Raw genomic sequence first — 72,089 nt, 5'->3', positions numbered from 1 at the left:
CAGGCCAGGTGTGCCGCAGCTCGGGCAGTTGCGGAGGCAAAAACTCGGAACTGGGAGGAGTTCGGGGAGGCCATGGAGAAGGACTATCGGTCGGCCTCGAAGAAATTCTGGCAAACCGTCCGGCACCTCAGGAGGGGGAAGCAGTACTCTGCCAACACTGTTTACAGTGCGGGTGGGGAGCTGTTGACCTCGACTGGGGACATTGTCGAGCAGTGGAAGGAATACTTTGAGGATCTCCTCAATCCCACCGTCATGTCTTCCATTGAGGAGGCGGAGGCTGATGACTCAGAGGTGGACTCATCCATTACCCAAGCCGAAGTCACTGAGGTGGTTTGCAAGCTCCTCGGTGGTAAGGCAGCGGGGGTGGATGAGATCTGCCCCGAGTATCTCAAGTCTCTGGATGTTGTGGGGCTGTCTTGGCTGACACGCCTCTGCAACATCGCGTGGCGGTCGGGGACAGTGCCTCTGGAGTGGCAGACTGGGGTGGTGGTCCCTCTTTTTAAGAAAGGGGACCAGAGAGTGTGCTCCAATTATAGGGGAACCACACTTCTCAGCCTCCCAGGGAAGGTTTAACCCAGGGTACTGGAGAGGAGAATTCAGCCAATAGTCAAACCTTGGATCCAGGAGGAACAATGCGGTTTTTGTCCTGGTCGCGGAACACTGGACCAGCTCTATACCCTTCATAGGGTGCTCGAGGGTTCATGGGAGTTTGCCCAACCAGTCCACACATGCTTTGTGGATCTGGAGAAGGCATTCGACCGTGTCCCTCGTGGTATTCTGTGGGTGGTGCTTCGGGAGTATGGGGTTCAGGGCTCTTTGCTAAGGGCTGTCCAGTCCCTGTATGAACGGAGCAGGAGTCTGGTTTGCATTGCCGGCAGTAGGTCAGACATGTTCCCAGTGCATGTTGGACTCCGGCAGGGCTGCCCTTTGTCACCGGTTCTGTTCATAATTTTTATGGACAGAATTTCTAGGCGCAGCCAGGGGCCGGAAGGAATCCTGTTTGGGAACCACAGGACTTCATCTCTGCTTTTTGTGGATGATGTTGTCCTGTTGGCTTCTTCAAACCAGGACCTTCAGCATGCACTGGGGCAGTTTGCAGCCGAGTGTGAAGCGGCTGGGATGATAATCAGCACCTCCAAGTCCGAGGCCATGGTTCTCAACCGGAAAAGGGTGGCTTGCCCTCTCCAGGTTGGTGGAGAAGTCCTGCCTCAACTGGAGGAGCTTAAGTATCTCGGGATCTTGTTCACGAGTGAGGGAAGGATAGAGCATGAGGTCGACAGGCGGATCAGTGCAGCCTCCGCAGTGATGCAGTCGCTTTACCGGTCCGTTGTGGTGAAGGAGCTGAGCCAAAAGGCGAAGCTCTCGATTTACTGGTCGATCTACATTCCGACTCTCACCTATGGTCATGAGCTTTGGGTAATGACCAAAAGAACAAGATCGCGGATACAAGCGGCCGAAATGAGTTTCCTTCGCAGGGTGGCTGGGCGCTTCCTTGGAGTGAGAAGCACAGTCACTCGGGAGGAGCTCGGAGTAGAGCCGCTGCTCCTCCACATCGAGAGGAATCAGCTGAGGTGGCTCGGGCATCTCTTTCGGATGCCTCCTGGATGCCTCCCTGGGGAGGTGTTCCAGGCATGTCCCCCTGGGAGGAGGCCCCGGGGAAGACCGAGGACACGCTGGAGGGACTATGTCTCTCGGCTGGCCTGGGAATGCCTCGGTGTTCTTCCCGAGGAGCTGGCTGAGGTGTCTGGGGAAAGGGAAGTTGAAGTTTGGGCTTCCATGCTCAGACTGCTGCCTCCGCGACCCGGCCCCAGATAAGCGGAAGAAGACGAGACGAGAACATGCCCACAAACGTTCATTTGGTTTGTGTTTACTTTCAGTTCAGTTTATTCTGGTTTATGTTAAGCACACATTTCATAGAAAACAGCACCCAGGTTTGGTTTCACAATCATCATTTTATTTTATTTAGCATTTGTAACATGGCTTAATTTTTATGTTTTAATTAACTGGTCAGAGTACACGGCTTATGATTAATATTACATTTACGAGTTATCGTCAAAATTGTTTTCTTTGTAAGATGTTTTAAGTTACTGTTTTGTAGGGGAGAGGAAGGAAGTGACCCACAACTTTGGGCATCATCGTTCCTGGCTGCTTGGTGGAAGAGTTCCATCTTGCAAAGACCACGCTGCTGAAAAAAACCATAGTTCAAGTAATTCATGGGCAACGCCAAAACAAAAAATGTGAAGATTTGGGGACCATTTATTTTGTGTGTTTATTTATTTTATTTAACTATTTCAACCTTACTGTCAAGTACGAGACAGGAGAACCAAGTGCGTGTCACGAACACAAGTTGATTTATTGATAAAGGTGAAAGGAGATGGGGAGAGTGAGAGTCTGAGTGGTGGCTGCGGCAGAGCGTGCAGTGGCAGGAGGGTCCCTTGGAGAGAGTGGCTACAGGAGCTGGGACAACACCGGGCACAGACTGGAGCGGGGGGCAGGCAGGTGTTGGCAGGTATTACTGGGCAGGAAAGCAGTCGTTGTCGGGTCAGGCAAGTTTTCAGTGACGGAGATCAGTTGTGTAGAGAGCCAGCGAACAGGAACGTGTTGCTTCACAGACGAACTGACGCTGAATATCTGGAGACCTGTGCCTTAAATACACTCACACAAGGAGCAGGTAACAAGAAGCAGGTGACGGTGATTAAGGGCTCAGAGCAGGTGAGCTTCCTGATTGGTTAGAGTGAGAGTGTGAGGCAGCCAGGCAGTGTGTGGTGGAAAATTACCCAATTAGTTGAGCAGGGAGCAGACTCATGACACTTACTGTTTCTACCTTATGTTTCATGGTGTATTGTTTTATTCTACTTATAATTATGGTTGTAATGATAAGTATCAGTGTATAAGTAAGTATAAGTGTAAGTTCCTCCTTTGTCACAATCTGTAAACAGATCTGGTCATGAAAGCTGAGAAAAAGTGCCTATATTTGAACATTTTAGCACTTTTGAATGATAAAATATCCATCCATTATCTGTAGCCGCTTATCCTGTTCTACAGGGTCGCAGGCAAGCTGGAGCCTATCCCAGCTGACTATGGGCGAGAGGTAGGGTACACCCTGGACAAGTTGCCAGGTTATCGCAGGGCTGACACAGAGACAAACAACCATTCACACTCACGGTCAATTTAGAGTCACCAATTAGCCTAACCTACATCTCTTTGGACTGTGGGGGAAACCGGAGGAGGGTCAGAATTCCTCCGACCTGTCAGTGTCCATGGTTTCATCCTCAGAGGGCAATCCACCATCCGATGGCACCGGATCAGGTTCAGAGCCAGAGTCGGGGGCAGGCGCAGGCACAGGATCGGGTTCAGAGTCGGATTCGGGGGTAGGCGTAGGCACAGGATTGGGCGGAGGACAAGCCGGCTGGACAGACCCGCGTTGGGAACCCCTTGGTCGGCCCCTCCGGATGGAAGGCTGGTCAGGATGGAGGTGGTGGAAGTCAGAGATGAGTGTCGGGTCCACGATCCTCCTGGCGGGGACCCACATCCTCTCCTCAGGACCATAGCCTTTCCAATCTACCAGGTACTGAAGGCCCCTGCCCTGCCGACGCGACTGAAGCAGACGTTCAACGGCGTAGACTGGACCCCCCTCAATGAGGCGAGGAGGAGGCAGCGGCGGTGCATTTGGGACCAGGGTGCTTTCGTGAACCGGCTTCAGTTTGGAGACATGAAACGTCGGGTGCACCCTCATCGACCTAGGCAGTTGGAGCCAGACTGCAGATGGGCTGATTACCTTCTGTACAGGAAATGGGCCAACGTATCGGGGTGCCAACTTGCGTGACTCCACTCTGAGTGGCAGGTCCCGGGCCGAGAGCCACACCTTCTGACCCACCCGGTACGTAGGGGCTGGAATCCTCCGTCGATTGGCCCCAGCAGCATAACTGGTAACAGATCTGTTAGATTTAAAGCCATGATTTAAGTTAGTTTTATAGCTACACGTGATTTAGGATTGTTAGACTTTATGATTTAATATTTTAGAGCATTTAAGATCCTTTATTATTTTAGACTAACCTGACCTTCCTCTTTGCTAGACATAAACATGGTGTCTTGTTTAAAATTGTTGTGAAAATATCTTGCACGCTTTGACGGGCATAAATGCTGAAATTGCTGAATCGCTGATATGAATATTATTTTGCTTCCGATTGAAGGTTTCATTCACACACACACATATTGTAAGGTTTTATTCCTTTGTAAGGATAAATAATTGTAAATATTTATTCTTGACCAAGAAGGCAGTAATTCTTAATACTTAATACTTATTCTTAATATTGTAGTTAGAATGCCAGCTAGAAGGCATTGAATTCTGTGTAACTTGTAAGTTACTGTGTGACCTTCTGTCTAAGCTAGACACATTGCTCGAGACGTGTTTTGGAACATCCTATCAGAACATGAGGTAAATGTTGATCTCTGTTAGAACATCTGAAATGTATACAGGATATATTTTCACTTACACACATACATATTAATGGAATTAAGGAATTGGAATTAAGATGTGATTTGCTGATTTAGCACAAGATGTACACACACACACACACACACACACACACACACACACACACACACACATCTTACACCCACCCCTCTCTGAGGTCACACACAAACACACACATTTTACACACACACACACACACACACACACACACACACACATTCGATAGACAATACATAAACACAGCTACCGTTTAGAGAGATTATAATTTGTTATAAAAGGTTGTCTGTAAAATTTCATCTTTGGCGAGAAAACTGTGAATAAACAGCAGTGAAACCGATCTCTGGTTCTCTGTTTTTCTGCGGTGTTTTTTCGCCCCAGAATTCTGCAGGTGGCACGAGGGCATTGGTCTCGAGAAGTTGACCGTTCCAGTTGGGGGAACCCTTTCAGGATCTAAGGAGGGTGGTCCGAGCTTGGGACCAGGTTCGGCGACAGCGATGGACGTATGCAAGGGCAGATGAACAGGATGCATCTCCCTCCTGACTTGCAAACAGCGGTGGTTGGCAGCCTGGCAGGAGGTCTATGGTGCAGTCGTATGGCCGGTGAGGAGGCAGAGAAGTGGCTTTGGATTTGTTAAAGACATCTCGGAGACCATGGTAACAGGCAGGCACCTTAGAGAGGTCAGGGACAGAACTGGCGGTTTCGGGATTGGTGGGCACGACAGCCCCCTTTAAGCAGGTCCGGTGACATTCCCTCCCCCACTCACGTATCATGCCGGTCTCCCAGTCAAGGTGGGGGTTGTGTTGACGCAGCCACGGATAGCCGAGGATGAGGGGTTGTCCTGGCGAATGCAGAAGATGAAACTGGATGGCCTCCTGGTGGTTTCCTGACAGTAGCATGGTTACAGGGGCTGAGGTGTGAGTCACTGTGCCGAGTGGATGTCCATCCAGGGCTCGTGCGGGAACAGGTGTGGACAGGTGGTGGCGCCCTATGCCCAGTTGTTGAGCAAGCTCTGTGTCCATGATGTTGGCCTCGGCTCCGGAGTTGACCAGGGCGGAGAGTGTATGGGTGGAGTTGGGGAGCAGAAGATGAATCTGGAGCAGGGGTTTATGAATTGGGGGAGGCCGAAGACATGTTGAGCTCACCCGCATCTCCCCTACACCCGGTGAGCTCTGGCGCCCCTTCTCACGCCTGCGGGTCTGGATTCGGCGGTCGATACGAGCTGCGAGGGCAATGGCTTCATCAAGGGTTGGTGGCAGGTCATGAGAGACGAGTTCATCCTTGATGTAATCGGCCAGGCTGTGAAAGAAGGCGTCCACCACGGCTTCCATATTCCATGAGTTGCGTCTGGCCAAAGTGCGGAAATCAATCGAGTAGTCAGCTATGGTCCGATTTCCCTGACGGATGGTCATCAGTGCACGGGATGCCTCTGCTGACGAAGAGCCCAGGTCGAACACTTTAATCATCTCCTCCGCAATCGCCTCGAAGGTGGCACAGGCCCGAGTCTGTCGCTCGAACTCAGCTGCTCCCCATAGTCGAGCCCGGCCCGTCAGGTGGGTGATGACGAATCCGACTCTGGCTCCCTCAGTCGCGAAGGTCCTGGGTTGCAGTGAGAACTGGAGTCGGCAGCTAGTCAAGAAGGCCCGGACCTGGGTTGGGTCACCATTGAAGCACTCAGGGTTTCTGATCTTGGGCTCTGGGGTGGGAGTTTTGGGAGCTGAGGATGGTGCCACCTGAACAGGAGCATTGGGAGCTGGAGCATCGGGCACAGGAAGAGGCGCAGAGGGAAAGAGTGGTGCTGACGGAGCAGGAGCAGGAGGACTGGGCAGGTTAGTCAGCATCTGGATCACCTGGGCAAGTTGCTTTTGTTGTTGTTGGATCTGCCGTTGATGCTGATGGCCGATCTGGATTAAGGATGCAATGTCGGCAGTCATCCTGGTCACCTCTCCCTCAGCACGTTCAAGGCGGTCCAGGGCTGATGGTTCGTGCACTGGTTCCATAGTGGTCAGTTCGTACTGTCAAGTACAAGACAGGAGAACCAAGTGCGTGTCACGAACACAAGTTGATTTATTGATAAAGGTGAAAGGAGATGGGGAGAGTGAGAGTCTGAGTGGTGGCTGCGGCAGAGCGTGCAGTGGCAGGAGGGTCCCTTGGAGAGAGTGGCTACAGGAGCTGGGACAACACCGGGCACAGACTGGAGCGGGGGGCAGGCAGGTGTTGGCAGGTAGTACTGGGCAGGAAAGCAGTCGTTGTCGGGTCAGGCAAGTTTTCAGTGACGGAGATCAGTTGTGTAGAGATCCAGCGAACAGGAACGTGTTGCTTCACAGACGAACTGACGCTGAATATCTGGAGACCTGTGCCTTAAATACACTCACACAAGGAGCAGGTAACAAGAAGCAGGTGACGGTGATTAAGGGCTCAGAGCAGGTGAGCTTCCTGATTGGTTAGAGTGAGAGTGTGAGGGGGTGTGGCAGCCAGGCAGTGTGTGGTGGAAAATTACCCAATTAGTTGAGCAGGGAGCAGACTCATGACACTTACTGTTTCTACCTTATGTTTCATGGTGTATTGTTTTATTCTACTTATAATTATGGTTGTAATGATAAGTATCAGTGTATAAGTAAGTATAAGTGTAAGTTCCTCCTTTGTCACAATCTGTAAACAGATCTGGTCATGAAAGCTGAGAAAAAGTGCCTATATTTGAACATTTTAGCACTTTTGAATGATAAAATATCCATCCATTATCTGTAGCCGCTTATCCTGTTCTACAGGGTCGCAGGCAAGCTGGAGCCTATCCCAGCTGACTATGGGCGAGAGGTAGGGTACACCCTGGACAAGTTGCCAGGTTATCGCAGGGCTGACACAGAGACAAACAACCATTCACACTCACGGTCAATTTAGAGTCACCAATTAGCCTAACCTACATGTCTTTGGACTGTGGGGGAAACCGGAGCACCCGGAGGAAACCCACGCAGACAAGGCGGGGAACATGCAAACTTCACACAGAAAGGCCCTTGCCGGCCACTGGGCTCAAGCCCAGAACCTTCTTGCTGTGAGGCGACAGTGCTAACCAGTACACCACCGTGCCACCCCGGGGCTAAATCACTGGAATCTATATAAAAATCTGGAGGGCTCATCATAGTGAAGCCATTTGGCTGCCATCTTACCACTCGCATCGCGGAGCGGAATGGTACGGTCATTTTGATTACTGGAAGCTACACAAAACTGGACAAGTTATTTATGTAGTTGGTGAGAAAAATTACAAGAAAAATGCCTGCATGTGCAGCAGTGAACTGTACAAACTTTCAAATCAAAGGTTGTGGATGGACATTCCATCTGTGAGTATTGACAGTACGTGATTGTTTTTACATGTGTGCACAGTGCCATTTGCGTGAACCCCCTATAGCATTTTATGAGTGAAAGAAAAAAACAAAACAAAATCTGTCTCATCATCTTGTCTGTTTTTGTTGAAAATCTGACATTGATATCTGGGATGAACACTGTGACTGTGTCAAATTTTCAATGGAAATGTCCCAGACTAGATCAAAGCCAAAATCTAGACATGTTTGATATTGAATGTGAGAGTTCAAGATCAACAGTTCAAATTCAAAAAGAAAAATGAACTGAGTAAATTAGCCTCAGTAGCCTAAATGAAAGAAGGACCATAGCCTTAGGCAGAAATGGCAGTGAGGGATGCAAATAAAAAGAGAGATGTTATTTCATTTACCTAAGGCTAAGCACAATTGACATGTCACATGTCACACCCACTTGCACAAATTGACAAAATGGGTATGATTGTCTGTTTTAACTACATGATTTTAGTTTAAATTGAGTGCAAGTATATTGATAAGTATACTTATATACTCTAGGTATACAAGTATATTGTGGCAGCGGGGGCGTGGCCAAGCAGCAGTCTGTGAATGGAGGGTGGGGTCGGGGAAGGTAAGTGGCTAGGTCATTACACCTGATGTCAATTTGTGTGTGCGTGTGTGTGTGTGTGTGTGTGTGTGTGTGTGTGTTTGTTGCAGGGATGGAGTATAAAGGGAGGGGGAGAGGAGAGAAGAGTCTCTCCCCAACCACAACACTTGTGTGAGTGAGTGAGTAAGAAAGAAAGAAAGCTGAAAAGCTGAATAAAGTGCGTGTGTGTAAACACAAACTCTCGCCTGCCGCGCTTCTGTGCTCCACCCACACCGGGGTTTACTACAGTGGTGCCGAAACCCAGGACACACAGAAGGGAACCACCCCATGGAGTCCTCCCCATTCAAACAGCTCATCCTTGCCCTCGCTACCGCCCAGCAGAACCAGCATCAAGAGCTGATCACCCTCCAGAAGGAGCAGCAGCAGCGCTTCGAAGCCTTGATGCTGGCCCAGCAGGAAGATCGCCAGGCGTTCCGGCACCGGCTCACGTCAGCAGGGCCATCGGCCAGCTGCCGCTGCCGTCACCCTCACGAAGATGGGACCGCAGGACGATCCGGAAGCATTCCTCGCTCTCTTTGAGCAAACAGCCGAGGCGTGGGGGTGGCCGCTGGAGCAGCGCGCGGCGCGCCTCCTCCCGCTCCTAACTGGCGAGGCACAGCTCGCAGCACAGCAGCTCCCTGCTGACAGACGGCTGGTTTATGCGGCCCTGAGGAAAGCCATCCTGCAGCGGCTCGGCCGCTCCCCGGAGCAACACCATCAGCGCTTCTGGACGCTGACACTGGAGGAGGTCGGCCGGCCGTTTGCATTTCGCCAGCAGCTCCGGGACGCCTGCCAGCGGTGGCTGAGGGCGGAAGACCGCGACGCCGAGGAGATCATTGATCTGGTTGCACTGGAGCAGTTTCTCTCTCAACATCCGGAAGGAACGGCGGAATGGGTCCAGTGTCAACGCTCGGCGTTGCTGGAACGAGCCATCGAGCTGGCGGAGGACCATCTGGAGGCGGCTCTGACAGCAGGCAGACGAGGCGCCTCCCCTCGCTTCTCTTCCCCCTCTCTCTCCCTCTCTCTCTCCTGTCTCTTGTCCCCCGCTCCACCCCGTTCCCCTGCCACAAAGGCAGCGGCTGGCTCCTCCCCAGCCGGCCCGTCACACCCGTGGTGTCCTCCTATCTCCCTCTTCTGTGTCTGTGTTTTCTCCCCCTCAGGTGAGTGACACCCGTAACACCAGTGCAGAGGGAAAGCCTGGGCCGGTGTGCTGGTGCGGCGGGAAATCGGAGCATCTCCCGAATCAGAGCCCCGCAAGGGAGGTGGGGGCTGTCATCCGGATCCCCAACGCGCCGGAAACCGCCCCCGATTGGGCCGGAACATATCGCGTACCAGTGAGTATTCAAGGGGCTACATATCACGCTTTGGTGGATTCCGGTTGCAATCAGACCTCAATTCACCAACGCCTGGTGCAAGGTGAGGCATTAGCGAGAGCCCAAGCGGTGAAAGTGTTGTGTGTGCACGGGGATGTTCACCATTACCCTCTAGTGTCTGTCCATATTCTATTCCAGGGCCAAACACATAAAATGAAGGCGCGGTTAATCCTCGTCTTACCCACTCGTTGATTTTGGGTACTGATTGGCTGGGATTTAAAGAATTAATGGAGTATTTAACACGCAGTGGGTCCTGCCCTAGAAGGTCACGGGAAGATCCTGGTGTGGCATTGGCTGGAGAAGCTGTCACAGAGCAGTCTACGTCAACACCGCGTCAGAGTGAGGAGCACTCCGCTCCTCATCCCTCTCTCGGGGATTCTCTTGGGGATTTCCCGTTAGAGCAGTCGTGAGACGAGACTCTGCGGCATGTGTTTGACCAAGTGAGAGTAATCGATGGTCAAACTCTTCAGCCAAGTGCGGCGCCAACCTTCCCCTATTTTGCCATTATTAAAGATAGATTGTACCGAGTGACGCAGGATGCTCAAACCAAGGAACGAGTAACCCAGTTGTTAATCCCAAAGAGCCATAGGGAACTCGTATTCCATGCGGCTCACTTTAATCCCATGGCTGGACACTTGGGACAAGACAAAACACTAGCCCGAATAATGGCCCGGTTCTATTGGCCTGGGATTCACGGGGATGTCTGTCAGTGGTGTGCGGCGTGCCGTGAATGCCAATTAGTAAATCCCGCGACCACTCCAAAAGCACCATTGCGCCCTCTTCCTCTAATCAAGACCCCGTTTGAGCGAATTGGGATGGATCTCGTTGGGCCATTAGATCGGTCAGCACGGGGATATCGCTTTATTTTAGTTCTGGTGGACTATGCAACGCGATATGCGGAGGCAGTGCCTCTCTGCAATATCTCAGCACGCAGTATTGCGGAAGCACTCTTCCGCGTTATCTCCCGGGTCAGGATTCCGAAAGAAATCCTGACAGACCAAGGCACCTCATTTATGTCACACACACTGCGCGAGCTGTATGGGTTACTGGGGATTAAGTCCATCTGCACCAGTGTATATCACCCACAAATGGATGGATTAGTAGAGCGATTCAACCAGACACTCAAAAACATAATCCGGAAATTTGTTAGTGAAGATGCGCGTAATTGGGATAAGTGGCTCAAACCCCTGTTGTTCGCAGTACGAGAGGTCCCGCAAGCCTCCACAGGGTTTTCTCCCTTCGAATTATTATATGGGCGTAAGCCACGTGGCATTCTGGATGTGCTGCGGGAAAATTGGGAGGAGGGACCTTCACAGAGTAAAAATGAAATCCAGTACGTTCTTGACCTGCGCGCAAAACTCCACACCCTCATGCAATTAACACAGGAGTATTTACGGCAGGCACAAGAATGTCAAAGCCGGCTGTACGACAGGGGCACGCGCCTTAGAGAATTCACGCCGGGAGAAAAAGTACTTGTATTATTGCCCACATCGAGTTCTAAATTAGTCGCCAAGTGGCAAGGGCCCTTCGAGGTCACACGGCGAGTCGGGGACATTGACTATGAGGTAAAGCGAACGGATAGGGGTGGGGCACTGCAAGTATACCACCTCAACCTTTTAAAACACTGGAACGAGGGGGTCCCCGTGGCGTTGGCGTCGGTCGTCCCAGAGAAGGCAGAGCTGGGGCCGGAGGTAAAAAAGATAACATCGCAGACCACTCCGGTCCCTTGTGGAGACCACCTCTCGCTGACCCAACTCACAGAGGTAGCCAGGTTGCAGAAGGAATTTTCAGACGTGTTCTCGCCCCTTCCGGGTCATACCCACCTCATAGAACACCACATCGAAACGCCCCCGGGGGTGGTAGTGCGTAGCCACCCTTACCGCTTGCCCAAACACAAGAAAAAGGTGGTTCGGGATGAACTCAAGGCCATGCTTGAAATGGGCATAATCGAGGAGTCCCACAGTGACTGGAGCAGCCCAGTGGTCCTGGCTCCCAAGACTGATGGGTTGGTCCCGTTCTGTGTGGACTATAGAAAGGTCAATGCGGTGTCTAAATTTGACGCGTACCCAATGCCTTGCATTGATGAGTTGCTTAATCGGTTAGGCGCTGCTCGCTTTTATTCAACACTGGATCTAACCAAGGGATATTGGCAGATCCCCTTGACTCCTCTATCCCGAGAGAAAACGGCCTTTTCCACACCGTTTGGTTTACACCAATTCGTCATGCTCCCCTTTGGGTTATTTGGGGCGCCCGCTACGTTCCAGCGGCTTATGGACAGGGTCCTCCGCCCTCATGCTGCCTACGCAGCCGCCTATCTAGACAACATAATAATCTACAGTCATGATTGGCCGTGGCACTTGGAACACCTGAGGGCTGTTCTAAAGTCGCTGAGGCGAGCGGGCCTCACAGCTAACCCGAAGAAGTGTATGATTGGGCGGGTGGAAGTACAGTATCTGGGGTTCCACTTGGGTTATGGGCAGATGCGTCCCCAAATTAATAAGACTGCAGCGATTGTGGCCTGCCTGAGGCCCAAGACCAAAAAGGAGGTGAGGCGGTTCTTGGGGCTGGCTGGCTATTATCGTAGGTTTATACCTAACTAGTCGGACGTCACCAGCCTGCTAACCGACCTCACTAAAAAGAGGGCTCCAGATCTGGTCCAGTGGACAGAGCAATGCCAACAGGCCTTCTCGGAGGTAAAAGCTGCACTGTGTGGGGGGTCACTTTTACACTCCCCTGACTTCTCTCTCCCCTTTATTTTGCAGACTGATGCATCAGACAGGGGGCTGGGGGCCATTTTGTCCAAGGAGGTGGAGGGTGAGGAGCGCCCGGTGCTGTATATCAGCCGGAAGCTGTCGATGCGCGAGAGCAAGTACAGCACAATTGAAAAGGAATGCCTCGCCATCAAGTGGGTGGTCCTCGCCCTCTGATACTACCTGCTGGGGCGCCCTTTCACTCTCTGTTCGGACCACGCACCCCTCCAGTGGCTCCACCGCATGAAGGATGCCAATGCGCGGATCACCCGTTGGTATCTTGCGCTCCAGCCATTTAAGTATATATTGATAAGTATCCTCTTAAATCAGGGTTGGTCATATTTCCCAGTCAACAGCTTATTTCCCAGATGGCACCCGATATATGATTTCCTGTATAAACAAAAACTGAAATAATCTCCGTAAAAAGAATTATAGTAGTAAAAGTGCTGTTAAAAGAAAAATCAGAGACTGAACTGGAAAAGGAAAAAAAACAAACAATAACGAAGGGGAACGCTATAAAGGTATGTAAGAAATGTCGGTAAAGTTGACAAAAATGAGAGGAGGTAATTAAGGAAAAAAATTCAGGAGATACTTTTCTTTGGGGCAAATTTGATTGGATACAATGGTTTAACACATAATCCAAATACACACGATGTGAGTGGTAAGATGGCAGCCAGATGGCTGCCAGATGGCTTCACTCGTCTTTACAGCGGGTGGGCGGCACAGTGGTGTAGTAGTTAGCACTGTCGTCTCACAGCAAGAAGGTTCTGGTTTTGAGCCCAGCGGCCGACGGAGGCCTTTCTGTGTGGAGTTTGCATGTTCTCCCCGTGTCTGTGTGGGTTTCTCCAGTTTCCCTCACAGTTCAAAGAGTTAGGTTAACATGGGGAAGCCATGGCCTGAGGTTGAGCTGAAGTGCCCTTGAGCAAGGCACCTAACCCTCAACTGTTCCCCACTGCTTTCCACTGCTCTGGGTGTGTGTGTTCACTGCTTCAGATGGGTTAAATGCAAAGGAGGAATTTCACTGTGTGCTTAAGTCTGTGCTTGAATGTACATGTGACAAATAAAGGCTTCTTGGCTTCAAATAGGCTATGAGCTCTCCGGATTTTATATCAAGCTCAGTGGGCTAAATGCATTGCTTTCCAGTTAAGGTAGAAGAAGAAGCCATTATTTGTCACATATAAATTACAGTACAGTGAAATTATTTCTTCACATTTCCTAGGATAGGAAGTTGGAGTCAGAGCACAAGGTCAGTCATGACAGAGGAGGGCCTTGCAACAGACCAGCAGTGGCAGCTTGATGGTGCTGGGGCTTGAACCCTCAACCTTCAGTTCATCAGTTTCTTATTGCCTCATGTATTTCTTCATTCCTGCTGATTTGATTCCTGCTGTGTTAACCCTGGGCTGCCAACTCTCATGCAATGAGCGTGAGACACACACATTTGATTGTCTTCACACGCTCACACGCCATACCTCCAATTTCTCACACTAGAAAAAAAATCTAGTTTATCTATCTGATCTAGGCTACCCATTGCATCGCGCCAACCACTTGCAATCGATCAATTACGCCTTACGCACGGCTAAACAGGCAGAGAGGTGTTCCCTTCTGTATACACTCCCCTATGGTAGGTGGCGCATCTAATGATGCTGCACGCGCCGGAAGTTGGATAATTGCCTACCGTCAATTTAGAGGAAGAGGAGAGAGAAGAAGGTATCCGAGTTGAAGACGGGTGTCTCAGACAGGTTTGTACATATGCACGCCAATGTGTGGTGTTACTGGCGTAATTATGAACTTATATAAAGTTTCTTAATTGTTTTAGCCTATAAGTGTTGAGAATATTTAATGCCATATCAAGAGCTGTGTACTAGGCATGCTAAATCATTATAGGCCTACTGCCGTGCCACAGCCTCTATCTTCCCCAACAAGCAGCACGGGAGAGCACCTACTTAGCACACGTTTATTAAGGTGCATTTTTAGTTTGTTTACTGTATGTTATCATATTTTATGACTTTATTTGAAGCCATACTGGAAATGTTGTAAAATAAAGCAAGTAAGAGATAATATTACAAATGCAAGAAGAGCCATTAGCCACCATACCTATTGTTTATTTACAAGGTATTTATTTTTAATTATTTATGATGTATGTAATTGCTCAGTTAAAGTAAATAAAGCATAGTCACCTGTAATATCAAAGAACTTGAACTTGTGAATAATTAAAAAAAAAGACAGAACAATATACTGAGGAGACAGGGTTTCAAAGAGGGCAAGACAGGTAGAGAATATTTGTCAGATAACAGGCCCTGACGAATGCTCAATTACTAATAAGAAACATAGATAAGAAATAAATTAATAAGAAATATATTAATATAGCTTATTTAAGTATGACCAAAATTTTTAAGCCCAACTTTGTGTGCACATTCCCACCTATGGCCAAGGTTCAGCTTTTTGTGTTTCAATACTGTTCAAACTTAATCATTTTAATGTTTCTTGTAGCACATGCACATTTTGCTTACTGTTTAAGCATTTTATTTGTTCTTTTGCTGTTGATATTTTTCCCCATGCCAATCTTCTGCTGAACCCAGTGGTGGGGAAAGCCCTTAAATGCATAATGAATAGTCAGTGAGAAACAATCTTATTTTTTGCAACAGTTATTAAAAACTTAACATTTAGTTTCAATTCAGAAGGTGTTTAGGCTTAGCTGATGAAATATTTTCAAACATGAACTTGCCTTTAAATCTGAAACACAGGTCTATAGGGCTACAGGAACATTGGCAGTCATCTGTAGTTTTCTAATGTGGGGGCTTTTAAGCCAAAACTTGGTGCTTTTGTTGGCCACAAGCTGAAGGCCTGGCAAGTCAGGGTGTGTAAGAATGTAGGTATGGCACAGCAGGCCACTCCAAAAATCCACCAGAATGCAGGAACATCTACTAAATCCAAAATCTCGACACCCCCCCCCATTGTCCATCTCCAGCTGGACGACCCACAAACAAAACACCAGAATGCAGGGGGACAAGTGAATATCAAACTGAATACAAAATTCCCACTTACTGCATGGTGTGCGGAAAAATTTTGCCGTCGACCCCCCCAAAAAAAAATCTCACTCCAAGGAATTTTGAAAAGTTGGCAGCCCTGGTTAACCCTTACTCATAACATAATGCAGAATTATTACTAAAACGTCGTAAAAGTCATAAAAATAAGACTAAAATCACTTACAGTTCAAATAAGGACCTGGGATTTATGTTTTTTGTTTTAAAAAAAATCTTAATTTCATCTTCAGACCTCAGAAAGGAGGTACTTGTTTATATGGATTGTTTAATCAAGCTATATGATGAACGCGTACTTCCAGAGAGAAACTCCGTATTATTCCAGGTACCGCTCTGTGTAACACAGAGTAACATCGCCACCTATAGGGCATTTAAAGAACTTTAGTGAAGCGCGCATGCGCAGGTAGGTAGCCGTCAAGTTCCAAACACACCCCAATAAGGAAGTAGGAACCACGTAACGTGGCCTGTGTCACATGATTGTGCCGTGTAAACATGGCTTCTCACTTGTCTTATGGCCGAGTCAATCTAAATATTTTGAGGGAAGCTGCAAGAAGGGAGCTTCGCGAATTTCTGGACAAATGCGCAGGAAGCAAGGTTGTGTTTTTTCTCTTTTGGTTGTGATGTTTACATGGTGTTAATATTAATTATCGTACAGTAGTTGAGTAATGTAGCACCGGCTAATATTTACTTTCTCTCGGTTTGGAATTAGATTTGAGAATTTTTTGTGTTTGTCTCTAGATCGCTGTTTGTTATTAATCCCAGAGACTCTATGTTAAACTAGTAGTGCACCATTTAAACAATGGAATCCATATAGAGCATTTAATATTGAGGCAGAAATTTTATAAACAGTGCGTAAAGGAAATGTAGGCGTCCATAAAGAATAGCCAGGGATTAATTGTTTTTGTTACAGTGCTAACAATCACTCCTACTAATACTATTGTTGTGATTATGATGATTAGTCACATTCAAAACATCAAAAGCAAAATAATTTAAGTAAATAATAAAACTTGGCCCTAAACTTGAATGGTATTGGAGGATTGTGTTGTGGGGCTCGTGGAAATTTATTTTATAGTTTTAAAAGGGTCATGGGATGCGGGAGGAAAAAAAAAAAAACACCTAGTGTAGAAGATATGATTTCAAACGCAAGATTTTCGATAGACCAGAGACTTAGCCACTGTCGCAGCATCTGCGTGAGAACTATGTTGCATGATTGTGTATGACAGTTTTTCAGTTTCTATTTGCTTTTTTAATTATTATTATTTGTGCTTTATTTAAAATGTGTTTTTGTAGTTTGAAAAAGGCCAAGCCCCCCCATAACACAAATCCACAGAAACGTATGCAATGAGGTCTCATCTCATTATCTCTAGCCGCTTTATCCTGTTCTACAGGGTCGCAGGCAAGCTGGAGCCTATCCCAGCTGACTACAGGCGAAAGGCGGGGTACACCCTGGACAAGTCGCCAGGTCATCACAGGGCTGACACATAGGCCAAGTTTACATTAGACCGTATCTGTCTCGTTTTCTTCGCGGATGCACTGTCCGTTTACATTAAAACGCCGGGAAACGGGAATCCGCCAGGGTCCACGTATTCAATCCAGATCGTGTCTGGTCTGGTGCTGTGTAAACATTGAGAATACGCGGATACGCTGTGCTGAGCTCTAGCTGGCGTCGTCATTGGACAACGTCACTGTGACATCCACCTTCCTGATTCGCTGGCGTTGGTCATGTGATGCGACTGCTGAAAAACGGCGCGGACTTCCGCCTTGTATCACCTTTCATTAAAGAGTATAAAAGTATGAAAATACTGCAAATACTGCCCATTGTGTAGTTATGATGGTCTTTAGGCTTGCCATCCTTCCACTTGCAAGTGGTAAGTGACTTGCGCACAGCGGCTCAGTCCCGAATCACTGCTCGCGCACTACACTCGCGTGCTCTGTGAGCTGCGCAGGGCCGGAGTGCGCACCCTCCAGAGGGCACTTGCTGTTCAGGGCGGAGTGATTTGGAGCTCAGCCGCTGAGGAGGAAGCGATGAGCCGCACTGAGACATTTCAACTTACGTGCCGAATTAGTCATGTGATTAGCGTATCCGTGTATTGGCGTTGCTGTGTGCACGAGAATCGTGTATTGGCGTTGCTGTGTCCACGCTAATCGTTTTTAAAAACGTTAATCTGATGATCCGCTGATACGGTCTAATGTAAACCCCACCATAGACACAGACAACCATTCACACTCACATTCACACCTACGGTCAATTTAGAGTCACCAGTTAACCTAACCTGCATGTCTTTGGACTGTGGGGGAAACCAGAGCACCCAGAGGAAACCCACGCAGACACAGGGAGAACATGCAAACTCCGCACAGAAAGGCCCTCGCCGGCCACGGGGCTCGAACCCGGACCTTCTTGCTGTGAGGCGACAGCGCTAACCACTACACCACCGTGCCGCCCTATGCAATGGGGTGATCTGGGAAAACCTGTCAGATGTTGCTGAAGCTAAATTCTAGATGAAAAATTGGGTTTTGATCAAATGTCAGTTTTTCTGCCAATAATAAGCTTTTACTTTGATTTTTTTACTTTTAATTTTACTTTTCACATCACATCACACATCACATTATCTCTAGCCGCTTTATCCTTCTACAGGGTCGCAGGCAAGCTGGAGCCTATCCCAGCTGACTACGGGCGAAAGGCGGGGTACACCCTGGACAAGTCGCCAGGTCATCACAGGGCTGACACATAGACACAGACAACCATTCACACTCACATTCACACCTACGGTCAATTTAGAGTCACCAGTTAACCTAACCTGCATGTCTTTGGACTGTGGGGGAAACCGGAGCACCCGGAGGAAACCCACGCGGACACGGGGAGAACATGCAAACTCCACACAGAAAGGCCCTCGCCGGCCCCGGGGCTCGAACCCAGGACCTTCTTGCTGTGAGGCGACAGCGCTAACCACTACACCACCGTGCCGCCCTAATTTTACTTTTATTAAACATAAATATATTTTGCCAAAACATTGAAATGTTTTATTTCACCCTCTTTGTGTGCTTGTTTTGGTGTCTGCCTGCATAAGTCATGTTAGGAAATGAGCTCATTTAATAAATGCAGTGATTTAAAAAGCTGTTGAAATTTTCTCAACCCCAATTCCAAAGAAGTTGACACTCTGTAAAACACAAATAAAAACAGAATGTGAAGATTTGCAAATCATGGAAACCTTTACATTTCACTGAAAAGCGTACAAAGACAACATATCAAATGTTGAAACAGAACTTTTGTTGTTTTTAGACAAATGTATGCTCCTTTTAAATTTGATGTCAGCAGCACATTTCAGAAAAGTTGGAACAGGGGCAACAAAAGACTGAAAAAGTTGTGTAATGCTAAGAAACAAATTTGGTTAATTGGCAACAGGTCAGTAACCTGATTGGGTATAAAAATAGCATCATAGAGAGGTGGAGTCTCTCAGAAGTAAAGATGGGGAGGAGTTCACCGCTCTGTGAAAGACTGCATGGGCAAACAGTGCAACAATTTAAGAATAACATCCTCAATGTAAAATTGCAAAGAATTTGAGGATCATCTCATCTATAGGGGTGTTCACACGGCAACTTTTACTCTGGTGTAGCACTGGGGCTGCCCCGGTAGAGCGTTCACACGGTACAAAGTTATACCGGTGTAGCCCCTGAAAGCTGCTTAAACTGGTGCAAATCTAACCCTGCTCGGGAGGTGGTTTAAGAAATTTACTCCGGAGTAAATGCTAGTTTGCGGGGCAGCACCGATATAAAATGGGACGTCTGAACGCTACAGGGGTAGACTCGCTACGCGTGAGGAGAGTTGATTACATATGGGCATTGCATAATTTGCATCCTGGTATTTTGCGCTTCCAAAATGGCGAATATCAACAACAACAGAACTGCGTGTCTTCATCCACGTTGTTTTCCCGGCGCTTGGTGATGCCATGACAACCGGGAAAAGGAAGTACATTTTCACGCATGCGCATATTTCATTTCCGCATTATTACTATCGTATAGCACAGTCGCAAAAACTGCCGTGTGAACGCAAGTGGGGCTGCACCGGTGCTAACACGCTTCTCTCTAGTAAGCAGGTTTGTGATGTGTGAACGCTCCACAAAATTTACACCGGTGTAAGATATATCGCAACAAAATACATCGGTGCAGCATCGATGCAAATATGTGCCGTGTGAACACCCCTCTAGGTACATAATCTTATTAAAAGATTCAGAGAATCTGGAGAAATCTCTGTATGCAAGAGACAAGGCTGAAAACTGACATTGGATGCCTGTGATCTTCAGGCCCTCAGGCAACACTGCATTAAAAGCAGACACGTGTCTGTAGTGGACATCACTGTATGGACTCAGGAACATTTCAGAAAACCATTGTCTGTGAAAACAGTTCATTACTGCATCCACAAGTTAAAACCATATATAAACAATATCCAGAATCACTGCCCCCCCCCCCTTCTCTGGACCCAAGCACTTTTACGTTGGACTGTGGCAAAGTGAGAAAATTGTTCCAAGATTTGATGAATCAAAAGCAGCAATTCTTTTTAGAAATCATGGATATGATATCCTCCAGGCTAAAGAGTAGAGGGACCATCTGGCTTGTTATCAGTGTAATGTTCAAAAGCCAGCATCTGTAATGGTATGAGGGTGCATTAGTGCACATGACCTGGGTAGCTTGCACATCTGGGAAGGCATCATTATTGCTGAAAAAAAAAAAAAAAAATATATATATATATATATATATATATATATATATATATATATATATATATATATATATATATATATAAATAAAATATGAGTCCTTGTGCTAAACTGGCCTGCCTGCAGTCCAGACCTATCTCCCATTTAAAACATTTGTTGCATTATGAATCACAAAATATGACAAAGGAGACCCCGCACTGTTGAGCAGCTGAAATTGTATATCAGGCAAGAATGGGACAACATTTCTCTTCCAGAACAATAGCAGTTGGTCTCTATAACTATAGTTACATATGTAACTATAGCATATGTTTCAAAAAACAATACAATTTCTCAGTTTCAACATTTGATATGTTGTCTTTGTGTTATTTTCAATTAAATATAGGGTTTCCATGATTTGCAAGTTGTCACATTCTGTTTTTATTTATAGTTTAGTGTCCCAACTTTTTTGGAATTGGGGTTGTAGTAAGCTTGGATGTTAAAGGTCATAGGGAACGGTTTTAATTTTATGCATGTTTGAAACTTTATATGTTAAAAAACCCTCTGTAATTTTCTTCTGGTCCCAAGAAGTATTGTTTATAAGTAATAATTAAAATAAGTTAGCGTGGATTGTGGCGAATTTCTGTTTGGTTATTTTCGTGACCACTCAGCGCGTGACGTTATTTAAGACAAACGGGCCACTTGAGTTGAGTCCACTTCTGTGTATTTCCATTGCCGTTCGGCTTGATTGCAGACGTGCATTCGGGAATTTCCAAAAAAAAACCATGCCTTGTTGTGCAGTGAACTGTAACAACAGGACCGGTTCAGGAAGAAGTTTTTACCTTTTTCCAGAAGAGGAGAAGAGGCGGAACGAGAGGATTGGCTTTTTCTGAAAAAGAAGAGGCAGAGCGAGAGGGTTGACTTTTTCTGAAAAAGAAGAGGTGGAGTGAGAGGGTTGACTTTTTCCAGAAAAGGAGAAGAGGCGGAGCGAGTGGGTTGGCTTTTTCCGAAAGAGGAGACGAGGCAGAGAGAGTGGATTGTGCACGTGAAGCCAGAGGGTTGTTTTTTTTTTTTTTTCCGGAAGAGGAGATGAGGCGGAGAGAGTGGATTGTGTGTGTGAAACAAAATCAAGCAGTCAAAGAAGAAATGGACCAGCAACGCTCAAGCAAAAAGAGAAGATTGGAGGTAAACGTTTTTTACTTTTGCTTGCAATTGACAAGTCAAGAATCCTGAGGGATCCTGTACAATCATTGTGGAAATAAGACAAAGGGATATTTCCTCGCTCAGAGTAGGCTATAAATAGTATAATGCCGCGGATAGCAGGCTAATGTGGCCTACCAGCGCACTAAGTAATCGTTACCTATATCCACGAGGGAGGGCGGTTTAATTATTCTTCAGAAGGGCTCTTATTTAGTATTATGACAAAAGTAAGACTTTATCATAACTACCAGGATAAATCGTTTGGGCGCGAGTCTTGTTGAGGTCCGGGGTCACCGTGATCAGAGTCGGCCAAATCACTATCTGATTCTGAGGCCACACGGTCAAACCAATGAGCCACATTCACTGATCGCTTCGCAACAGCCATAGGTTCATACATATATGGTTTCACCTCTCAATATTCAATTTGGAGAGTTCCTATTTCAAAATCGCTTTCACTTTCAGACAATTTACACGACCAAAGTCCGTACACGTGTGCTCGGTTCGCAGGTAAACACAGAACTGCTCCCGGTCTGTTTGGCTTGAATGATGTCACGACGACTGTCCCCTGGCGGTGAAAGTGCGCAGAAGTGAGATGTAAACAAACCTTCGGAAATTGGGCAAAACAGTATATTTTAACCGTTGTATTCAATTTTAGGGTGCAAATTGGACACTAAGAAGATTGAATTCGCTTTTTGCATACCTGCCAACCTGTACACATCTTGCGTAGCCGCTACGAATTTTTACCTCATTGTACGACTGTACGTTTTCACATTAAAAAGTACGCATATCGTCCAAACTCGCATTTCAGTCAAGTTCTCGCTGAAGTTGATACCGCTGATCTGTGAGAAAACTCAAAACCAGAATGGAACGCTTTGCCCAATCCCCCCGCCCCTCTTCCAGAGCGTGTGGCTCTGACCTCTTCACCCCTTCCCCTTCCTCCTTCGCGTCTCTGACTTGAGTGCAGCGGTGCAGCCAGGTGGCTCGAGCGAGTTGGGGATTGAAACGTCGGTTAGAGACGTCGTTTTTATATTTGTAACAGAAATGGTTGTTTCACGTGTACTCTAGCTTACTAGCCGTTATTTTGTGCATTTACAACACCAACAGTACAGGCTAGTTCTTCATTTAACTTCGAAGCCATCACTCGAGATTGCATATTCGATGCAGTAACCAACGAAACCTGATTAAAATTCCTCTCGCGCTCTCATTGAATCACTATGATAAGTACCACTTTATTGATGTGCTCAACAAAACGTAGCGTATTGTATATCTTAAGGGCAGTTGGTAACTTCTGTCAATGGTAGCCTAGAATGTTTGCAGATGATGTGAAGTCGAAAATTGGTCATCCCTCTTATGAAAAAACCTGTGTGGTACTGCAGTATCAAATGCTTTTTTATACAGTATTACTGCAGTAAATGCAATATTTCGAATGCAAATGCAATAGTTTGCACATGAAAAAGGCATGCTACAAAATACTGCAGTGAACTGTATAATGCAATATTTTTACTGTATAATAAAAACTTCCAACATGTTAAAAAATGCAAAAGTCTAAACCTATTGCATGGGAAATTTGTGCATACCATGTTTTGTGTTGAAAGTGCCTTTTTTACATACTGTATTAATTTAATGTGTTATTTATTTTGAAAGAGTGGCTCTGGTTTAATTTCATTTCATTTGCACATGTATTTAATGTTTGTTGTGCTTTTCAAAACGGAAGGAAGTTCCCAAGAGTCATCAATAACAGTTTCCCAAAGTCTATCAATAGGAATGTTTTACAAAACTGGACTATGTTCCCAAGGTCAATCAATAAAACTGGATTGAAAGTGTGTTTTTGGTCTGCTGGTTGTGGTCTGTGGGAGCGCATGCGCGCCGGGTTGGGGTGAGGTTGACGCGAGGGGGGTACTCATGAAATTGTAAAATTGTACTCATAAAATTTTTTTCAAGGTTGGCAGGTATGTTTTTGGGTCGTTCTTCTAGACAGTAAAGTTGATATTCTACGTTTCACCTCCGACCATTGCCTATGACCTTTAAATGAACATAAACACTGTCACATCAACAAACCTGAGAAGAGTGTTTACACAAATGTTCACATTGCCAAATAAAAATATGGGAATTTTAGTCAACAGCACAGAGCTCAGTGAATAAATGAATTAGCAATTATTTCTGCACGAATGCTCCCACGAACAGAGAATAGTCGAGTTAAGAGACAACAACGAGGCTTGAGTTTAAATGCAGTGAATTTACTTTTTCCTCAGGCAGTAAGTCAGAGACATGGAAGTGGATGATAGTGATAACAGTGACAACTAATTTCCTATTTTAAGCTTTAATTTAAACTCCCAGGAAATCAACAGTTTCTGAAATACTCTACCTAGCCCTTCTGGAACCAACACCCACACCACAGTCAAAGTCACTGAGGTCACATTTTCCTCCATTCAATCAAAAAAATATATATTATTGTTGTACTAAAATGAAAACTTCATACACAAACCAGATATTATTTTTAAAAAAAAAATCCAACACGCTTTGTCTCATCGACATGAACAGGGAAATTCACCTCTATAAGGGTGTGGTTTTTTTTTTTGTTTTTTTTGTTTTTTTTAATATAAATAAATAAATAAATAAATAAAAGTGCTTTATTGAAGATTAAAACCAAGCTGTTTTTATTCTGATTTTTTTTTCTCCCCCCAGGCCATTGTATGGGATGAATACCTTACAGGACCGTTTGGATTAATAGCTCAGTATTCATTGTTGAAGGTAAGGAAATGATGATGTTTTTGAATGTGGCGTTTAAGTTGTGGAGTGTGTAAAATGTGGACTGAAAGTCTTCTTAGACTTTCTTTACGTATGTATGTTAGAAAATTATCCACTACATTGGTATGAAATCCAGTTTTAGTATGTATTTCAAGTTTCATACTGAATATGTGAAGTGGGTGCCATATACCCCCCTTTCCACCAAATCAGTTCCAGGGCTTGTTCGGGGCCAACCACAACTCGTTCAACTTGCGAGCCATCTGAGAACCAGTTTGCTTTTCCATAGCTCGCGGTGCTAAGGGAAGACACGTCATTACGTTGCTGTATACGTCAGTTACGTCGTTGTATACGTCATTACGTCGCTGATACGTCAGTTATGTCGCCACGTTTGCATAAACCTTGGCGCAAATATCAAAGCAAAAACAACACGGAAGAAGCAGCAGCAACAAAAATAATAATAATAATGGATGACTTCGCGTTTGTACAGCTGCTGCTTCTCGGCACTTAAAAATTGCAATCTTTCGCGGTCTTGTTATTGTTGTTGGTCTTAACAACTCCGCCCCCCCGCTGACATAAGCGGTTCTTTCCTCTGGCCCAGCAGAGAGTTGGTGCTAGCCTGGAACCGGTTTTTCTGGCCCCAGAGCCAGTTCTTTGTCAGTGGAAACAGAAAACCCGGTTCCAAACTAAGCAGTGGCCCCGAACCAGCCCTGGAACTGCTTTGGTGGAAAAGGGGCATTAGTGGTCCAATCCCCGGCTGACAAAACTGGCTCTTGGAACATAGAATGTAACCTCTATGACGGGAAAGGAGCCTGAGCTGGTGCGGGAGGTAGAGAGGTACCCACTAGATATAGTCGGGCTCACCTCAGTGTAAGACTCCAGAACCAAACTCTTGGAGAGAGGCTGGATTCTCTTTTGGAGTTACCCTCAGTGAGTGGTGGTGAGCAGGTGTGGGTTTTCTCATAGCCTCCTGGTTTGGTGCCAGTATGTTGGAGTTCACCCCAGTGGATGAGAGTTGCCTCTCTGAGGCTTCAAGTTGGGGCATATGCTCTGACTGTCAGTTCAAAGTATTCAGCCTTCTTCGAGGCCTTGGTTGGGCTGCTGGAAGGCACCCCTTTGGGTGGCTCTCATTCTGCTGGGGGACTTGAACGCTCATGTGGGCAGTGACTGTGTGATTTGGAAGGAACAGACCACCCAATCTGAACCTGAGTGGTTCTCTGTTATTGGATTTCCATACTACGCATGGAACAAACATAACAGATGTCCATAACAAACATCATGTTCAAGCATAAGGGTGTTCATAAGTACACTCTGTACCAGAGTACTCTAGGTTTTAGGTCGATGATCAATTTTGTAAACATATCATCAGACTTGTGGCCATAGGTTCAGGTTCAGGAGGAACAATGCTGTTTTTGTCCTGGCCAGGGAACAGTGGACCAGCTTTGTACCTTCATGGGAGTTTGCCCAACAGTCCACATGTGGTTTGTGTACTTGAAAAAGGCATATGACTGTGTCCCTTGAGGAGTCTTGTGGGAGGTGCTCCGGGAGTATGGGGTACCGGGTTTGCTGATACGGGCCATTAGGTCCCTGTATGAACGGAGTGAGAGCTTGGTTGTCATTGCTGGCAGTAAGTCAGACTTGTTCTTGGTTGGCGTTGGACTCTGCCAGGGCTGCCCTTTGTCTCTGATTCTGTTCATAATTTTATGGACCGGATGTCTAGGTGCAGTCAGGGGGGTGGAAGGTGTCTAGTTTGAGGGCATCAGGATTGTGTTATTGCTTTTCGCACATGATGTGGTCCTTTTGGCTTCAATTAAGGTGTGACCTCCAGCATGCCCTGGGACGGTTTGCAGGCGAGTGTGAAGTGGCTGAGATGAGAATCGGCACCTCCAAATCAGAGGCCGTGGTACTCCGCCAGGAAAGGGTGGATTGTCCTCTCCGTAGGGCTGGGCGATATGGCCTTTTATTAATACCGCGATATTTTTAGGCCATGTCACGATACACGATATATATCTCGATATTTTGCCTTAGCCTTGAATTAACACTTTGATGCATAGAATCACACCAGTATGATGAGTCTATATTTCTACATTAAAACATTCTTGTTCATACTGCATTAATATATGCTAATTTTAAACTTTCATACAAAAAAGGGGGAAATCACAACTAAGTCAAAATTACCAAAACTGTATTTATTAAACAGTGAGTGGAACAAACATAAAATTGTCATTTCAAAACAAAGTGCACGTTTTGTGCAAAATTATCAGAGACAACATTTCAAAACAAGAAATTAATGCACTTTTGTCCATAATGTAACTCACATGGCATTTCAAAACACAAAATTAAAGTGCACTTTTTGTACATAATGCCACTACAATATTTCAAAACAAATGAAGTGCCTTTTTGTGCATGTTGTCACTAACATGACATTTCAAAACAACACTAAATTAAAGTGCACCTGTTGTGCATAATGCCACTAGGATATTTAAAATATATATATATATATATATATATATATATATATATATATATATATATAAAATGCACTTTTGTGCAGGATGTCACACAGGTAATTTCAAAATCAGTAAAATAAAAAGTAACTGCATAATAGGAAATCAAATGGTGAAAAAGGTGTATTTATTAAGGACCCTCCTTTTAGTTTTTTAGTCTTACAATCCTGTGGTTGCAAACAATACTTAAACATAAAACAATTCACAAAAGGTGAATGAGGTTCATTATGGAAAAGTTCACATCTTTAGTTTTGGTTTCTTCTGTATGAAATATATGGCACAAATAAAAAGAAAAAAATATGTAGTTGTATTTCGTGCACGGCATGTTGTGCCTTTGTAACAACAACCAGTGAATACCAGGCTGTTTAGAGATTTTGTGCCAAAAACACAAGCCTATCAACGGTGTCTGGTTTGAGAGATGCTCGATGGCATGTAACTATATTACCACTGGTACTAAAGACCCTTTCCGATGGGGAACTGGTTGCGGGCACACGCAGATACTTTTTTGCCACATTTTTCAGGTTTGGGAACATTTCCTCATGGTCGTTCCACCACTGCAAGGGATTTGCTTCACTGTCAACACTAACAGACTGCAAGTAGGCAGACAACTCTTTTTCAATACGCTCTCTCTGTGACAGTGTGGCAGAGGATGTTGCTGCAGTTTTAAAGAAGCTTCCCAGGGATTTCTTCCTTAGTGGCTCTGCTGGCTGTGATACTGCTGTTACATCTTGAGGCAGTGAAGCAGCCAACTCCGCTGTGCCCGGGTCAGTCTCATAGAGCATTGCCTCCATCTCGGTTATGGCTCTGCTCTTGATGTCCCCTACCTTTCCTTCTGTGCAGTATGTTGTCTTGAACCTGGGATCCAATAAGCCTGCCATGTCCAGCAGGTCATTAGTGGAAGGATCAGAATACTTCTCCCTCAGGTAATCCAGGATGGGAGGCTTTGAATAGACTGGGACAGTGGAGTGTCATCCTCCTGACGTGCCAAGAGGCTGGACTGGAAGAGATGGAGCACAGGTTTGACATAGGACACTGTGACATAGCTCTCACTGGATAGAGCGTCAGTGAATTCCAGGAGAGGTTTGAGAGCCTTGTGCACCAACTCTAGAACTTCCAGGTCTTGCCAGGTGAGAACGAGATGCCGGGTTTTCTTGTCTGCAGCTGAGCAATTCCAGCGTTATGGACGTGACACTTGAACTCAAAATGGCAACAAATGACCCAGTGCATGTTTTATTGTCTCCCAGTATTTAAACAGGTGTTGCATATTTTAAGGCTGTACCATACTGGAGAAGTGATAGAACAAGAACAATTCCCATAGTACATCTAGGGCATGCCAGAAAATGCCAATAAAAGATGCGTTATGGATGTGACAGAAAAAGTATCACTTTTCTTGGGTGACTGTACATTTTTATCAAACTCTGTGAAATTGTAAACCTAATGTCAAAATGGAGATATCCGTTTGATAGAGGGGTCCAAGGTGAATATTAAAAAATCTTTGTTTAAAATATTTTGTATTTCATGCAGAGTTTCGGAAGGAAAAGTCAGCGTTATGGATGTGACGAAATTCCGTTATGGATGTGACGCGTCTGAAATAGACATGGCATATGTTTAGAAAATCAGCAATTTAACCACCATAACCCTTTGAAAAACTCTCTAAATATCAGGTAAAACTATCAAAGTTCTTAAATAATATTTAGGATGGCTATTGTTTTGCTGTTTTGTGGATTTTAGCAGACATTTCTGTGGCTTGTGGCAATAATATAGAATTGTACATGATCAAAGTTGATTTTAGCTTGGGTTTTACATTATAAGAAAGAAAGACTGACAGTGACATATTAGGTTGGTTACAAATTGGTTCAACTTATTCACATCTGTAAAATACAGGCCTAGGTGATATCTCTGGGAGTGGTTTTGATGTATTACATGTTGCTTTATTTTTGCATGGTGAGGTTGACATTTACATGGAATTGCCCAGCTAAGACTTGAGAAATAGCTTGCTCCTGCTCCAGTACCCGCTCAATCATCATCTCTCTGGATCCCCACCTCGTAGGAGATTCACTGATGAGCTGGTGTGCAGGGAGATTCAGCTCTTGCTGCGCTGTGGCCAGTTCTCTCCTCCTTTTCCAACTAAAAGAGAAGCTGCTCACAACCTTCTTGCACACAGCAACAGCATGGTCAATACGGGGGTCCTTCATTCTGAGAATGAAAACAAACATTTAAAAATGTTATAATAATTTAAAACGGTACAGCAATTTTGAAGAAATCCACTCAGCCTAACACCAAAGTAATTTTTGGTAATTACTGTTATATAGTAGTGTGTAAAAGTGAAGATGCTTTCAAAAATATAAGCTTCAAAATATAAAAAAAATGCACAATAAAGAGCAGTCTACTGACACACTAATGCAGAAAAAGAAAACGTGAGACAATAAAAACTCTTAGGTGCCTAAGCTACGCACAGTATGTACTTTTTTGAAAAATCTCACACTCTCACAATCACACACTCTCGCTCTCTCACTCACGCACACTCTTGCTCACACACACACAGATTGCATAGATGTAAGATTATTAAGTTCTCTGTGTTATGACCATGCAGTAGGCTATTATAACATTGCTCATAATAAAGATGACTATTTTATCACAGGGGTAAACACTCACCAATTGCAAGATGCAGTCGATGGCCAAAACACTGTAGACGTGTCCACTGGTTCAGGCTCACAGCTTTGAGATGTTAGTGCCATTATCGGTGGTGATGCACACCTGTCGAGCTTCATTTAAGTTCCATGACATGAGAGCATCTTGCAGGCCTTGTGCGATGATCCCGCCAGTGTAATCCTCAGGAAGAAAGCTCGTCTGAAGGCACTTGCTTTTCAACTCCCAATTGTCTATATAGTGGACCGTCAAACTGAGGTATGGCTCACATGTTCTGCTGCTCCATATGTCGGCAGTTGTTGAGAAGTGGGTCACATTTCCAAGCTGACTGGCCAGCTCTTCCCTCACTTTAATGTACAACTCAGGCAGAGCTTTCTCTGCAAAATATTTGAGACCCGGCAGATTATATCTTGGGTCAAGTGTGTTGATGAGCTTTCTGAACCTGGGCTTTTCAACCACACTAACCGGGGCCATGTCTTTCGCAATGTGGTGGGTTATTGCAGACGTTATCTCCTTCTGTTTTTGACTGTTTTTGTCGTACGGTGTTGATCTGGAAATAGAAGAGACCAGACTCAATTGCGTGAGTGCTGGTTGCTTCGGCATTTTCTTTGATATGGCACCGGCCGGAGATGTCGCGCGACGTTTCAAGCACTCTTCGTTTTCTTGCAGGTGGTTTCTCAAATGATGATATATAAATTTGATGTACTGCTACATTTTGAAGCAACGCTTTTGCGACATTTTTTGCATATCACCGTTTTTTGTTCAACATCTTCCTTCTTGAACCCAAACCACCGGTAGATGATGGATCCTGTGCTGTTTTTCTTCGGAATTAATTCGTCCTCATCCATGTGTTACCGTTAGCACCTGCTGCTGCTACTTTTCTGCAGGGCGAGGACGTATGATGTTGCACGCACGACAGCATGTGACTGACGTACTGAGTGCGCTTGTTTTAACTCTCCGTGAGAGGGAGAGACAAGAAGAAGTGTGATAAGCCTGGAGTTAAATGTCCGCGGCTAAAAGCAAATGTGTGACAACGTATACTCAAGTTTCACGATATAGTCATTTTCTACATCGCACAGACTGCAAGCCGCGATATATCGAGTATATTCGATATATTGCCCAGCCCTACCGCTCCGTGTTGGGGGTAGGTTGCTGCCTCAAGTGGAGGAATTTCAGTGTCTTGTTCATGAGCGGGGGAGGGGAGACAGGAGATTGACAAGCAGATTGGTGCTGTGTCAGCAGTCATGTGAACACTCTACTGATCTGTTGTGGTAAAGGGAGAGCTGAGCCATAAGGCGATGCTATCAATTTACTGGTCAATCTATGTTCCTACCCTCACCTATGGTTGCAAGCTCTGGGTAATGACCTGAAAGAATGAGATCGTGGATACGAGCAGCAGAAATGAGCTTCCGCCACAGGATGTCTGGGCTCAGCCTTAGAGATGGGGTGAAGAGCTCGGACATTCAGGAGGGGCTCAAAGTACAGCCACTGTTGTTCCACATCGAAAGGAGCCAGCTGAGGAATTTCAAGGATCTGTCTAAGGTGCCTCCCGGACACCTCCCAAGGGAGGTATTTCAGACATGTCCAACTGGGAGGAGATCCTGGGGCAAACCCAGGACACGCTGGAGTAATTATATTTCTCTGCTGTCCTGGAAATGCCTTGGCATCCCCCCACCCCCCTGAGGAGGTGGCTGGGGAGAGGGAGGTTTAGGCATTTACTTCTGAGACTGCTGCCTCTGTAACCCTGAACCAAGTAAATAGTGGAAAATTGAATATGTAGTAAAGCACCAGATTCTTAATTTTCATCTGGAGTTGTTTAGAGGAGGCTAAAGGTTTCTGTTCTTGCTCTGCTTTCTTATGTTAAACTCCATAGGTTGCAGCGTACCACTGTTTTCTTAATTCTGATCCTGGAGTTTTGCTGACCTGCATATTTTGCTGTTTTGAGCCTGTGAAGGGGAAACCTCTGAACATTTTAGGGTGGTGATACTCTGGGCCCAGGATTGAGAAACACTGCTATATACAATACTGTGAGCTAAGTTCAGATCTTTTGGTTTCAAGGAACATGAAGTGGAAAAGATGTTTACACTCAAAGCGGGGCGTGTGCCACCAGCTGATGTCAAAAACGTTATCTTCTTTGTACGACCAAAGCTGGAGTTGATGGACGTTATTGCAGAGAATGTAATGAGGTTAGTCAGTCTCTCTCTCTCTCTCTCATATTTGTACATTTTGTATATGTTTGCTTGTATAGGGGTGGGCGGTATGGCCAAAAATGTATATCACGGTATAATTTGAGCCACTGACGGTATACATCACGGTATTGTAGTTTTGTATATAAATTACAACAGAACAGTTTCTTAGTGGTTACCATAGCAAAAAGTAAAAGCTTTCAATCAGGATGTTTTCAGCAATATTGAAATTTATTGTGCAAAACAGAAAACACAGGACATATAAAAAAAAAGAATGCTATTTATATTTTAAAAAACTAAGAATAGGTAAAGTTCCTCAAATAAACTCCTCGAATTCCTCATAGACACAAAATTGTAAAGTACTTTTCTAAGTGCAAAAATAATCAACTGAGATGTAGAACCAAGCTTTTAAACAGCTTTAGTGCCAATTAGTAGCACACTTCAAGGCAAGTATAAAGTGAACCATAGTGGTTAGTCTTGAGGTGGTTGAACAGATTACTTGTGTTACCGTGTCTTGCGATCACTGTCGCCCGGCATATCTTGCAGATAACATTTTCTTGTTTAATATCCGTCACTTTAAATCCAAACCATGTCCAGATTACTGATGTTGCGCCGACTTTTTTCACGAGCTCTTCCTCTGCTGCCGTCTCTTCACTACTTGCCGCCATTGTTGTTGTTGTTCTTCTTCTTCTTCGAAGCAGCCAGGCGGGCGTTCAAACTATGCATTACTGCCAACTAGAGGAGGCAATGAGCTATCGCGGTACACGCTATGACACAAACTCTCTACCGTTGGTCAGAAAATACCGCATACGGTATCATACCGTGCAAACCGCCCACCCCTATGTTTGTATATGTATGTTTTCCATACAGCGAGGACAAGTTACAGCCACAGCGCGAGTTCCACATCCTGTTCATACCTCGGCGCAGTCTGCTATGTGAGCAGCGGCTAAAGGAGCAAGGTGTCCTCAACTCCTTCACCAACATAGATGAGTACATTCTGGACCTCATTCCCTATGATGGAGACCTGCTCTCAATGGAGTCTGAAAGTGCATTCAGGGTAAGTGGAAGAGTTCACCAAGGCAGAAATTACATGTTACGTTTAGAATATCAACTGCCTACACACAAATTGATCAGTACATCACAATTGATGATGTCTAAACCAGGCGTTGTAAATTTGTGGGCCACTGTCTAGATGTGGACCTGCAGGAAATTAACTGAACTGAGTATTTATATAAAAAAAAACTTGATTGTTCAACAACTCCAGATTTCTAAACAAGAATGAACTTGGCTTCTGTTGCAAATCCTCTTTTGTGGCCAGTCACATGCATTTATATACACCCCCCCCCCCCCCCCCCCCCTGAATGCATCTCATCAGACAAGAAATTATCTACAGTGCTATAATACATTAGCTCAGAAACAGAAGATACTTTTTCATAGACCTTCATCGGCTTTATTTTTTTAATAAATGTAACCATTTTTAAAAAGTAGCAAACCTTTTAGTCCCCAAAAAACAATTGTTTAAAGACGAAGAGAGAAAGAGGTATGCTTTTTTACATGGTGTTATTAGACAGATCTCAGGCAGTCATGTGAAATTATGAGTGGTTAAGCAAAAAATAAAAAGATACTTGTTGGCTCAGTCATGTTAGTTGCTTATCTGGACCTTTGTGCAGAATGAATTGTATGTAATCTGCATTTATTACAATTTTTTAGTTTAAAAAAAACAAAAACCTTGGCCTGGTCTAAACCATGTAGCTGAGGATTACAGAATACCTGTAATGCACAGAGCCAATAATCCATACAAGATATGTTGTTGCCATTAATCATATGAGACTATACTAACCGGGAAGGATAAGATACCCAGTGTTTCTGATTCTGTTTCTAACTTGTATTTAGACAGCTTTATCTGTAGAAACATGGTTTTTGAATAAAGATTCTGGGCCCATGCCAGTAATTTTTGTATGATAAGTCATATATTGTTATTCAGGCTTGTTTGCATACAAGTGTTATTCAAGGCAGATTGGTCACACACACCAGATCTTAAGTACAAACGTGCTCCACAGGTCACCTGAAGCTTTAATAATGCTTTTTATGCTTAAAGGTCATGGGCAGTGGTCAGAGGTGAAACGTAGAATATCAACTGAATTGTCTAGAAGAACGACCCAAAGAGTGAATTTAATCTTCCTAGTGTCTAATTTGCACCCTAAAATTGAATAAAACGGTTAAAATATACTGTTTTGCCCAATTTCCGAAGGTTTGTTTGCATCTCACTTATGTGCACTTTCATCGCCAGGGGACAGTCGTTGTGACATCATTTAAGGCAAGCAGACTGGGAGCAGTTCTGTGTTTACTTGCGAACCAAGCACACGTGTACGGACTTTGGTCGTGAGAGGTTGTGTAAAATGTCTGAAAGCAATAGCAATTTTGAAGTAAGAACTCTCCAAATTTAATATCGAGAGGTGAAACCATATATGTGTGAACCTATGGCCGTTGCGATGCAATCTGTGAACGTGGCTCACTGGCTTGACCATGCAGCCTCGGAATCGGACAGCGACTCGGCCGACTCTGATCGCGGTGACCCCGGACCTCAAACGCCCAAACGATTTATCCTGGTAATTATGATAAATTCCTACTTTTGTCCATAATACTAAATAAGAGCCCTTTTTGAAGAATAATTAACCGCTCTCCCTAGTGGATATAGGTAACAATTACTTGACAGTGCGCCGGTAGGCCACATTAGCCTGCCATCTATGGCATTATACTATTTATAGCCTACTCTAAGCGAGGAAATATCCCTTTGTCTCATTTCCACAATGATTGTACAGGATCCCTTAGGATTCTTGACTTGTCAATTGCAAGCAAAAGTAAAAATGTTTACCTCCAATCTCCTTTTTGCTTGAGTGTTGCTGGTCCATTTCTACTTTGACTGTTTGATTTTGTTTCACGCGCACAATCCACTCTCTCCACCTCTTCTCCTCTTTCGGAAAAAAACCAACCCTCTTGCTACGCCTCTTCTCCTCTTCCGGAAAAAGCCAATCCACTCTCTCTGCATCTTCTCCTCTCTCGGAAAAAGGTAAAAACTTCTTCCTGAACCGATCCCGTTGTTACAGTTCACTGCACAACAATAAGGCATGGGTTTTCTTTGGAAATTCCCGAACGCATGTCTGCACTCAAGCCGAACAGCAATGCAAGTAAACGGAAGTGAACCAGAAGAAAATTACAGAGGGTTTTTTAACATACAAGTTTCAAATGTGCATAAATTGAAAACCGTTGCCTATGACCTTTAAACTGTACAAAGCCTTGAGTGTTTTTGTATTTATCCATATCATTTCAAATCAACCCTCTCGCTACGCCTCTTCTCCTTCATTGTGGAAATTATCATTGTAATTAAATTACAATTCTGTAAATGATACCATTGACAGAATTGTAGTTTAAAGCATATACGCAGACCCATGGCCTCACTTTTGTTTATAAATGCCTTGAGACCTCAAGAATGGCAAAGGAATAGTTTTAAGCATTAATAATAAATCTAATATAGTAATTTTTATGATTTAAAGTGATTTTATATAGGTAGCAGTCTGAGTGAATGACCTTGATGTTCGTAACGTCACAGCAGGAAGGCTATCGGTCTCATCACCATTTCCGCTATACTAAAACACAGAGCTGACTGCAACTCCAATCCTCAATTTTGAGCTAATTTATCGCCATGCCACGTAGATGTGTTGCTGGCGGGTGCAGCAACATGACACAAGGTGGATTTATATTGCATTCATGGCCCAAGAATGTTCAAACTGCAAAGATTGACGCGTTTTGTGAGAAATTCATGGGCACATTGGGCGCCTATGAAGTGGTCTCTCCTCTGCTCTGCACATTTTACTGAAGACTTATGCGAGACCTCTGATCTGTTGAGGAGCGTTGGCTATAAGCCCGTATTGAAAGACTGTGCAGTATCAATTAAAGGAAAAGGAAAGTATTTATTTATTTATTTATTTATTTATTTTTTAAAGGAAAGTGAGTTCAGTTGCACCAGTTTTCCCGGAGTGAGCCAAGGGTTGTTGGTAAAACCCGGGACTGAACGGGACGGAACATATCGCTTGGGCAGTGACCTCCCCGCAGTTGTTGCTAAAACCAGTGAACATCCCGTTCTGTCCTGGGTTTTAGTAATTGCCTGAGCCCAGCAGTAATGGCGGAATACACAGTATGAAGAAAAGTAAATGAGTGGAGCAGCCATCTTATTTCTAAACTGGATATTGCTGCCATCTCGCCCTTATGTGGAAGAAGTGAATGAACGGAGAACTGAACAAACAACTGAAAGTCAGATTGTTTCAAAAACGATCGGCCTTCAAGAAGCGAGAACACAGATGGTTAAGCTCCGACTCTCATTTGGATACAAAAACAACACGTTGTTTACCTGCATTTAGATTAATACATGTGACTTGTATTGTGTGTTTAAGTTACTGGTATGAGATTATTTAATTTGCTTCAGAATGTGATTGTCTCAGCTCATCTGATTATTTAATTAGCTTTTTACATTTTAGCAGTGAAAACGCATGCATGTGCATGTATGTTGCATAAGTTATAACACCTGTCCTGTTTTAATGAGAGTCAACCCACAATCAATGAAGTCAAATCAGTCTTAGTTGAGCAAGTTGGTAACAGTATTTCTTACTTTCACCATAAATTTTTGTTTATACGACTTTGATCTATAGCTGTAAAAGGCCTCGGCCTTAAAACCGGTTACTGCTGTGACGTCACGCACTCGGGGCTGACTGGCTCAGCGGGGCAGCTCAAATGCCAACTTTGCGGTCGATTTGAACTCTCAAAAAAAAAAAGTGTGTGTGTATATGTATATATATATATATATATATATATATATATATATATATATATATATATATATATATATAAAATAATTTTTTATTCCCATTTATGCAGCATACAAGAGTCAAGGATGGAGATACTATCCACTCAGAAATTTATTTAAAAAATAAAGGCTCTGCGTATCTGCTTTAAGCCCCCCCCCCCCCCAAATGCAGAGTGTGGAATACCTGGTATGTAAGCAGCTTTCTTGTGTGATGGATTTTCTTTACTTTTCTTTCTCCTTTGCCTTCTTCTGTTTTTGTTTTATGTAGGAATGTTATCTTGAGAATGACCAGACAAGCCTGTATCACACTGCTAAGGGTTTGATGACACTGCAGGCACTGTATGGAACAATCCCTCAGATCTTTGGAAAAGGAGAATGTGCACGGGTGGGTGGGACAGCACCATTTCTGCCCCTTTAGTTCACTAATGGTTTCTACATGTCCTATAGAAACCATAATCATACATCTTGGATCATTTTAAGTGTTTTGGGCGACAATGATGTACCAGTGCATTCAGTTCAGCAATCCGATCCAGCATGTTTCAAAAGTTTATTCAAATCTCACACCTTAGAGAGCCATTATAGGCACTTGTGCCACAAAATATTACATTTAATGCCATATGAACTGGATTTTGTATTTTGTTTTCCATGACCACAAAGTGAAAATGGTATTCTTAATCCAAATCACATCATATGCCTGTTTTCAGTGGAATTTCCTCATTTGACTGGAAGCATCTGAAATAAAGTTCCTTCCCCCCCCCCAAAAATAGCATGTAGCAAACATGATGCTGCGGATGAAGAGGGAGTTTGCTGGCAGTCAGAATCAAATCCTGCCTGTGTTTGACACGCTCTTGTTATTGGACCGAAATGTGGACCTGCTTACTCCGCTAGCCACACAGCTCACCTATGAAGGCCTCATCGATGAAATCTACAGCATCACTAATGGTGTGTCTTCTATATACAAAGATGATATATTTATTGTGTGTGTGTGTGTGTGTGTGTCTATATATATATATATATATATATATATATATATATATATATATATATACATATATATATATATATATATATATATATATATATATATATATATATATATATATATATATATAAAATATTAAAAACTAGATAGAACTCGACGTCGACGGGGATGCCTTCGCTCGGTAGACTACACACCTTATTAAGTTGTGATTTGGGGATGGACATTTGACCTCACAGTAATCTTGACCTGGTAAAATTACTTGTATTAGCCTTGGAGATATTGTGTTCACAAGGTTTTCGGACAGACATTTGACCTCATGGTGACCTTGACCTTAGACCTTTTGATCTCAAAATCTAATCAGTTCATGTTTGTCCCAAAGCGCACAAATGGTGAAAGTTTGGTGAAATTCCTTTCAGTAGCCTTTGAGATCACGTTCACAAGGTTTCGGGACGCATGCATGGACAGACGGGCAACCTGATGATGCCTCCTGCACCTTGCAGAGGCATAAAATTTATTTATTTATTTATTTATTTTCAGCATTCTCAACACTGTCACGGCTCTCTCATGAAAATTATAATGAGAGGACATGATGATTTTCCTAACTCTAGCCCAATTTTGACTGGATTAATTTGGTCAGTTGGAATGATTCATTGGGTCAGGAATGATTGCGCCATGTTTTACTTTCAATAAAATGACTAGTAGAACTAACCCCATGTAATGAGAGTGGTTGGTCAAGAGTTTTTGCTCTTTCTTCTAATAAAGAGACTCCAGAATATGCTTGCTCCTTTCTCTCATCTTTCACTGAAAGTATTGGTTACATTTCAGATGCAAAACAGCACAAACAATGCTTCTGTAGGGTTTTAAATTAGTTACTGAGTTACTTGCTTAGATGTAGCCTACATATACAGTACGTTATGATCATGTGAACTACTAATGATCAAATGCAACATGCACTACAAGAAGTGCATATAATAAGTCAAAATCTCAATTTTATATTAAAATGAGGTGTTTGGATGACCACGCATACACTGGGAAACGTGTTGATATTGCTTATCCCATGTGAATCGATCATAATTACTACAGATGTGGGTTAGCAGCATTACTTAACAGGCATGTCTGCAAATCTTCTCCCATCTGAGTAGTACTTAAGACAGCTTCATTAACTTACACTGGTTAATTATGTATTGTTAGAATTTAGTATTGAAAGCATACTTTTTCACATCTCAACTGTGCATCATGTATGCACTTTAGTTCATTAAATCTGTAAGTAATGTTTTTCAGATTGTCATTAACATAACTTGTTTCTACAGGTTATGTGAAGCTTCCCCCTGAGAAGTTTGCCCAGAAGAAGGGAGGTGAAGGAGGTAAAGATCTGCCCACTGAGCCCAAGAAGTTGCAGCTCAACTCAGCCGAAGAGCTATATGCTGAAATCCGTGACAAGAACTTCAATGCCGTTGGAGCAGCACTTAGCAAGAAGGCCAAGATCATTTCTGCTGCATTTGAAGTTTGTGTCTAACCTTTTAAACTAGTGTCCCACACATTGCAGACATGTGTCTGTAACCTAGAGCCAGCTCCATTATGGGTGGTACAGCTCAATTCTGTTGGCTATCTTCCCTAACTTTAACCCAGACCCTAACCTAGCCAAATTTCGTGTGCACCTCCCTCTACACAATCCTCTATGAATCAGACCAGGCATGGCCCAGTAGGACCGCGCCTCTGGGCATTATTTGCCCTGGCGCGAGCTCTACTCCACGCCTTGAGTTTCCATGTGATTCACTGATCCAGGCGGACTTTAAAAATTCTTAACTCGGCCAGGGAAGCTTTCAGCGAGGCGAGATTTCGCATGCGCCTCCCTGTCCCCTAGCCCTCGCGAACCAGCATGGGCACGGCACGGTAGAACCGCGCCTTGGGACTTTATTCGCCCTGGCGAGAGCTCTACTCCCTGCCTTAAGGGGTTTGGATGACTAGAAGTTGAAGATGTGTTCTTCAAGTTAGTAGTATTACAGTATGTTGGAAACAAAATGCTTTGCAATTCATTGTAGCAAAGTCTTGACTAATTAGTGATTTCTTTTCCCAAAAGATAACTGAGCCACTCCCACGGCATTTTGTGTAGCTGCACCCGGCAGCGATACATCGCTTTCCAGGCACTTTTTTTTTTAAATGTATTTTTTTTCCCTCTCCTCCTTCTCCATAACAATCATAGATTGTAGTTTAATAATTTGTCTCTCTCTCTACATCATGTTCTGTTGCAAGTTTCCGTCAAAATGAATGTAATCTAGCAGAGTGTCGGACAGAAGCTACATTGTGGGGACGTCAGTGGAAACACCGCTGGTGAAACCACTCACACTCACAACATCACGCAAAAGCCAGCTAATAATGGCAACGCTGGTACTGGGATTTCCTTGGCAGGAAATATAAACTCTACAAATTCTGAATGTTCCCGACATTTATGACGTGGGTTTCTATGATAGGTTTTCATTGTCGGGACTTGTACTATTATTATCCAAGGAGGAAGGGGGTACATTTCTCTCGGCCTTTAAGTGCATATAAGCATGCTGACTGAATTATTGCCAAAAATCTGATTATTTTGTACATGTAAGCATGCTTGTTGTCTGATGCATGTTTTCATATACACTTTGTCTGTTTTAGGAGCGCCACAATGCAAAGACAGTTGGAGAGATTAAACAGTTTGTATCCCAGCTGCCCCACATGCAGGCTGCTCGCACCTCACTTGCCAATCACACGTCTATTGCTGAGCTCATCAAGGACATCACCAGTGTGTTCAAACTCTTTTTAAACCCACAGTTTTTCTTATTCGTGCTTTTGATGATGTCTGGTTATAGCTAGCATTACACTGTGCAATCAGTATTTGGCTCAATTTTGCTATTGCAGAGAAGTTGCAGTTTGGTCCTGAGTTGATGTGTGATTTTAGAATGCATAATGTAATGTTCTCACCAATGGGCCGGTTTAGTGCCACCGTGCAACCAAAGACAGTAAATGGCAAGTACTGGCAGTGTCAAAAAAAAAATTCTGGTTGTGACACAAAACACAATCAAACCCTGCTAATGGACAAAGCCTGTCTTCTGCATGAGTCCAAGCAGATTGATGAGTGAAATGTAGTGTTTTATTTTATTTTTTTTAAATCACAAGTCTGTGGTTGGAGGATCTTCACTGACATGGAAAATGACCACATTTATCTCACAATCTGAGAGAATTCGGCCAAGATTGTATTTGGGTCATCTCATACAATGTGACCAGTAAAAATCTTAAAAGATCGCTGAAATCACACAGTGTAAAACCAGCTTAAGACATCCATCGTGAGATTCTAGGACATTTTGGGCTAAAAATATCTGTTTCTGATCTATATCATTTAATTTATTTAAGTCTGCTGCTCTTCCTCCTTCCAGCTTCAGAAGTTTTTTTTGATAACTTGACAGTGGAGCAAGAGTTTATGACCGGAGTGGATACAGACAAGGTACAGTGGTTCATTCTTTAAACAAGTCTTTTTATTGCGCTTACAAAATTGTTACCTAATGCAGCAACCTGACGCACAAGTAACAGCATCTTTGTATTTTTTTTGTGCAGATTAACATTTACATAGAAGATTCCATCGCACAGAAGGACCCACTTATCAAGATCCTCCGACTGGTGTGCATGCAGTCTGTCTGCAATAATGGCCTGAAACAGAAAGTTCTTGATTTTTACAAGAGAGAGATCCTGCAGGTACAACCTAGGTTTTATGTTACACTTATTAGTTTTTGTACATTCGTATTCTAATCATTCTACAAATATAATATTGCGCATGTAGACGTATGGATACGAGCACATTCTGACCCTCAACAACTTGGAGAAGATTGGTTTACTCAAACCACAGACAACCACACGAAACAACTATCCGACCATCAGGAAAACGCTCAAGCTCTGGATGGAGGATGCAAATGAACAGGTTAGTCAGCACTGAAATGGGGAAAAGATGAAAACTAGAAATACTCTAAAAAGTGTGAATATATGTGTGGGTATTAGGTGTGTTTAGACTAGTCAATTATTATGGTTGAATAATAGATTCAGTCTGATGTTTACAAAAGAAGTGATGTAGAATTTGTGAAGTCTATTTCCAAAGTAATGCCAGAATATTTAGGTGATAGCGATATGAATAAGTGTCTGACAATATGGAAAGGATCCTTTTTGTAAACATCAGAAAACAGCCTCTGTGCAATAATCAGCTATATGCACTTTGAAGAGTACCTGCAGCAAAAAATAAACATGGGCTAGAAAATATTACACATTTTGTACAAATGCATTTTGACTACCCTGTACACACTGTGTTGCATAAAGCAGTGCTTTAAAATTCTTTTGTAGATCCACTCACTTGCGTTCCACTTCAGGGCACAGCCATATTGCCATTTTGTGGGCGGTGTGATCAGCATGATGTAGTATCATTGGATGGGTTTCTTGATTGGCTTGCTTCTTCTGACACTGCGATGCAGCCTTAGGTACAAAATTTATTGTTGAAAAATGGTGAAGTGCAAAGCCTGTGGTTGCAAAAATAATAAATGTCGTCATAAGGGAAAGCATTTTTTTTTTCTGTGTTCCGTTGCCGACAACCAACTAACGTAAATGACACACACTTTATATCGTTCCGTCAGCTACTCCGTTAAATTACTGGTCACCTTAAAAACTTGTTGTGCAACCCTGATTAGTAGTAGTGCATGATACCCTGAGATGGATTGGTTGGTTGTATTCCAGACTCTCACACATTGTTTCCTTGATTTGCTTCAGCTCCAGTGTGACCCTCACCAAAATAAAGTGGTTACTAAAGATGAATTAATTAATGTATTGTTGGTGCAAAGATGCTAGCAATAAACAGAAGAAAATTTAAACATCATAAAGTCACTAAATTGCTTGGTCTGAAGTGAGGTATGCCGATGTGTTAAACAATAATAGTGTAGGAATTCCACACTGGAATATGTGGTATGTTGCATATCAGTTAATTAGAGAGAACATGTTTACTAGTTATCGTCAGATATAGTTCTGTTTTGAAGCTGCTGCTTCTTCTTGGTTGCCCCTTGGATTCAAGGAAGATGTGGCTTTGCAGCTATCCGTGAACTCAGATGTGGCTCTGCAGTCCCAGCCTGGACTTGCAGAGTCTAGAGCAGATAGGGTACTGCAACTCAGTAGTCGCAGCAGGAACAAACGCTGCTCTGTGGTGGTATTCATGAGCGTCTTCTGTGCTCTTCTTCCAGGGAAGCTGATGCTGTCCTTGTCAGAGCGTGCCAGCGAGGTCTGTCTTGTGCAGTTTCGGCAAGATCACTTGGTCTGATGCCACACCACTTGAGACTGTTCTTCAGGTTGTCTTTTTAGTGCTTGCGCAGCCCCTGTTTCCTCTGCTCTTGCGCTAGCTCTCCAAATAGCAGCTGCTTTGGTATTTGGTTGCCATCCATCCGTATGACATGGCCAGACCACTGTATCTGAGACTTTAGCAGCATTGCTTCAATAGACATTGTCTTGGCTTTGTCCAATACTTCGACGATGGTGACCCTGTCTTGCCAGCAGATGCAGAGAATGGAGCAGGTGGCCCACATGTGGAGTTTCTCCAGATGTTTCAGATGTTGTTTGCTGATCCTGGAGGATAGCTCCTTTATCAAGAGATCCATGATTGGAGATCATGCTGCCAAGGTAATTTAAGCTGTTGGCAATCTTCAGTTCTGTGCCGTTGATTGTAATGGTTGGCTGTGGAGTTTGGAGCTGGCTGATAGAGAGCCTCCTGTTTTTGTTCAGGCTGGTGATCAGTCCAAACTGCTTTGAGGCCTCAGTGAATTTGCCAAGCATGATCTGTAGATCACTGGGCTTGTAGGCTATTAGGGTGCAGTCATCTGCAAAGAGCGCCTTCCGTATGAGCTTTGTGAGTGTTTTTTGTCTTTGCTGCTAGATGTTGCATGGAACCATCAAGGCAGTAACAGATGTACACATCCAGATCTTGCACGGTTTGTTTGAGAACGTGGGCAAAGAACAGCTTGAACAAGACTTGTGCCAGGACGTAGCCCTGTTTCACCCAATACGAGATTTTGAAAGGACCAGACTGATTGCCATTGAAGAGTACTTGTCCTTTCATGCTATTATGGAAAAGCCTGATGATTGAGAGAAACTTGGGTGAACAGCCATTCTTTGCCAGGACTGACCCAGATGGCCTCTCTGCTGACAGTATCAAAGCCCTTAGTCAGGTTGATTTGAAAATGAGATATTGGTCCAGGTTCTGTTCTAGGCACTTCTCTTGAACCTGTATGTCCACTGTACTGCGTTCTGGGTGGAAACCACACTGAGTTTCTGGCAAGTTGGCCTTAGACACTGTAACAAGTCTGTTCAGGATGATGCGGGTGACGATCTTGCCAGCAAGACACAGCAAGGAAATACCCCTGTAGTTCCCCCAGTCAGCTTTGCCGTCCTTGTTCTTGTAGAGGGAGACAACCGGTGCATTTGTGGAAATCCTCGGGCATCTTTTCCTGTTCCCGTGTACGTAAAAGGAAGTCATGGAAGGCGTTGGTTGCTCCAGAACCAGCTGCTTTGTACATTTCTGCTGGAATGCTGTCTTTCCCTGATGCCCTGTTGGAGTTCATCTGGCTTATGGCCTTCTTGATTTCAGCAAGTGATGGTGGTTGATCCAGCTTATCGAAGGTGGGCTGCTGGGGGACTTGGTCCAGAGTTGTGGTGCTAACTGTGGAGGGTCTGTTCAGTAGAGTGCTGAAATGTTCTGTCCAACTACTTCTCAGGCCTTCCTGGCTTTTTAGTGTGGAGCTATCTGCTGATTGCAAAGGGGTGGATTCTGGTTTGGACGGGTGGTAAGCAGTCTTCAGTGCACTGAAGAACTGTTTGATGTGGGAACTAGTGTACTTTTGCACTTCCTTTGCCTTGTTCCACCATTTGTCTTTCATCTCATGTAGCTGTTTCTGGGCCTGTCCTTTGAGGTGTTTGAACCTGTCTGCCTTTGATCTTGAGTTGGGGTCATTCTGCCACTCCATGAAAGCTTGGTTCTTTTCTTTCAGTAGCAAAGTAATCTGGTCATCATTTTCATTGAACTAGTCCTGATTCACATGTTTCTTTGGTCCCAGGGTGGCCTTTGCAGTTTCAGTGATGTTCTTAAATTGCTCCCACTTTTCACTGCTGTTTACAGGCAGTGGGGAAGCCTTGAGATTGTCCTCAAGCACTTCCTCAAACTTATTGCAGGTAAAAGGTAGGGCTGTAACAATATGTGTATCGAAATCGCAATACGCAGAGCCACGATCCGTGTCGCCACGATCCGTGTCGCCACGATCCGTGTCGCGATACAAGAAGGCAGAATCGCGGTACACCCTTTCAAACTTCTCCTCAGCCCAAAAACAGAGGTGCTTCCAAACTTCAATTTATGAATACTTTACTTTTTATTTAAATTACATTTTAAACTTACTTAAATTACTTTTATTTTTTATATCTATTAGTAAGTCGTTTTTTCGCCGACCTGCGACAATCTTCTGCGAGTCACGCAACGTCCACACTCGCCACTGGCAGAGCATTCATTTCATTTAAGCGGTCGCCATTCTGGTTGCGACGCAGGGAGCGAATCTGTAAACAAGCAGCTCATTGGCTGGCTAGGTGTGCCACAAGCCAATCACTTGACCGGAAAGGCATGCAGTGTTGCCAGATTGGGCGGGTTTAGGTGCTTTTTGGCTGGTTTTGAACATATTTTGGGGTGGAAAACATTAGCAATATCTGGCAACACTAAAGGCATGTCTGCTTGGGCGGAAGCCTTCTGCGGTAGTTACATTTTGACACGCGAGCAATGTTTCACTATAAAAATTCCGTAATTTCCATCTGTTTTCCGCGATCACAGAAAATCATTGGCCCTATGAGAGTGAGACAGTGAGAGAGCCACCCCCCAAAAAAAATCTTAACGGATTTACACGATTTGGAAAAATTACTTTTTCAGAACCGAAAAAAGAGCTTCCGGCTCAACAGTATTATTTTGAGAAATAAAACAGTCTTTGGATATACATTTGTTCATTTTTGCATACATATTACTCATTCTCTGCAGTGGTCTGAATTATTTTTTTATTAAATAGTTAATGTAAGTAAGTAAATGTTAATAAGTCAAATTTACTACTTTAAAAATACATTTTAAAAAAATCGTGGGTGTATCAAATCGTGGGTCAAAAATCGCGATACGAATCGAATCGTGAGTTGGGTGTATCATTACAGCCCTAGTAAAAGGGTGCTTCAGTCTTGCCATGTTGAAAGATGCTCTGGTGATCTTCAGGCACTTTCAGTAAGAAGGGGCAATATGTAGATTGACCACTGCTTGCACTAGTCTGTGGTCTGTCCAACTCAAGATGCATGTGATGGAGATGTCATGAACATATTTCTGCCTGACCGTGACAAAGTTCATCAAGTGCATTGTTTGGATCTTGGGTGCTTACATCCATTTGGTTGTGCATTTGTCTGCTTGATGGAAGATGGTGTTGGTGATGCACAGCTTGTGCTCAGAGCTCAAAAGGAGGAACCATTCATGTTCTGATATCCTACACCATGAGGCCCAAGCATGCCCTTCCAGCTGTCATGGTCTTTCCCAACTCTGGCATTAAAGTCACCCAGGATCAGCAGCTTGTCAGGAGCAGGAGTGGACTTGAGTTGATCAAGATTTTCATAAAACAGCTCTTTGGTTTCATTGGTGCTGATGATGGTTACATGGTGTGATTTACCCAGTGGGAAGTGCAGTTGCATAAGTCACTCACTCATCTCAGGTAAGGTAGAGATGGATTTCATGAGGCTGGTGCTGACAGCAAGAATACACAGAGTGGGGCGGTCTTCAGTCTTGGGCTTACCTTGCCAAAAGAAAGTATAGCCACCTCTAGCCTCCTTTAGCCTTCCATCATCAGCAAGCCTCATTTCACTTAGCATAGCGATGTCAGCCTGGTAATGCACAAGCTCTTTAGCGATGAGGGTCGTTCTTCTCTCCGGCCTTGCAGTGTTGGTCCTTGTCTGACAAGATACGGATATTCCATGCTCCGACTAGGAGTCTCTTTTTGTTTGGTTTTCTTTGTTATTCAGCCACTTGGGGAATGATCTGTCAGTCATGGTAAACCGACCAGATGTTGTTGTCCAAGCAATGTTTGGGGTACCTTTTCTAACCCCTTTTTCTGTGTGGGAGTGGATAGTGCTATCCTGAATAGGGTTGCCCTGGATGCTGTTGAATGTCCCCATTGCCCCAGGGTCAAAGATGAACGACCACTTGTCTGAGGGCTGCCTGCATGCAGGTTCATCTGCATGCCAGTGCTCATCTTCACCTGTTGCTTTGCCACTCTCCCATCACTGCAGGACTTGAAGAAAATGGCAAGGATATCATGCACAGAAACCTGTGCGGGAGAGTTTTTAAAGTGGTGGAACCATTGCACAAGGTCGATCCCGCTCTCTTGGCCGAAGAAGCCAGATTCCAGTGGTACAGAGAGTCATCACAACTGGAGATTTTCTTTGCTGCAGGGGGTGGCCATAACATCTTTTGTGCTCAGTCACACCCTAACATACTCCTATTGTGTTGCTGGATTACTTTCCTGGACATTGCCTCTTCCTGGTGGTTCCCTTTGCCCAGTCTGCTGGAACAGTCTTTGCATATTAATTCAGGTGAGCAAGGCCCTGGATGGATGGCCTGCCAAGGCTATCAAGCTCTATCTGCCCAGGTTAGGTTACTCTTACTCTGACCTCTGGCCTTTGACCTGGCTTGGGTGGCCCGACCAGGAGTGTGAGCTCCCACCAGTATAGTTCTCAGGGTCATTGAGGCACATGAGCCCCTCCACCATGACAAGGTAGTAACCCATGCTTTGAAGCAACTATAATGATAAATCTGTGATGGGTAAAGTTCAGTTTGAGAGAGAATGGTTTCATAATCAGCATTTACTGAGTATTGTTATACAGTGATGAGAAAATCTGCAGTGGTGGTAATGTTACTGGCGTGTTCGATGAGCTTTAGTGAAAATGTATGTCAGTGTTATGATGAGTTGGGCAGCATGGTGGTGTAGTGGTTAGCACTGTCACCTCACAGCAAAAAAGATTCCAGGTTCGAACCTCACGGCCAACAGGGGGCATGTTTTTCCCTTGTCTGCATGGGTTTCCTCCAGGTGCTCTGGTTTCCCCCACAGTTTAAAGACATGTAGATTAGGTAAAATACCCAGCCACTGAGGTTCTACAAAACAGTGCATACTTGACACCAGTCCCAAGCCCAGATAGATTAGGGAGGGTTGCATCAGGAAGGGCATCCAGTGTAAAACCTATGCCAAATAAAATATGCAGAATGGACCTGCTGTGGCAACCACAGGACAAATGGGAGCAGCTGGAAGAAGAAGAAAGTGTTGACATCATGATCTAGATGGGGTCACACCAATTGCTCCCTACTGATGTGTGCATATATTCCATGTTTTTCTTCCAGAACCCCAACGACATCTCCTACGTGTACAGCGGTTATGCTCCTCTCAGCGTGAGGCTGACTCAGGTTCTGGCTCGGCCAGGCTGGAGAAGTATTGAGGAGGTGCTGAAAATGCTGCCTGGGCCACACTTTGAGGAGAGACAGCAACTTCCACCTGGTCTCCATAAGAAACGTAAGTGTGCCCAACGTAAGTGTAAGGAGAGATTGTAACAAGTGTGTTAAGACAAATTTGGTTAATATAGAATAAGTCCCGACACTATATGTACAACCCCGATTCCAAAAAAGTTGGGACAAAGTACAAATTGTAAATAAAAACGGAATGCAATAATTTACAAATCTCAAAAACTGATATTGTATTCACAATAGAACATAGACAACATATCAAATGTCAAAAGTGAGACATTTTGAAATTTCATGCCAAATATTGGCTTGTTTGAAATTTCATGACAGCAACACATCTCAAAAAAGTTGGGACAGGGGCAATAAGAGGCTGGAAAAGTTAAAGGTACAAAAAAGGAACAGCTGGAGGACCAAATTGCAACTCATTAGGTCAATTGGCAATAGGTCATTAACATGACTGGGTATAAAAAGAGCATCTTGGAGTGGCAGCGGCTCTCAGAAGTAAAGATGGGAAGAGGATCACCAATCCCCCTAATTCTGCGCCGACAAATAGTGGAGCAATATCATAAAGGAGTTCGACAGTGTAAAATTGCAAAGAGTTTGAACATATCATTATCTACAGTGCATAATATCATCAAAAGATTCAGAGAATCTGGAAGAATCTCTGTGCGTAAGGGTCAAGGCCGGAAAACCATACTGGGTGCCCGTGATCTTCGGGCCCTTAGATGGCACTGCATCACATACAGGCATGCTTCTGTATTGGAAATCACAAAATGGGCTCAGGAATATTTCCAGAGAGCATTATCTGTGAACACAATTCACCGTGCCATCCGCCGTTGCCAGCTAAAACTCTATAGTTCAAAGAAGAAGCCGTATCTAAACGTGATCCAGAAGCGCCGACGTCTTCTCTGGGCCAAGGCTCATTTAAAATGGACTGTGGCAACGTGGAAAACTGTTCTGTGGTCAGACGAATCAAAATTTGAAGTTCTTTATGGAAATCAGGGACGCCGTGTCATTCGGACTAAAGAAGAGAAGGATGACCCAAGTTGTTATCAGCGCTCAGTTCAGAAGCCTGCATCTCTGATGGTATGGGGTTGCATTAGTGCGTGTGGCATGGGCAGCTTACACATCTGGAAAGACACCATCAATGCTGAAAGGTATATCCAGGTTCTAGAGCAACATGTGCTCCCATCCAGACGACATCTCTTTCAGGGAAGACCTTGCATTTTCCAACATGACAATGCCAAACCACATACTGCATCAATTACAGCATCATGGCTGCGTAGAAGGGTCCGGGTACTGAACTGGCCAGCCTGCAGTCCAGATCTTTCACCCATAGAAAACATTTGGCGCATCATAAAACGGAAGAGACGACAAAAAAGACCTAAGACAGTTGAGCAACTAGAATCCTACATTAGACAAGAATGGGTTAACATTCCTATCCCTAAACTTGAGCAACTTGTCTCCTCAGTCCCCAGACGTTTACAGACTGTTGTAAAGAGAAAAGGGGATGTCTCACAGTGGTAAACATGGCCTTGTCCCAACTTTTTTGAGATGTGTTGTTGTCATGAAATTTAAAATCACCTAATTTTTCTCTTCAAATGATACATTTTCTCAGTTTAAACATTTGATATGTCATCGATGTTCTATTCTGAATAAAATATGGAATTTTGAATCTTCCACATCATTGCATTCCTTTTTTATTTACAATTTGTACTTTGTCCCAACTTTTTTGGAATCGGGGTTGTAGAACCAGCTTTGAAAAGAGCCATTTTTTTATTATGCTTGATCAAGCTGCATCAGCCCTTAAGCTTGAAGGAAAACTCCTTCTCCAAACCTATTAAATACGATGTGTATGTTTTGTATTGATGTGCTCAGTGATTCTGGTGCAAAAGGATTAAAGCACTGCTGCATCACTCTTTAGATAGAGAAAAGGTGAAGCGAAAGCTAAATCACACTTGACGAGAACTCGAGGATAAAGGACCTACATTTTTTTTTCCCCACATTGAGGATCAGATGGATCGATATATGAATGATTCTCTAATGAGGGATATGATCTCATCCTTGTTCTGTTCATTTGTGATCTGTGCACAATTGTGTTCAGATCTCCACTGGGGGAAAAAAATATATGGACACAAACGTTTTACTGGGAAATATGCCACTCGTATTTTTCATATGAGCTACATCCGGGACATGGAGAACCAAAACCGTGACACAATGCATACAGTGGTGCTTGAAAATTTGTGAACCCTTTAGAATTGTCTATATTTCTGCATGAAGATGACATAAAACAACATCAGATTTTCACACAAATCCTAAAAGTAGATAAAGAGAACCCAGTTAAACAAATGAGACAAAAATATTATACTTGGTCATTTATTTATTGAGGAAAATGATCCAATATTACATATTTGTGAGTAGCAAAAGTATGTGAACATCTAGGATTAGTAGTTAATTTGAAGGTGAAATTAGAGTCAGGTGTTTTCAATCAATGGGATGACAGGTGTGAGTGGGCACCCTGTTTTATCTAAAGAACAGGGATCTATCAAAGTCTGATCTTCACAACACTTGTTTGTGTAAGTGTATCATGGCATGAACAAAGGAGATTTCTGAGGACCTCAGAAAAAGTGTTGTTCATGCTCATCAGGCTGGAAAAGGTTACAAAACCATGTCTAAAGAGTTTGGACTCCACCAATCCACAGTCAGACAGATTGTGTACAAATGGAGGAAATTCAAGACCATTGTTACCCTCCCCAGGAGTGGTCCTACAACAAAGATCACTCCAAGAGCAAGGCGTGTAATAGTCAGCGAGGTCACAAAGGACCCCAGGGTAACTTCTAAGCAACTGAAGGCCTCTCTCACATTGGTTAATGTTCACAAGTCCACCATCAGGAGAACACTGAACAGCAGTGGTGTGCATGGCAGAGTTGCAAGGAGAAAGCCACTGCTTTCCAAAAAGAACATTTCTACTCATCTGCAGTTTGCTAAAAATCATGTGGGCAAGCCAGAAGGCTATTGGAAAAATGTTTAGTGGATGGATGAGACCAAAATAGAACTTTTGGGTTTAAATGAGAAGCGTTATATTTGAAGAAAGGAAAACACTGCATTCCAGCACAAGAACCTTATCCCATCTGTGCAACGTGGTGGTGGTGGTAGTATCATGGTTTGGGCCTGTTTTGCTGCATCTGGGCCAGGATGGCTTGCCATCATCGATGGAACAATGAATTCTGAATTATACCAGCAAATTCTAAAGGAAAACGTCAGGACATCTGTCCATGAACTGAATCTCAAGAGAAGATGGGTCATGCAGCAAGACCCTAAGCACACAAGTCGTTCTACCAAAGAATGGTTAAAGAAGAATCAAGTTAATGTTTTGGAATGGCCAAGTCAAAGTCCTGACCTTAATTCAATCAAAATGTTGTGGAAGGACCTGAAGCGAACAGTTCATGTGAGGAAACCCACCAACATCCCGGAGTTGAAACTGTTCTGTATGGATGAATGGGCTAAAATTCCTCCAAGTCAGTGTGCAGGACTGATTTAACAGTTACTGGAAACATTTGGTTGCAGTTATTGCTGCACAAGGGAGTCACATCAGATACTGAAAGCAAAGGTTCACATACTTTTGCCACTCACAGGTATGTAATATTGGATCGTTTTCCTCAATAAATAAATAAATAAATGACCAAGTATAATTTTGTCTCATTTGTTTAACTGGGTTTTTTTGTCTACTTTTAGGACTTGTGTGAAAATCTGATGTTTTAGGTCATATTTATGCAGAAATGTAGAAAATTCTAAAGGGTTCACAAACTTTCAGGCACCACTGTATGTCACTCATGAGGAAATCGATGAATTGTTTTGATAAATTTGGGTACTTTTTTGTTTGTGAATGTGTCTATATAATAAGAACATGACACGTTTGCTTGAAGATATGAAGTTTATCTTCTCATGTTGAAAAGCTTATATTTTCATATGAAATTCATCGTCGATCTGAGTGACGTACTTTCGGATATTTCTCTGTGACGTCATTCCCAGTGTTTTCCCGCTGACTTGACACACGTCAAAATAGCAAACCAGTTCAAAACGAAAATTCTTTTGCCGATGATAACTCGCAGTATTGCAAATTTTATTTATTTATTGTGGCTGTGTCCATATAATATAAAGAACACCACTGCACGGTGGCATGAAGATATGAAGTTTGTTCTTCTATTAAATATTTTCACTCCTTCGCTTTGCTAACTAGTGAATATATTCATGACTCTAAGAAAAACTTCATATTTTCATGCGACCATGTAATATCCTCTATCATATATATATATATATATATATATATATATATATATATATATATATATATATATAATATAAAATTTTTAAATGCAATTTATTTATTCCTCTATATATATATATATATATATATATATATATATATATATATATATATATATATATATATATAATTTTTTTTTTTTTTTTTTTTTTTTTCCCCACTGGATATGAGCAATCACGTGCTCTGATTGATGACAACTACTACTAGGCTATCAGCTCATATACCGTGAGTAGAGGAGAACAAAATGACAGAGCATGTTGCTGAACCAACTGAAGACAAAATAAAAACTCTACTTGAACCCCCACCCCACCCAAAAAAAAGCAACACACTATGGAATAAAAGTATTTGATGGTAAGAATGTAATCCCCCCAAGAATGACTGTTTATAGCATTTTTCACAAATTGCTGTTATTTTGCCTGTTTGTTTACATTCTAAGCGGAAATTGTTAGATGTTTTGTATAAAGTTTTTATTTATCGACTTTGCAAAAAAATAAATGCTCTGTTTCTCAAAATCCAGTGAATGTGGATGTTGTTCCACTCAATCCCATTGTACATGAGCTAATATCATGCTTGTGCACGCCCATGAGCATTTATTTTGTATATTAATGCGTACACACACACACACACACACACACACACACACACACACACACAGAGATGTCCAGAAGCGCCGGAGACCAGTGGTTTTCTCCACCTACACAGATAGTCTGCGCTGGCTACTCAATCCCAGAAGGGGGGGGGACAAAAACTTGCCTTTCAATGTTCAAGCAATTTATATAATCTCTGCTGCCCACAATTTTCTGCAAATCCAGTTATTTCACCATGAATTTTTCAATTTGGGTCTTGACCAGAAGCAACGCCATATTTGTTGGTCGATTCTCACGCTCTGATTGGCTGAGCTGGACCGCGTGACCATGCCATAGTGTATGTAATTGTTACACCATGTAGTTATGTTACAGAGCCAGGCAGTATATTATGGAGGGTAACTGAGAAAGCCAAGCACACATACATCTGAAGGGAAATTTCATTCATATTTGCTAAGTATTTTACAGGGAAATGGTTCGTAATTTATTCGCTGAGAATGTACCAGAAGCCACCAGAAAGCATGTAAATTTTAAAATATATTTTTTGGGGGGGCATGCCCCCTTCGCATTAGCTGCCTTTTTTTGTTGTTGTTGTTTTGTTTTATTTGTTTGTTTTAAAAAGCTGGCCACCTCAGAGTTTCTGGAGAACCGTGCGTGTGTGCGCAGTTTCTTGCAAAAGTATTCATCCTCTTGGTGTTTGTCCTGTTTTGTCGCATTACAAGCTGGAATTAAAATGGATTTTTGGGGGGGTTAGCACCATTTGATTTACACAACATACCTACCATTTTTAAAGGTGAAATTTGTTGTTTTATTGTGACACAAATAATAATTAAGATGAAAAAACAGAAATCTGGAGTGTGCATAGGTATTCACCCCCTTTCATATGAAACCCCTAAACAAGAGCTGGTCCAACCAATTCACTTTATAAGTCACATAATTAGTTGATTAAGCTCCACCTGTGTGCAATCAGTGTCACATGAGGTCTATATAAAGCAACCTGTTCTGGAAGAACCCTGACTCTGCAACACTACCAAGTAAGCAACATGAGAACCAAGGAGCCTCCAAACACGTCAGAGGCAAAGTTATGGAGAAGTATGGGTCAGGGTTGGGTCATTTAAAAAAAAAAAATCCCAAACTTTGAATATCCCATGGAGCACCATTAAATCTATTATAGCAAAATGGAAAGAATATGGCACCATTACAAACCTGGCAAGAGAAGGCTGTCCACCAAAACTCACAGACCAGACAACTCAGAGATGCAACAAAGACGACACTGAAGGAGCTGCAAAGATCCACAGCGGAGATGGGAGTATCTGTCCATAGGACCACTTTAAGCCATACACTCCACAGAGTGGGGCTTTATGGAAGAGTGGTCAGAAAAAAAAAAGTCATTGCTTAAGGAAACACGTTTGGAGTTTACCCAACAGCATGTGGCAGACTCCCCAAACACATGGAAGAAGGTTCTCTAGTCCGTTGAGACTAAAACTGAACTTTTTGGCCATCATGGGAAATGCCATGTGTGGCACAAACCCAACACCATTCCAACAGTGAAGCATGGTGGTGGCAGCATCATGCTGTGGGGATATTTTTCATCTGCAGGGACAGGAAAGCTGGTCAGGACTGAAGGAAAGATGGATGGCACTAAATACAGGGCAATTCTGGAGGAAAACCTGTTTGAGTTGGCCAGAGGTTTGAGACTGGGACGAAGGTTCACATTCCAGCAGGACAATGATCTAAACATGCTGCTAAAGCTACACTGGAGTGATTTAAAGGTAAACATTTAAATGTCTTGGAATGGCCTAATCAAAGCCCAGACCTCAATCCAATTGAGAATCTGTGGCATAACTTGAAGATTGCTATACACCAATGCCACCCATCTAACTTGAAGGATTTGGCAGTTTTGCCTTGAAGAATGGGCTAAAATCCCAGTGCCTAAATGTGCTAAGCAAATAGAGACATACCCCAAGAGGCTTGCAGCTGTAATTGCAGCAAAAGGTGGCTCTAAAAAGTATTGACTTTGAGAGGGGGTTAATACCTATGCGCACTCCAGATTTCTGTTTTTTCATCTTATTGTTTGTGTCACAATAAAAAAAAAAATTTCACCTTTAAAGCTGTAGGCATGTTGTGTAAATCAAATGGTGCTAACCCCCCAAAAGAGGATGAATACTTTTGCAAGACACTGTATATGTATGCATCTCATACGTTTTTGTGGATATCGCACAGAGGTGGGGGGAACCACACACCCAAAGGGCCAGCACATTTCTGACCCACACTGGATGAGCACTGAAATATGTGCAAATCAGGGAGCAGGATTTCCAGTTGCTAATTTTATGAACCTGACCCTTTTTTTTTTTTTTTTTTTCTTTAAATAATTTGATGATGTATCTTGTGGGTAAGATCATTCATCATAATGTCAGTCTCCTGTCCATTCACTTTTTAAACGTGGACAAACTATCTGTGAAAACGCATCGATGAAAGGTGTAAATGGGACCATTTCTAAAGTGATGGAAGACTGATTTTCTAATTGTTTCTCCAGATATATGTAGGTTTTAAAAGGACACTTTGTCACAGTTTTATTGCACCACTGACACTGAGCTAACATGGCTAACACACGGTGGCTGAAGATAAGAGGTGCTTTTGTCTTTTTTTTTTTTTTTTTCCATGTTTTGTTGATCCTCTGTGTTATTCATGACTCAGACTTGGCACACACACATTTATATTTAAACCATACAGGCTTCCCATAATATATAGGTTAAGGCCATACGCAGCTTGGAGGATCAATTTCATTTTGAAGGTATTAATAAGAGTGTCCTTATGAAGAGTGCATGTTGTTACTTGTCCTGTACCATTGGCAGAAAGGTGCTAATTGAAAAACAGTTCTGCATACTCTACAGCTGCACTCTAGGGTTTTGGGGGGCCCCCCCCCCCCCCCCCCTTAACAATTTCCACTCTACGCTTTCATAAAAACCTGATAAGTACAATAGGTAGTCTCCTGTTTTTTTTTGTTTAATGCTTGTGAGACTTGACTTCTGTCCTATCAAGGTTTCCAGCAATCAGCACCTTTGGAAATTATGAATGTTCTAAAAGGCAGATATGAAAACAATCAAACTATTGTGCTTTTATATAAAGAGTAAATGTATGCTCTTTGACCTCACAGGTCAGCAGGGAGAGAACAGGACAACGCTGGTGTTCTTTCTCGGGGGTGTGACGTACGCAGAAATCGCCGCACTCCGCTTTCTGTCTCAGATGGAAGATGGTGGGACAGAGTACATCATTGCCACCACCAAACTCATCAATGGCACCAGCTGGATAAAATCTCTCATGGACCGTCCTGAAGCACAAATACCCTGAAAATGTCCCATGAGCAATTTAGAACATGTGCTAGTGTAACTTTGTATACAGAAGTGTACAAAGTTAAGGCAATAGTGTTCTCTTTTTATTAACCCCCTTTTCTGGCGATGCACCAAAAACAATTCCCTTTTTTTTTTTTTTTTTTTGGAAAGCCTGTCAGTAACCATTGCCAAAATTGCAATAACACTGATCCCTTGGTTAAAAAAAAATAGTGAGGTGCACTAGTCAGAGAAATAAGCTTCACATGAGTGCATTTTTCTTCATATTCCTTCTATATGATCTCTTCTAAAGAGGAAACGAGGTATACTATTAAACTGATTCAAACAAAACGGGGGCTGTGTGGTAGGGAGCATTGCTGTCTCAAAGCTGGAGAGTTCCTGGTTTAATCCTGATCTCAGGAGTTTCTTGTATACTGCCTGTGTCCCTGTGGGTTTCCTCTGTGTTCTCCAGTTTCCTCCTGAAAACCTTCATTGTCTCTAGGTGTGCGTGAATGTGCATGCACAGTGTCTTGTGAGGGACCGGTGTTCCATCCAAGGTGTATATTCCTTTGAGAGATGGATAGATAGAATTTCACCCCAGTCATGACTGAATGAGGGCAGAGAAGGAACATTGAGAATATATGGATGTGTGCTGCTTACTGACCTGTGAAAACTGTATTGGGGGGGTTGGATGTCATACAGCATTTATGCACTTATAATTTGCTCATTGGCCTTGTAAATAAATAAAATAATTTAAAAAAGACTGTCTGCATTGTGGTGACCCTAATGTGCTCTGACAGTGGGTCTAGTAAAATAGCAGTGTCGTGGAGCTCGTATGCAGTCATAAAATATCATCTTTTAGTAAGTCGGTGGGCCTGAAAAGTAGCTTGCGAGCACAAAGAAGCGGCAATTAGTCGTGTAACAGGCTGATAATGGGCCTGTGTCTGGAGATCTGGGCCCGGAATGGAACATGACTCGACCGTGGAGGACGCTGATTAAATTAAGGGGCCATTTGTTCTCTGTCTTTCCGGATAAACCTCTTACTGTGCGCAAGCTGAGATGCGCTGATCGATGATTGGACAGTACTGCGCTCGAGCGCCTCAGCGCGGGAAATGCACAGAAGTAGGAACGCTGCAGAAACATAACTCGCCTGCATCCCAATGGCTCTGTTTTCCGTATACGAGTGTGCTATATAGAAAGTGAACACAATGGCTCTGACTCTGTATTCAGGGCACGACATGTCAAATAGAGATTCGGGCGTGGTGAAATGTGATTTTTTTAAAAAAAAAAATAGTTGAAGTTAAAATTTGTCCAAGTGACACTAAAGGTTATGTTTTGTATGAATGCATGTGTTCATTTGTTATTAGTGTTAGGATAAGATAATTGACCTAATTAACACAATTTACAGCTGAAAATGGCATCCTCATATTGACTGTGATGTGTCTCAGAGAGAGAGAGAGAGGCGGGCCGGAACTCGCCCGTGGAGCAGGTGCTGAATGCTCCTCTTACTCCCATAAGCACGGACCCAAGGGTTTCCTGCCTCTCGTAATCAATTTAATTGCCTCCTCCTCGGCCACTCCTGTGGCATGAGGACAAGCAGCAGCTTTTCAGCAGAAGAAACAAAAGCCCGAGGACGCACAGCATCTCCACTTGACTCTGTACTGACTATCAGAGAAATAACATCTTCCGAAGGTAAGTGAATGACTATCCTTAGAAGAAAATAAGTCAGTAGAGTTTGCAGGATTGTTTTTTTTTTTTTTTTTAACTCTAAGCAGAATATTCCAATATCCAAAACCAACACATTACTACTATTTTTAAAAAATAATAAAGTAATGCAACTTTAGGGACATTTGTAGTCATACTATTGTAGAATGTTTCCTTGTTTTGGAGAAAGAAACAAATGTCTTTTTTTATATTACATTTGTACAATTGTCATATCCTGATAGACTCAGAAACAAAGTGTATGAACTACTTTTTCTGTGTTGATGAATTGGTACATTTATCTTCTGTACCTTGGACCATAGTGACCTTTGAAAGTAAATTCTTTAAATGCACACACTATACACTTTTCTAGGAAAAAGATATACTGAAGATTAAAAAGGTGTTCACTTGAACAGATTACCACCCCATTGGACTGGTACAGATGAGGTGGTGAGGAATAGCTATTTTTGAGTGTGTATAATGTAATGCACCTAGTCTATCTTAAAATTGTCCTTTCTTTTAAATCAAATATTATAACATAACTTACACAAATATTTTTAGATTTTTAATTTGTTTCTGAACATTCTGATGTTCAGAGGTTTTCTTGAGATGTTGTATTCTGCTACACCCTCAAAAAATTGAGCACTAAATTGTGCCTTTCCTTATCATTGTGGTGATCACAAAGGTATCATTTGTACCTTTTAGTGTGCATCTTTTACCTGCCAAGATGCATGTTTGAAGTATTAATCTAAAAGCTTGAATTCAAGATAAAGATTTTAAGTGGTCCTTATGTATGTATTTTAAATGTCCACTTGATTCACATTAGACACGTATAAAAGATATGTATTACAGGTACAGAAGATGTGTTCTTAAAGGTAACGCTCCACAATACAGTTCAGTATATTTTTCAAATAAGTAGAATAAATTTACTCACTCATGGTGAAAATGTAGGCTAAAATAATAAATTAAAGACATGGTCATGTGAAATATAGTCTTGTCCATGTGGACAAAGACAGATTTGTGATTTCAAGCCACATAAATCCTCTAAATTATTCATGTGCCAGTCTCTCAAGACTGAACCCAAGGTGTGTCCCTGGCACACAAGTAGGCCTATTTATGTCACAAACAAATATTTATGCCAACAGGTCTCTGGACCTTGCTGTCCCTTTGAGTTGAAGATGGATATTCATCTCGAATCAGAACCTCTGATGCTCCGCTTTCTCCGGACTTTCCGAGACCTTCTGAGATTCGTTCTGTTCACTTACACTGTCTTATTTGGTGCCTTGATCCTCGCTGGATGGACCACTTACTTTATTGTTGCTAAATGAGATGCTGTGAACAATTCTATCAGCAACTAATGCCATGTGATTTTACTTTTCTAGCCACTTTCAGTTTGGCCATGAGTGGACATTGTGTGCAGCTTTTTAAGTAAATATGAATTCATGTTTTGCAAGGCAGTGATTTTTATTTTTTTTTAAATTTTTTTAAAGTGTGAATTGTTGAAATAAAATATTCAGCTGCCTGTTCAATCAGTATTAGGCTATAAGTGGAGATAGGATGATGGTTCTGATTTTTGGTTTTATCAGCTGAAAGTCTTCAGTTTTGATAACCAAGCCAGATGTATTTTCCTGTTGGTGGTATTTTCAGTGTTGTAACAGTGGGCCTACTTGTACAGCTTAAAGGACATACAAAGTTTTCAGGGGAAATATTAACCCAGCATGTGCTGCTTTGCTAAGCAGCATTTCAGTATCTGACTGTTCTCAGTTGTGTATTTCAGTTGTGTTGGCATGTTGGTTACAGCTGAAAATGACTGAAAATTACTTTTTAATAAAATGGGGGAAAACGTAGAATGCAATCTCTTCATATTAAATATTTTAATTACAACTTCGAAATGATTCTGTGGCGCTTTAAGCAGAACATGCATACTGTACGCCAGCATGCATAGGAAGAAACTGAGTGAGTTTAAAATCTTGGGTGAAGGAGCTCTCGGGAATCTTTACAATGTTTCATGTTTACGTTGACAGCATTTAGTAGATGCCCTTATCCAAGGCAACTTCCATGAGTCTTGAATGAGTCCATGAGAAGTCTCCAAGGGAAACATATATACTCATGCAAGTACAAATAGACCAGCTTCTAAGAGCACCATTAAGCTAAAACCTCATTAGAGAGGAGTTGGTACTTTTTTTTTTTTTGTGACCAGTCACAGTAATTCATGACTATTATATGAAGAACTTCACAATCATTGAGAGAAAATATAACAGAGCCAATAGTTTACATCTTTGTTTTTTAATATTCTCTGTCTTACACTGCAAGAAGAAATATTAGTGTCAGAGCCTGAGTCCATCCACCAATGAACATTGAAATTGCAATGAACAGTGAAATGCAATGAGGTTTGGTCTGCTTCAGTCTGTTTTTGTGTATTTTGAGCACACTGCACTTAAAATTCACCGGGAAATGTGTTGAGAGGGAGAGTCATTTTAGGCAATAGTATTGTGGGCGCACTTGTGAAATAGCACCCTGGGTATTTGTTTGAAAAGGTGTTATACTGTGCTGTAAAATGATGGATAACATCTTAATCCTAGCTGCTAGGGTGCTTGGTACTTATGGATGATGTTTTTCAGTTTCTGTACTGACACTGTGTACTTCACTGAGTACTTTGGCTCTCAGCTACTGGCATAAAGCATGCACTTGGAGCTCCAGGGAATAAACATCCATTTAGCAGATGCATTGTAAGATTACTTTGAACTGACCAATGAGTCATAATTCCATGTAAATAGATGATGTGATGTAGGACTTGTGACTGAGTCCTCCTTTATACGAGTTAAATTTGAAGCTTGTCTCCAACTTAATCCATTAATCCAGGATCTAATTATGTATGCTTGTACTGCCAGATTGAACAGTTTGGTGGACTCCCTGATGCCAAAACAGGCCAACCAATTCAGTAGTGTGCAGATAAATTAATTGAGAAAGCTACCCAACCTGTAACCCCAAAATATTGCAGATACAGTATTATTACATGGAGTAACAAAATTCTGTGCTTGGGATCTGCTTTTGTTGAGGATGCAAGGATTGCAGACTGCATCGGCAGCAGTAGTTAAGATTTTCAGAAGTGAGGATTTTCTCACTAAAGTGGTCTACATGGGAGCAGCACCCTATCAGAGAGAGATGCCTCCCTCAATGGCTGGGGGTGTAGTGTGGTGCCACAGAGGCACAAGGAATGTGTGGAGCCCTGGTGTGAGATCAGAACACATCAACGAACTGAAACTAAGAATGTAGGTGATGCTCAGATTCATCAGTCATCATGATGTCATGAGTGCATTTCTCTTTGCCTAATCTTTTCAGATGGGCCCACCCATGGTTATCCCCACTGAGAACAATTCACCAAAAGGGACAGCACAATGATGAGGTAGGCATGCTTTCAAGGCAGCACATATGTTTGGGAAAGTGTCTGCACCCAGAAATGGTGTCACAGGTCTGAGAAAGGTTTGACAATGCACAAATGGACCTCTGACTAATATAGCCGTACAGCTCACTGGGACAGGGCTCATTTGTCCTAAACTGGTCTCACTGTTGGTACTCATCAAGGTGTACCATTACTCTGTTGCTACCTGAGCATCGTTGTGCAATTTCTCCAAACAGTAATTTTTACTTGGTCATCCTTCCCAGTGTGATGGTCTTCAGGTTGGGTTGGGTTGGATTTTTTTTATCCAGGCGATTTTTCACCACCCCTAATGGTTTGGAAGAGTTAAATAGAATGTTAGCTACATATGTAATCACGGTTCTATGTACACTGCACTTCCTTGTCATTCAGAACCAGTGCTGCTGAAGGTGTCTGTATACTTTTGGCATTATAGTGTACATACACAACTAGTGTTATTTACTGCTGTGTCAGACACACCATGTGTGTCTCTTTTCTGAAGAGAGCACTATGGAATGGAGTGAGACAGGCAATAAGATATTGAGTTTGGAAAGGTGGCCTTCTTGGAAACTGGCAGAAAGCTAGATATATACAGTAATTGGTTTTGATCATTTTAGTGATTGACTATAAACCTTTGGGTGAGATGGCTACCATCTGGCTAAATGATTTATCCCTTGCTGTCTTGTATCATGTCATCTTAACACAGCGGTTTAAAAGAGGGTTAAATATGCTTCACAGTACTACATATAAACAAATGTTAAATCATATATATTAAATGTTATGTTCACTGTATCCTGTGTGTGTCCTGGCAACTGAAACACAATTCTGCACAGCAAATCAGAAATCCAGGTTACTGCAATCATAGAACATCAGCAACAAAAATGTCCACTCAAATACATTTATTCAATAACAGCAAGGCACCAGTAAATGGTGGCATCTAACTATGTTTATCATAGTGAGAAACCGCTATTGATGCACTATATGAAATTCATGTTCTGATGTGCTTTCATTGATTGATTTTAGGGATTTTATACTGCCAAAAATATTGTGGTGAGAAATGTTCCACCAAGCTGTAGAACAGCCTAATAGGTGGATCGATGTCCATAAGTTTTTAGCTGCTTAAAAGCAGGAGGCTCTCAATTATTCAAGAGTAACCAAGATTTAAGGCCAATCATATCAACAGCACATTAGCAGCACTTGACTTAGTATTCTGTAAATAGCTCGCATTAGGAAGAAATGTTCTAGAAAAAAATATTCTCAGCCCATATTCTGGATTTTTATATACACTTGCATGGTGTACTTTGGGTTTCTATCCTTTCTCGTTGGGTTAACTAGATTATGTGGATGTTGCTAAATGTATGAAGACTATATATATGAAGGCTAAATAATGATATGAAAAAAACCCACTTGTATACAACCTCAATTCCAAAAAAGTAAAATAAATAGGGAGTTCAGACAGAAATTTGAAGTATGGCCAAGATATGTAAAACTGATAAGTCATTAATCTTTGAAATATGCTGATTAATTTTTTAAAAAAATCAGACAAATAGATCCAGTGATTCAGGTTTTTTGTTTGTTGTTTGTTTGTGTTTGGTTTTTTTTTTTACATTTTTAGGTCTCAGATATTGTTCTTTTCAGAGAAATGGACCTGTATAAAACAATAGGCAATTAGCAAGGAACAATGGCGTTGCTTTTTTAAGAACAAAAGTACTAATCCTAGGAATAAAACTATTTTTGTTACTAAATTGCCAAATTTGACAATTTTCTGTGCTACGTTGTTTTTCCTTGCAGAATCCACGTGTTTCAATTTTTTGTTTTTACTTGTGCATAAGTAATGATACAAATTAGCTTAATTATCTAATTTACATATGGTTTATGAGGATAAATGGTAATCTCAATAGGCTTTCTTTTTATTTGATTGCTTGAATAATACCTGGAAGTTTCTGTGGGCCATGAACATCTTTAAAGTGTCTCAACCAGCTAATTTGCATCTCTCATATAATGTGCATATACACGCTAATTTGCATACATGCATTTAATTAGACCTAAATAATGTAAAAAAAAAATCTGCCATCAAGTTTAGATGAAAATGTTTTCAGTATAAACCATGCTTCTCACAGTCATTTAAAATGTGGCTATAAACACCATGAAGAAAATACACATATTGGCATATTTTAACCTTATCTGGACCTCTAATTAGGTGTCAGAATGAAGGAACAGTAAATGTGCTGGTGTACAGGTATGAAGAATTTAGAGTGGTGATCCGAAGTAACCAAACCATGATTCTGGCAATTAATGAAAAGATGACCATAGCCTTTATGAAGGATAATACTAATTAACATATTTCAACCTCATTTGCATACATAATTAGGTGCCAGACTGAAGAAACACCTATATATACCCATCACGGTACATGTGTTGGTTTACAAGTATATAGAACTAGAGTGGTGATCTGATGTACCCAAACCATGCTTCTGGCAATTAATGAAAATGTGACAATCTTTATGAAGGAATTAAATTTATTTCAACCTCATCTGCATATATAATTAGGTGCCACATTGATTAAACCCCATAACAGTGTTTTATTCTCCCAATGCTAGACAATATTATTAATGGGTAAATGGAGGCTGGCAGATACTCAATAATCTCACGAGAGGTGACACATTTGCTCTATACTCATACTGAGAAGGGTGCCACCATCCAATATCCTGCTAGAATATCTCATCTCATTATCTCTAGCCACTTTATCCTGTTCTACAGGGTCACAGGCAAGCTGGAGCCTATCCCAGCTAACTACGGGCGAAAGGCGGGGTACACCCTGGACAAGGCACCAGGTCATCACAGGGCTGACACATAGACACAGACAACCATTTCACAGACACACACCTACGGTCAATTTAGAGTCACCAGTTAACCTAACCTGCATGTCTTAGGACTGTGGGGGAAACCGGAGCACCCGGAGGAAACCCACACAGACAACATACAAACTCCGCACAGAAAGGCCCTTGCCGGCCACGGGGCTCGAACCCAGACCTTCTTGCTGTGAGGCAACAGCGCTAACCACTACATCACCACGCTGCCCCCTGCTAAAGTATTTTTGAAATAAATAATATAGGGCTGAGATGAGGTGAAGTAAATAATTTGTTATAAAACATGCTGGAAATAAATAATTGAATAACATAATTTGGCTCAGAACAAAGCTGAAAAAATATTTTTGCTCCAGGCACTGTGAAAAAAAAAATTCTGCTGAGGGAAAGTGAAATAAATAAAATAATTTGAGTTACTTTATTATTCATATCGTTCAGTAACAAAATTTTACCACCTGTTAAATGTGGTTTTAATTATTGATTTACACATCCAAATTTTGAATGTTTTATTGAAAGTTTTTGCAATAAATACAAAAACATTAAGTCGGTTTTAAATGTGCAATGCGCTCAAGATCCAGCCACCCAGGCATGCAGGAACTGCCGCTGTCTGGAAAAGTCGGTGGTGTGGAGGCTGTCGTGTCGACCATCACTGACAATTTTGAAACAAGGGGTGCTGGTGTTCAGAAGCAGAAAAACATTTGTTCCTTAGCTTAAATAATCGAAATGAAAGCACCAAGTTGGGCACAAGAGATCAATCTGCCTTGCTACATATGCTTTTTTGTGCAGATCATACAACTTACCTGGAAAATTTGTGACAAATTCATGAGACTTGCTGAGGGTTCAACTGTATGGTTTGAAATCTGCATTTGCACACATCCCACAATGCTATAGGGTATCCCCAGTAACATGCTAAAATTTATTTTTCCTAGCCAATGAGGAACCAGTGTTTTGGGGGAAGCCTTTGAGCTATCAAAACAAAAGCACACTCCAGACAGTGCCATGGGTGCCTGTCTGGAGCATGCATAGGTTGAATATATTTATGTATGGAGCATATTTAGACATGGAAAATTATCAACAGAGATTATGAGCAGCGTCAATAAAAAGTATAAAAATCCCACCTGAAAAGGCATGAAATTAAAAAAAAAATTGCATTCATCGATTATGCAACCGCCATACTGACCGCTGTCTAAACTCATCTCATCTCATTATCTCTAGCCGCTTTATCCTGTTCTACAGGGTCGCAGGCAAGCTGGAGCCTATCCCAGCTGACTACGGGCGAAAGGCAGGGTACACCCTGTACAAGTCGCCAGGTCATCACAAGGCTGACACATAGACACAGACAACCATTCACACTCACATTCACACCTACAGTCAATTTAGAGTCACCAGTTAACCTAACCTGCGTGTCTTTGGACTGTGGGAGAAACCGGAGCACCCAGAGGAAACCCACGCGGACATGGGGAGAACATGCAAACTCCGCACAGAAAGGCCCTCGCCAGCCGCGGGGCTCGAACCTGGACCTTCTTGCTATGAGGCGACAGCGCTAACCACTACACCACCGTGCCACCCTGTCTAAACTCATATAACATAAATAAAAACAGAGGACAATGACTTGCAAATCATGGAAACATTATATTTAATTGAAAATACTATAAAGACAACATATCAAATGCTGAAACTGAGAAATCTTATTGTGTTGTGAAAAACATGTACTCATTTACGATGGACTGAGGTGAAGTGGTAAACTGTCCTGTGGCTTGATGAATTGAAATGTGAAATTCTTTTTGGAAATCATGGACACTGCATACTCCTCCAGGCTAAAGAGGAGGAGGACCATATGGCTTGTTATCAGTGCTCAGTAAAAAGTCAGCATCTGTGATGGTATGGGGGAATTAGTGCACATAGCATGGGTAGCTTACACATCTGGGAAGGCACCGTTAATTCCGAATGATGTATACAGGTTTTGGAGCAACATGCTGCCATCCAGATGGCATCTTTTTCAGGGAAGGACATGCTTATTTCAGCAAGACAATGCCAAACCACATTCTGCACATATTACAACTGCATGGCTTCAGTGTCCCATCACTCCCAACTAGAGTACTACACTGGTGCCAAAAGCCGAGATCACTGAAGCGAACCACCATCATATAGTCCTCCTCATTCAAGAAGCTCGTCCATGCCCTCTCTGCCACCCAGCACCAGCTGCTGGTTGCGATGTGGAACGAGCAAGAGCAGCACTTTGAGGCCCGTCTCATCACACCTGCAGATTCACCAGCCACAGAGTCAGCAGACTTCCCCCACTTCACCCTTGTAAAAATGGGAACCCATGACAATCATGCTCTTTGAGTTAGCCACGGAGGTGTGGGGGTGACTGGATGAGCAGCAAGTGGCTCGCCTACTACCGCTCCTCACCGGTGAAGTGCAGCTTGCAGCCCAGCAACTGCCCACTGACAACAGGCTGGACTACACAGACTTGAAGCGTGCTATCCTGCAGCAAGTCCACTGCACCTCCAAGCAACACCATCACTGGAGGAAGTCGGCTGGCCATTTGCCTATGGTCATTTGCAGTAGCTGCGAGACGCCTGGCCAGCAGTGGTTGGGGGCAGAAGACCACGATGTTGTGGAGGTCAGTGGTCCAGTGGCACTGGAGCAGTTCATCACTTGGCTGCCAAGGGGGACCGCAGAGTGGGTCCAGTGCCACAGACCACTGGATCAAGCAATTGAGCTGGTGGAGGACCTTCTGACGGCAGTTCCAGTGGCAGACAGGTATCCTGCCTCTTCTCTCTCTCTCGTTCTGCCCCCTCCTCCCATCCTGTCCCTTTCTGGTACAGCTCAAGTGGGGGCCGATTCCCCCTGCAGCCAGCTCCCTGAGCCTGTGGTTCCCCTTCTCCTCTCTTCCCTCTTCTTTCCCTTATGTTTCTGTGTCTTCCCCTCAGGTGAGCGATCCTCATCCCAGCGGTACAGAAATGAGGCCCGGGCCGGTGTGCTGGTGATCCTGGTGTGACGTTGTCGAAGGAAGCTGTCCCAGAGCCATCTATGTCAGCTGTGTATCATAACGACACGGAGAGCAGGTAGCATGCCAGCCCTCCCCATTATCTTGGGGATTCCCTAACAGATTTCCCTCTGGAGCATGCACGAGACGAATCTCTGCGGCGTGCGTTTATCCAAGTGAGAGTAGTTGATGGTAAGAACCTCCAGCCGAATGTTGCACTCTCCCAACTGTACTTTTCTATAATTAAAGATAGGCTGTATCGAGTGAAGCAGGACACTCAAACTGGAGAGTAAGTAACAATTATTGATCCCCAAAAGCCGCAGGTAACTCCTTTTTCATGCAACTCATTATAACCCAATGGCTGGTCACCTTGTACAAGACAAAACACTAACCCCACTCATGGCTCTGTTCTACTGGCCAGGGAGTCACAGGGATATCCAAAGGTGGTGTGCAGCATGCCATGAGCGCCAACTGGTAAATCCAGCAGCCACTCCAAAAGTACCATTGCACCCTCTTCCCCTAATTGAAACCCCCTTTGAAAAACTTTGATCAGACAGCACGAGGGCATCGCTTTACTTTAATTCTGGTGGACGATGCAACACGATACCTGGAAGCAGTGCTGCTGTGTAACATTTCTGCACACAACGTCGCAGTAGCACTGTTTAAAGTTACCTCCCGAGTCGGGATTCTGAAAGAAATCCTGACTGATCAGGGCATAACATTCATGTCACGTACACTTCATGAAATCTACAAGTTATTGGTGGTTACAGTGCCTTGAAAAAGTATTCATACCCCTTGAACTTTTTCACATTTTTCCACCTTACAACCACGAACTTAAAAGTTTTTTATTGAGATTTTGTGTGATAGACCAACACAGAGTAGCACATAATTGTGAAGTGAAACGAAAATGATAAATCTCTCATCTCATTATCTCTAGCCGCTTTATCCTTCTACAGGGTCGCAGGCAAGCTGGAGCCTATCCCAGCTGACTACGGGCGAAAGGCGGGGTACACCCTGGACAAGTCGCCAGGTCATCACAGGGCTGAAAATGATAAATGGTCTTCAAAATTTTAAACAAATAAATATCTGAAAAATGTGGTGTGCATTAGTATTCAGCCCCCTGTACTCTGATACCTCTAAATACAATCCAGTGCAATCAATTGCCTTCAGAAGTCATCTAATTAGTTAATAGAGTCCTACTGTGTGTAATTTACTCTCAGCATAAATACACTTGTTCTGTGAAGGCCTCAGTGGTTTGTTAGAGAACACTGAAGAACAAACAGCATCATGAAGACCAAAGAACTCACCAGACAGGTCAGGGATAAAGTTCTGGAGACGTTTAAAGCAGGGTTAGGTTATAAAAAATATCCCAAGCTCTGAACATCTCAAGAAGCACTGTTCAATCCATCATTCAAAAATGTAAAAAGTATGGCACAACTGCAAACCTACCAAGACATGGCCGTCCACCTAAACTGACACAGCGAGCAAGGAGAGCACTGGTCAGAGAAGAGCAATTCCAGCATTATGGACGTGACACTTGAACTCAGAATGGCAACAAATGACCCAGTGCATGTTTTATTGTCTCCCAGTATTTAAACAGGTGTTGCATATTTTAAGGCTGTACCATACTGGAGAAGTGATAGAACAAGAACAATTCCCATAGTACATCTAGGGCATGCCAGAAAATGCCAATAAAAGATGCGTTATGGATGTGACAGAAAAAGTATCACTTTTCTTGGGTGACTGTACATTTTTATCAAACTCTGTGAAATTGTAAACCTAATGTCGAAATGGAGATATCCGTTTGATAGAGGGGTCCAAGGTGAATATTAAAAAATCTTTGTTTAAAATATTTTGTATTTCATGCAGAGTTTCGGAAGGAAAAGTCAGCGTTATGGATGTGACGAAATTCCGTTATGGATGTGACGCGTCTGAAATAGACATGGCATATGTTTAGAAAATCAGCAATTTAACCACCATAACCCTTTGAAAAACTCTCTACATATCAGCTAAAACTATCAAAGTTCTTAAATAATATTTAGGATGGCTATTGTTTTGCTCTTTTGTGGATTTTAGCATACATTTCTGTGGCTTGTGGCAATAATATAGAATTGTACATGATCAAAGTTGATTTTAGCTTGGGGTTTACATTATAAGAAAGAAAGACTGACAGTGACATATTAGGTTGGTTACAAATTGGTTCAACTTATTCACATCTGTAAAATACAGGCCTAGGTGATATCTCTGGGAGTGGTTTTGATGTATTACATGTTGCTTTATTTTTGCATGGTGAGGTTGACATTTACATGGAATTGCCCAGAAGCAGCCAAGAGGCCCATGATCACTCTGGAGGAGCTGCAGAAATCCACAGCTCAGGTGGGAGAATCTGTGCACAGGACAACTATAAGTCGTACACTCCACAAATCTGGCCTTTTTGGAAGAGTGGCAAGAACAAAGCCATTGTTGAAAGACAGGCATAAGAAGTCCCGTTTGCAGTTTGCCAGAAGCCATGTAGGGGACACAGCAAACATGTGGAAGAAGGTGCTTTGGTCAGATGAGACCAAAGTTGAACTTTTTGGCCTAAATGCAAAGCGCTATGTGTGGCGGAAAACTAACACTGCTCATCAGCCTGTACACACCTTCCCCACTGTGAAACATGGTGGTGGCAGCATCATGCTATGGGGATGCTTTTCTTCAGCATGGACAAGGAAGCTGGTCAGAGTTGATGGGAAGATAGATGGAACTAAATACAGGGCAATCCTGGAAGAAAACCTGTTGGAGGCTGCAAAAGACTTGAGACTGGAAAGGAGATTTACCTTCCAGCAAGACAATGACCCTAAACATACAGCCAGAGCTACAATGGAATGGTTTAGATCAAAGAATATTCATGTGTTAGAATGGCCCAGTCAAAGTCCAGACCTAAATCCCATTGAGCATCTATGGCAAGACTTGAAAATTGCTGTTCACAGACGCTCTCCATCCAATCTGGCTGAGCTTGAGCTATTTTGCAAAGAAGAATGGGCAAAAATTTCAGTGTCTAGATGTGCAAAGCTGGTAGAGACATACCACAAAAGACTTGCAGCTGTAATTGCAGCAAAAGGTGGCTCTACAAAGGGGCTGAATACTAATGCACATCACATTTTTCAGATTTTTATTTGTTTAAAATTTTGAAGACCATTTATCATTTTTGTTTCACTTCACAATTATGTGCTACTCTGTGTTGGTCTATCACATAAAATCTCAATAAAAAACTTTTAAGTTTGTGGTTGTAAGGTGGAAAAATGTGAAAAAGTTCAAGGGGTATGAATACTTTTTCAAGGCACTGTAAATCAATCTGCACAAGTATTTATCATCCACAAACAGATGGCTTGGTCGAGCAATTTAATCCTTAAGAACTTAATTGGTAAGTTTGTGTGCAAAACACTCGTACTTGGGATAAATGGCTCGAACACCTGTTGTTTGCAGTACACAAACTCACCTCATAGGGTGCATCGCACTCACCACACCGAGACTCCTCCAGGGGTGGTGGTGCACAGCCACCCCTACCACTTACCCAATCACAAAAAAACGATAGTTTGGGATAAACTCAATGTCATGCTTGAGATGGGAATAATCAAGAAGTCGCACAGTGACTAGAGCAGCCCGGTAGTTCTGGTTCCCAAATCTGATGGGTCGGTCTGGTTTTGTGTGGATTATTGCATGTTCAATGCAGTGTCTAAATTCGATGCATATCCAATGCCTCGCATTGATGTACTGCTCGACCGGTTAGGCACGGTTCATTTTTATTCAACACTAGATCTAACAAAGGGATATTGGCAAATCCCCTCGACTATCTTATCCTGAGAAAAAATGGCCTTTTCCACCCGCTCGACTTATACCAATTCACCACCCTTCCATTCAGGTTATTCGGGGCTCGCACAACATTTCAGCAGCTCAAGGACAAAATCCTCCGCCCGCATGCCGGCTATGCCACGACCTACCTTGATAACATTATTATATACAGTAATGATTGGCCATGGCAAATAAAACACCTCAGGCCTATGTTAGGGTCATTGAGGCGTGCGGGACTCATGGCTAACCTGAAGAAGTGTGCAATTGGACAGGTGAAAGTACAGTATCTGGGCTTCCACTTGGGTCATGGGCAGGTGCATTCCCAAATTGACAAGACTGCAGCGATTGCGGCCTGCCTGAGGTCCAAGACCAAAAAGGGGGTGAGACAGGGTTGAAAGTTGGTGGTCGCACCAGTGGTGACTAAAAACTGACCAGGGCCACTAAAAGTTGAGGTTTGGTATGATTTGAGAAGCACGAAAAAATTACAATAAAAATTAAATAAAATGTTCCTTCCTTGGAGTACCTTTCTTTTCTTTGCTTTCCTTTCCTTGACTGGTGGACAAACATAAACTAAAACACGTTTGTTGAAACTTCAACATTAGTTATGTTGGTTTGGTTTTGTGTACTATCAATGGTATAAGTGGTCAATAAATTAAAACGTGAATCAGAGCGAGATTGGTGTTCCCACTTTGTGCCATTCTCAGGATAAGCTCTGGGTCCAATGTGACCCCCAGGATAAAGCCCTTTAGAAGATAACTGAATTATCTGGAGATACAGCTTTCCAAGTCAGTGTGCAGAAAATGCATAGGGTTAGATATAATAATACTGCAAACAATTATTTGTTATACTTTCTGGACACTTTTTTTTTTATCTAGTAGATTAGCATGTAATTATTCAAGATGTAATATGAAATAGTAACAAGTTAAACAATAAAAGCAACTGTTTTAAAATGTATGAGAGAAATTGGAGTTTTTATTCAGACTATGTTAAAACACATGTATTGTGCCAATTGGATGATGAAGATTATAATGATGATGATGATGATGATGATGATAACAAC

The 72,089-nt window shown here is 43.0% G+C and overlaps 1 protein-coding gene across 2 annotated transcripts; it reads left to right on the top strand.

Annotated features, from left to right (window-relative positions):
* The first annotated feature begins 16,041 nt into the window (after window positions 1–16,041).
* Window positions 16,042–56,399, top strand: vps33a (VPS33A core subunit of CORVET and HOPS complexes). 2 transcript variants are annotated; one of them, XM_060906817.1, is made up of 13 exons: window positions 16,042–16,186; window positions 24,169–24,234; window positions 31,443–31,570; window positions 32,441–32,627; window positions 36,700–36,816; window positions 37,199–37,373; window positions 38,724–38,917; window positions 40,063–40,189; window positions 40,821–40,888; window positions 40,999–41,136; window positions 41,222–41,359; window positions 47,864–48,032; window positions 56,049–56,399. In XM_060906817.1, the coding sequence occupies exons 1-13, from the start codon at window positions 16,085–16,087 to the stop codon at window positions 56,240–56,242; spliced, it is 1,803 nt and encodes a 600-aa protein (XP_060762800.1). In that variant the 5' UTR covers window positions 16,042–16,084; the 3' UTR covers window positions 56,243–56,399. The 2 variants fall into 2 exon arrangements, with proteins under 2 accessions (XP_060762800.1, XP_060762801.1); XM_060906818.1 differs by lacking the exons at window positions 47,864–48,032; window positions 56,049–56,399 and adding an exon at window positions 41,773–41,879.
* The last annotated feature ends 15,690 nt before the right edge of the window (window positions 56,400–72,089 follow it).

This window comes from Neoarius graeffei, chromosome 24 (genome assembly GCF_027579695.1).
Source record: "Neoarius graeffei isolate fNeoGra1 chromosome 24, fNeoGra1.pri, whole genome shotgun sequence".
NCBI classification, from domain to species: Eukaryota; Metazoa; Chordata; class Actinopteri; order Siluriformes; family Ariidae; genus Neoarius; species Neoarius graeffei.
The sequence above is the reverse complement of the archived record's forward strand: the minus strand, read 5'-3'. Positions and strand labels throughout refer to the sequence as shown.

Bases quoted from the DNA above. Each gene is read 5' to 3' on its own strand.
- vps33a (XM_060906817.1), top strand. From the start codon at position 16,085: ATGGCTTCTCACTTGTCTTATGGCCGAGTCAATCTAAATATTTTGAGG. The intron at 40,889-40,998 runs GTACAGTGGTTC...TTTTTTGTGCAG, and splicing joins CCGGAGTGGATACAGACAAG to ATTAACATTTACATAGAAGA. The intron at 41,360-47,863 runs GTTAGTCAGCAC...TTTTTCTTCCAG, and splicing joins TGGAGGATGCAAATGAACAG to AACCCCAACGACATCTCCTA.